The 72,089-nt window shown below is 41.7% G+C and overlaps 1 pseudogene; it reads left to right on the top strand.

Moving 5' to 3' along the window:
* The first annotated feature begins 22,919 nt into the window (after positions 1 to 22,919).
* On the top strand, positions 22,920 to 68,332 carry LOC147445142 (uncharacterized; annotated as a pseudogene).
* The last annotated feature ends 3,757 nt before the right edge of the window (positions 68,333 to 72,089 follow it).

Raw genomic sequence — 72,089 nt, 5'->3', positions numbered from 1 at the left:
ACACTAATAACACGGCTGAAAAATATGGAGATGAGCTAGGCCTAACCATGCCCTTCTCAACTAACTCATGCACTTGCCGCTTAATCCCCTCTTGTTGAGCTTGAGAAACTCTATAAGGAGGTTTATTAGGTGATGAAATTCTTGGAAGAAGCTCAATTGCATGGTCATCATTGCCTCGTTTAGGAGGTAGTTCACAAGGGATGTCGTCAATAAAAACATCTTGAAATCCCTTGAGAGAATTGGATAACTCTAATTCCTTGTGATTTTTATATTTTCTTTTGCTAAATCATTAGGTTCATTTTGAGAATCTTTAACAAAAATCATGTACACAGAGATAGAGCTCTGTATTGACTTATTGAAAGCTTGTGTATGTACCATGGGTATGGTGTTACCCAACTCCTTAGCATTTATGTACATATCTTTTTCCCTGAACCTAAAGTAGATTTTCCTTTCAGGGAATTTAACATTGGTAGCCATGCGATCAAACCATGGTGCCCCTAGGATTACATCCTCATGCTTGAGAGGAGAGATAAAGAAGTCCTCCTTGTCCACATAGCTTTGTACATGGAGCCTTAATTTTCCAATTAAGGGAGTGACTAAGGCTTCTTGCCCCTTGAAAGCACCATCGGCGGGTAGGATATCTCCCATCTCATAGGCTTGGATGCCTAGCTTGGTGGCCAACTTTGTGGATATGAAATCGTGAGTAGAATCAGGGTCAAAGAGAATAAAAGCATCATATTCTCTTAACTTTCCCCAAGCATGGCATAGAGAAGATCCTTTGTGGTGTGCATCCTCTTATTGGATTTTAACCAAGGTAGCTCTAGGAGGCTCATTTCGTGTATTCTTGTGGGGACAAGCACGATAGGCATGCCCTTGCTCCCCGAACTTGAAACAGTGGTTATCTTTACGATAACACTCAAGCTCTTCAGGAGAGAGTTTATTTTTGCCTTTATAAACTCCCTTCTCTTTAGCTTTGTTGTTGTTGGCGTTGCCTTTGTCCTTCCCCTTGGGCTCTTTATTACGGTCCTTGTTCTCCACGGGCTTAACATTTCTCTTAGCCCCTTGTTGGAAGTTGATTTGGGAAGCCACCATGGTATGGTGTATGACCGCAGATATGGTGCGTGGCCTTTGGGAGTTAACATACTCCATCATATCCTCAATTAGACCCACACAAAATTGTTGTTTTTTCTCTCCAAAATCCATCTTTTTGAAGAGAGCGGCTTTGAGATGTAAGTCCCAAAACTTTTCTACATATTTGTGAATAGATTCGTAGGGCGAGAGCTTCAAGCTTCGCCATTTGATGAGTACTTTGTTTTTGTTATCGGTAGCCAAAAACTGCTTCATGATGGAAGCCCTTAAAGCTTTCCATGTTTGTGGAGCTTCACGGTTTTCCCGTAGGCTAGACCACCATTGCCTGGCGGACTTTTGAAAATGCATAGCTACATGGTGTAGCTTAGAGGACTCCGTGAAGCCCTCATCTCCAAACGCCGCATCGAATTGTTGGATGAAGGCCAAAACTTTGTCCGTAGCACCAAAGGTGCCATCGTAGGTAAGGAAAGAGATGTTCTTTCCTCCCTCTTTGAACTATTTGAGCTTGGACGACCTCTTCCATATGGCATAGGATTTCCTATGGCCTCTTCTTTTTGGTGGTTCAAAAGCTGCACCATCACTTTCTTCACAAGAGGAAGAATTTGATTTCTTGCCTTTTTCTTCCATTGTTCCTCCTTGTCTACACCATCACTTTCTTCATAAGAGGAAGAGGATGAAGAAGATGGAGAAGAGGGTGACCTCTTTATCTCCTTTTTCTTCTCTTGTTTTCTGCCATCCCTCTTTGAATTATGGTATGGAGAAGTGTGCGATGGTCTTCTCCGTTTAGGGGGTGTTGTAAAGCATTTGGCCCACCGCCTTCGTGGAGCCATCTCCATCTGTGGCAAGAGACTCACTTCTTTCCCGTTCTTTTGGTGGGGGCTCTACCATTGAAACTTGATTTCTCCTTTCAAAAGGAGATGTGTTGTCAAGTAGTATATTTTTGAGCCCTTCATACAGATCCTCTTCGTCTTCCCTTATCAGAGAGAGGTCTCTTTTGCATGTCTCATAAGGAGGCTTCCTAGGTAGTCTCTCTTCTTGGTGAGGAGTTTGGAGAATCCCATGAGCACATAGCTGTCGTTGCACTTCACTTTGGAGGAATGGATTGCCCATGGATTGCTGAAGCCTAGAAACAAGGTAATTAACAAGCATAGGGGCATCATTAGTAGCCTGTTCATTAGAAAAATCAAAGCTATCAACATTAATTTCACTCTCTTTACCATTTTCAGCCATTCTAAAAACTTTTAGGTGTAAAATTTTTAAGTGTACTTTGACATTTCAAGCCCTAGTTGCTACTCCTCTTAACCCCTTTAGAAAAGCACTCAGGCTCCTCTACCCGTGGCTTGAATATCATTAATTGCAAGGAATAAAAGAAAGGGTCTTTCATGACCAAAATAGTATCGGCTCATGTCAAGCTTCGAATAGTTCAATAGTGGTTAGGCCGTAGCCAAGCCCTGTAGTACTCCACTATTAAGACCATAGCTCTCGACGGTGATACCCCGTTATTTACACGAAGTAGGAGCACTGAAAGGTTAGAAAATCCCTATTCTACTTACTCAATTGTAATTAATAATACCAACCATTTATAGTCAGCTCTTGAGGACCTCTCTTCTTGAGCAAGAAAAGAGAAACCTTGTACTCTGATACCAATGTAACTTTTAATGGTTTAGTAACTTGTGTGTAGCGGAAAATAACATAGACATAATGAGCATTTCATTAGAATAGATTCCTAATAAGCATAGCACGAGTGCTTGGATGGAGAGATCAACAAAATTATAACACCCAGTTAGATAGGCATGAACCACCCAGTTATTGACAACAGTCGAGGACCAGATTTACATGGAGCCGGTCTCCCTCCAAAAGGCTTTGTATTATAGGTTTCCCCCATCAAGAGAGACATTTTACAATACAATACTTTGTGTTCCTTCAATAACTTGTTGGTGCAATGAAGATGGAAGCTTCAAGCACCAAGATTACACTTGAAAACACAACATCAATTCCCTCAGGGTCTCAGACCCAAGACCTTACACACCTTCAAAGATGGTGAGAGCTAGCGGGTATGAGAGTAGATCGAGAGGAAGGAGCATTCTTACGAGAAAGAAGTATTTCTCCTCACATAATCACTCTTAAAAGCTTAGCATAGCTTAGTAATTAGCATGGTAGAGGAGATGAACATGCATTGAAGCTTGGCTCTTGGTGGGATTTGCATCACAAAGCCAAGAGTTGTTGGTGTAGGCTTCCCTTCTCACAAGCTTGGAGTAGATGATGAGCTTTCCATTAAAGCTCGAGAAGGAGAGATAGTCTTCTTTACTTCACACATGATCTTTTGTAAGTGTGTAAGCAATAATTCCTTGCCAAAATCAGCCCCCTCTCTCTCTTGGTCAACCCCTCTTGCTAATTGCACATGTTGATCCTATTGGATCCTGAAAAGCTTAGCCAATTGTTGCCAATTACAAGTCGTCAAACTCTAAGGCTGGCCAATAGGCTGTAGCAATCTTGCAACCCAATATAAGACGTGTTCGTGGTTAAGCAGCATACATGAGGCCACAAGATGTAGCTTGTGACATCTCGGAGGGTGATCATGCAGACCACATTCCCAACAAGGCTATGTTGAGCCCGAGATCAATGAAATGATCGAGACAATCATGGATTCAGAAAGGCTTATCTATGATGACATGAAACGTGAAGCCGATACGCCATTGTATGGTGGAGCACATGTGTCTGGATTGAAGGTGCTATTGGTTCTTCTCAACATGCAAGAAAAGTTTGGATGGAGTGACAGTAGCATCACAACACTTTTCAGGTGATCTAGTTCAATGTGTTTATTTCAATAAAAAACTCTAAATGTATAATGATTCGATAGATTACTTACACAAGTGTACCGCATTTTTTCCCGTATTGATTGCTCAAAGAGCACATACTTCCAGAGCTGATAATGTGATGCCAGATTCCATAGAGAAAGCAAGAAAGATCTTGCAAAACATGGGCAATGTATGACAATTCTATTCACGCTTGTCCTAACGATTGCATTGTTTTCAGAGGGGAATACATAGACATGGAGAAGTGTCCGAAATATGATTCCAAGAGATATTGAGTAGATCTCCAGGATAAAAACTTCCACAAAAGGTTTTGCAACACTTTCCTCTGTTGCCTCGCATCAAACATTTCTTCAAATGTAAGTCCATGGCCGCCCTAGCATCATTGCACGAGGAGAATAGATCTTCGGATGGTGTGTTGCGGATTCCTATAGATTGTGTGGCCTAGAAGCTATAGACGACGCATGGTCGAATTTTTCCAAGCAAGCTTGAAATTTGTGTCTCGACTTGGCTATAAATGGCATAAATCCATTTGGTCAGAGGTCAACATCTTACAATGTATGGCCAGTTGTCATCGTCAACTACAACATTCTCCCGTGGTTGACTACCAAGAAGGGGCACTTGTTTCTAAGCTTGATGGTGTCGGGGTGATATAAAGTGAAGAATACGGGTGTGTATCTTTGTCCACTATTGGAAGATCTACAACAATTGTGTACGGGCATAGAAGTGGTGGATATGAGCCAACACGTAGGTCGACGCAATGCTTTGATCAGAGACATTCTAATGTGGACCATGCATGACTATCCCAGACTAACAGAATGCTCAGGTGATATATACTCAAACTCAAACACTATAAACCTTGGTTTTTCTCAAGCTTATCTATTGGCATGTGTATACATGTAGAGCTTCAAACAAGCAGATACAGAGCATGTGTCACATGTGGACCTAGACTTAATGCACATCGGGTGCCCTCACTGAAGAAGCAAATCTACAAAGGTCCTCAAGCACATCTTCCAAAGAATCACGAGTTACATGATGGTTTTTTGGGAAGAGAGCCACCAAGGATGTCTGCTCAAGCATGGTTAGAGAAAAAGGAGATGTGTGATGACGGTTTGCCCCCAGGGATGAAGAGACTCTCTCTATGGTACGAGTTACCATATTGGCCCAGACTCATGATCAATCACTTGCTCAATCCAATGCACATATTCAAGAATGTCGGTAATTTGTTGTGTGACGATCTCATTGGAAAGAAAGATACTTTGGGGTCTAGAATTGACCGTAGAAATGTTGATTGTATGGAGCAATATTTGCCGCAGACAACACCTGATGGATTGATAAAACTCCCTAAAGTGCCATGGATTTTGACAGGAGGCCAAGAACGTGAAGTAAAAGAGATCATTCAATCCATGTGAATTCCCACTGGCGTAATGCACTAGCTCTGAACATGTTTCACTAAAGAAGGGAAGGTTACTGGTTAGAAGTCACATGATTGGCATAAAATGTGTCAGGTATGTTTGAAGTGGAATATATCATAGTGGGAATTGTGTAGCATATCCGTGTGTGGACTTTAATATCATTGCTATAGATGTTTTGTAGTTTATTTTACCGGTAGCCATTGAGGGATGTTTCTCTCCTGACGTCCGTACCACAATCTACAAACTTGCGAAGTTGGTGGCCGTCAAATGTCAATGACATCTATGCCTCTCCATAGTTCTTGAAGCTCATCAATAAGAGGCTGCAGATATACATCCATGTTTTTTACCTTGTGCTTTCCTGGAATGAGAAGTGATAGTAAAATGTTTCCCTTTTTTGTTGCCTCCCAAGGAGGAATATTGTAGTTTACAACCACCACCGGCCAAGTGCTCCATGAAGTAGAGCGGTGCCCAAATTGATTCACTCCATCACTAGCTAACCCAATCCTGGGGTGACGAGGCTTATCCCTAAACTCTGGCCATGTGTCCTCTATGTGCTTCCCCTCTGGTGAGTCAGCTGGCACTCTCATAATACCATCTGTGGAGCGGTTTTTGGCATGCCAACTCAAAAGCTCGCTCGTATCCTTCGATCTAAACATGTGTTGGATGCGAGGGATGAGTGGAAAATGCCTCAAAACTTTACGTGGAATTATGTTGCTCTGCATTCCTTCTTTGAACCTAGGCTCCCCGCACGATGGACATGTGTCACAATCGGCATGCTCATTACGAAAGAGCACACAATTCGTTCACGCAAGCATGAATGCGATCATAATCCATCCCTAATGCAGTCACCACTTCGTGGGCTTTGCGTCTATTCTCTGGCATGTGATTGCCAGCTCGCAGCATCTTTCCTAGCAACCTATCACAAGAAGAAAGTACATTAGAAGCTAATTTATGCACTCCACAAGCATCCTTCACAATCTGTATACATACCTCAAAAGTGCGTCGACACTAGCATTGCTCCATCCAAACATCGCCTAAAGGTTAAGGACTTCGAGAGATACCCTTAAAATGGAGTAAGAGCATCTATGATATAGTGCGGTGTGTGCCGAATCGAGTAGCTCACTCCTCGTTCTTTCAGAAGCTTCTTCGCATGCACACTCTGCTTCATGCTCCTCCTCTCCTACAAAGAGATCCTCAACCATTCTATGAAAATGGTCGTCTTCTGCATCCACGTAAGGAGATGGGATGTGGTCACTCCGATAAGAGGGAGCAGCAGTACTTGGCTGATTTGATGTGCTTCCTCCCTCTCTAATGGATTCCTGGCGCATGCGCTCTTCCACCCTCCTTTCCCCTCCTCCACCAACCACACGCCAATGAGGGGTGACATCAATAGCCACTACAATTCACGGATCGTTTGTTTCCATCCATGCACGCTTGCGAGGATCGTCCCATAGTCCATAATCTTCTACATGGCTCAAGCATATCCGTCGAAGTCGAGAAATGGCGCATTTGCACCGCACGCATGGGCATGGTAATCGCTCGGCCAACCACCGTGATCCATCCGGTTCAATGGACGAGCCAAAATCATCCCAAGCAACCTACATTAATAAATTACATACACTAATTAAAATCAAATTACCAAAGAATGTTAATAAAATATCAGTAAAAAGTAAAAATTAAACTTTTAGGTAAAACTGTCATTTTCAAAGTACTAGGAATACTTTCATTTTATATATATTTTATAAAAAACATAGTACCAATAGATTTTGAGGATCAATAGTAATAATATCAGAACGTGGCCATCTGTGTATATGGCTCGAATTTGCGCCGCGGTAATAGGTGCAGTAATCAGCGCGATAAGACACGCGGTAATGCTCGCGGTAATAGGAGCGGCAAATCAATTTTCAAAATTTTTTATAAATAGGGGACCCGCGTGTCCCGCGAAGTTCAAAGCCCTAAAATTTGAATTTCATCGTCTTCTCCACAGAAGCCGAGAGCGCGAACCTCACAACCTTGAGCTCTACCTCCATCTTTACTCTTCTACTCTCCACCATCTCTACTCTTCCACTCTCCTACCCTCTCCCACTAAGCGCTTCAATTCAATGTAATTTTTGTTGTTATGGTTTTTGATTTTTTCACACGCATACACACACATGCATACACACACACGCATACACACATGCATACACTCATACACATGCATGCACACACATGCATACACATCCATACACATGCACACGCATGCACACACATGCATACACACACACACACACACTAATTAGTGCATGTGTTCTTTAAACACACTAATTAGTGTGTGCATTATTCTAATGCACACACTAATTAGTGTAAGTAAAGTACACCATAACTTAAATTTGTTAATTAGTGGTTACTTGCAAAATCTAAACATTAATGCACACACTAATTAGTGCATGTGTTCTTTACACACAATAATTAGTGTGTGCATTATTCTAATGCACACACTAATTAGTGTAAGTAAAGACACACCAAAACCTAAATTTGTTAATTATTAATTACTTGCAAAATCTAAACTTGTTAGATTTGTCAAATTAGTTACTTGCAAAATCTAAACTTGTTACACACACTATTTAGTGTGTGCATTGGTCAATGGGATTGGCCAATTCACACACTAATTAGTATGTGTTAACACACACTAATTGGTGTGTGATTAGTGTGTGCATTGGCCAATGTGATTGGTCAATGCACACACTAATTATTTTGGGATTAGTGTGTGCATTGGTCAATTGGATTGGCCAATACACACACTATTTAGTGTGTGATTAGTGTGTGCACAAGCCAATTGGATTGGCCAATACACACACTAATTAGTATGTGTTAACACACACTAATTTGTGTGTGCATTGGCCAATGTGATTGGTCAATGCACACATTAATTAGTTTGGGATTAGTGTGTGCATTGGTCAATTGGATTGGCCAATACACACACTATTTAGTGTGTCATTAGTGTGTGCACAAGCCAATTGGATTGACCAATACACACACTATTTAGTGTGTGATTAGTGTGTGCATTGGTCAATTGGATTGGCCAATATACACACTATTTAGTGTGTGTGCATTGACCAATGGAATTGGCCAATGCACACACTAATTAGTGTATGTTAACACACACTAATTAGTGTGTGCACAAGCCAATTACACAAGCCAATGCACACACTAATTAGTGTGTGCACACACTAATGCACACACTAATTACTGTGTGCACAAGCCAAATATTACACAAGCTAACACTAAAACACACACTAATTAGTGTGTGCCCTAGCCAATTACACAAGCCAACACTAAAGAACACACTAATTATGTTACATTAAACAACAATCAACACAAAAACATAAACATACCTCCATGATTAAGTTGTAGGTGACGTATTAGGCCCCAATGGCTATCCAAGTGATTGGGCAATCGGTCACGCTAATCATGAACACAATAATCTCTTATTAGTCAATACACACACTAATATCTTATTAGCACTCAAGGCTTTGCAAGACCCTTTTATAGGTTGTAGACACACATTGGATTCTTTCCACATTGGATTCTTTCAACATTGGATACTATAGAGAATCCAATGTTAGAAAATCTAATGTTTGAAAAAAATAAATGTGTAAATTTTTAATCATATATTCGAATTTTATACCCTAGTTTAATCTTTGTCGTAATAAATGCAGACCATGTCTTCTTCTTCCACACCACGCTTTCGTAGCATTGAGCATTTGATGGCAGACGGGATGTCAGATCCCGACGCTCTCTCTGCCTATCATTCACATCCGTCGCCTCAGCAGTCATCATCAAGGTTCGGCTGGTTTCGGGACGCTCTTGGTGGATCCGCTGCCGTACCTGTGACCGATCCAGATGTGGAGAGGGCATTGCGTCTTCGGGCTGAGTGGTTATGTGTGCTCCTTGCCACACTGTCAAAGCAAGGGACTTGCCGATACACCGTGTGCGAGCCACAAATGGCTCCAAGCACACAAGTAGACTAATCTAGCAAGCTCAAAAGAGGGCAATGGTGTGTCACTCACCGCTCTATGCTTCTGCCGTGGAGGATTCCTCGCCGCGATGAAGAAGAAGCTGCAGTCGTGCCGCGCTCAACCGCTTCGCCGCCGTCGTACCTTCGTAATGCTTGATCGCACACACACTCTCCCTCTCTCTCACACACACATACACACACACACATGAGGAGGTGAAGAAGAAGAAGAAGATGGAGATGGAGATGGAGCAAGAGCACTCTTCTATTGCACAAATGAGAGAATGCCTGAATTTTAGGTTTAGTTGGCTTTTATATGAGCTCACCCCATTCACACTTGGGCGCCCATGCTTAGCCAACTAATCCCTTGAATGTCCCAGTTAGAGTGCGCCTCTCATCGGCGATCACTCTTACCCTTTTCCTATTGGTCCGACAAGCCCGGTACCTGAGTCTACCAAATACATAATACACGTCCGTCGTAGGTGATGAGGTGTCCTTGAGCCGTGAGGGTTAACATGCCCCCCTTCCTGATGTAGATTCCGTCCTCGGAAGCTATTGAGTTGAAGCTCGTTCATCGAGGTGGAAGAGCATTTGAGATGAATGTCCTTAGCCTTCTTCAGTCACTGCAAAATTAACAACATTGGCACAGTAATTGCATTCTCATAAGTGAGTAAAAAGCATATGCAGTTTTAGGTAGACAAATTGATTGGTAAAAGAATTTCAAACAATTTGTCAGCAATGAACATTAAATTGCAATGTAATCAAATGCATAAACAGATGTAAAGGTAAAAAATTAAACAAGTCTGGGGTCGCTAATTTGACGGTCGAAAGGCACTAGAGATCGAATATTAATACCATGTGTAAGATTCTTAATTTTCTGTGGTTAATTAAGTTGTTTAATCGCGAGAGCCAAGTATTCATGTTCGAGGGCTGACTAGAGGCTATATCTAGAAGACCTTGTAGTTAAGCTACCATAAAAGGAATTTCTCATGAAATCATCGCCTGACTGATTACTTTTTATTTGACCCCCCAAAGTCTTTTCACAGTGATTCAATTTGATGTGTGTGCTTATTTTGTATGCCTTGGGTTTTTTGCTTTTCAAGGAAAAGCGCCCACACTGGGAACCTCTAGGGCTCTAGTACCATAGGCAATACATGTGAGTGAAGGACCAAATCAAGCTGAGATTTCTCTTCTAGCTTAAGATTTTACAGTGTGGCACTTTGATTTTTTTTGTTGTTGTTCATTGTCAACATTTTAATTTTGTAACTTTGGGGGGTCATATAACACTGATACACCTCCCCAGGCTCATCACACTAGTAAACTCCCTTTATAATACTTAAGCTAAAGGTCAATAGGGTCAAGCCCACTAGAAAGCCCTAGTACATTTCACACAATGCTGCCTAAATCGGATTAAGAACCTAAGTAACCATTGATTATTAGGAAGGCATTCCCCATGGTATTAAGAGAAGATATCTAACACCTAACTTGGTCAAACTAGCTTAGTTGGACTGCTTGATTTTTAAACCTAGACAAGTGATTATGACAAAAAATTACATTGAATTAAATGTTTGTTACTAAGCAAATGTGCTGGATATTATCCTACCAATCACAATTAAAGCAGACAATCATAGATGCAAAAAAGATAAGGGGCAATGCTAATGGACAAGAAACACCTGTTTGTGTCGATGGTCGCGCTTGATTTGAAGAGTGAGTCGAGATAAAGATTCCATGAAGGTCCAAATCCTACCAATAGCAACACGCTCCTGTACACACTAGGAAACAAAAGGAATACCTCCAGGAGGCACATTAGTGGGAAAAGGTACCAACACTTATTGAACACAACAAAAAACATAAGGAACCCTAACCTAATTATTTGCACTCCCCCTAGAGAGTCAAGGGAATAGGATATTGTAGAGGTTGGGGGGAAACCCTAAGGCTAAACCCCTATCCTCGTCGTCGAGATAAACAAAGTCATCATCCATGAGACCATATGTGCCATCTGTGTAGTCGTGTAAATTTTCTTCTTCATCATAGGTGCCCATGTTTACTAAGAAGGTCACTAGACGCCTATAGTCATCTTGGTCAAAAGGGTAGGCTTGTGCAATGGGAGAAACGCTCTCTACTAAGTATGGATCAGACGTGGTCAAGAGACGTATCAGCCATTCTAACTCCTCAAAATTCCTCTCACATGCTAGCATACCTATCAAATCCCATTCACATGCAAGCACTGGAAAGACCATGTGAAATATTTGTGAAAAGTAACAAGTGTACCTCTCACCCAAGGCAGGAGTGGATGACTCTAGCATACTAGCCATATCTGTACACGCAAATAGATGATGGTTAGAGTGCAAATATTACAAGGGTCGTGTTCTTGTGCATAATTTGGTTTTATGATTTTGTGTTATCGCTCTTGCTCTTTTACTTTTTTATCTTGTTTTTGTGAGTATAAGGCTTTATATATACATTCCCTAAGATTGGAGATTAAGGGGTCAGGGGGAAAGGTTGAGAGGGAAGCAAGTGAATAATGGATGTCCACAAACACTCCCCCCTTCCTTGGGTAGATCATACCGTTTGAAATGATGTCGTCACCCTTTGAAACCAATTGTTCCAGTTGGTAATAGGTGAGGATTTTTGCAAGTAGTTTTCTTTTACCCTAGGTGCCTCGTCAAGTTGCAAGGGTGGTAAGGTACTCTCCCAGGATCGAACTTGAAGTGGTTCATCAAGTGATTCTTGAACACTGGGAGGTGTGGATTCTTTTGTAGCTTCATGGAGGTCCACTACTATAGATGGAGCCTGTGTATAAGCTTTTACCTCTATGGATGTATTACATGAGGAGCTAGAAGCTTCATGGAACTCCCCCTTTCCTGAGCTAGGTGGAATAAATTGGTTTTTCTTTAGAGCCCAAACTAGCTCAGGACTAGGTGTGTAGCATTCTGTGATCTTTCCCTTCCCACGATCTGCCATTGGCTTTAGCGTTACACTGTTTGACTCATATGGGTTTGTTGTCGATAGGGAAGGACACATTTTACGTTTAGGTACCCAAATTTTCTCATTTCCATCATAGTAGCCTTGGGCTTCTAATAGTTGTTTTGGAATCCATCGTGATTTGGTCTTGACTCTCCTAGGGCGCGCTCTTGGTTTTCCCGGGAATTTTTTCCTTGGAATGGATGGGAGGGTTGAGGTAGGTGGAAGTAAGGCCTTGGGGACCCATTGATATGTACTCTTAGGTCGTGCAGGTTGAGTACTTGCAATATTACTGCTTGCTGCAACTACAAGTGTTGAAGTGCTAGGTTCATGGGTAGCTGGCAAAGACGAGTTAACCACCTTGGCTTGTGAATGTTGGCTATCCTTCAATTTTGCTAGAGTTTGCAACGTAGGTGACTTTGCTTGAATGATAGGGGTAAGAGTCGGTGGTCGCGTCGTGACACTACCAGTATCCCAATCAATAGTGCATTTGGTTGCCAACATCCACGTGCGTCCCAGGTTTACGTTGCCTTCCATAGCTCCCGCGGGCATGACTAGAAACCTCTGCACTATGCTTCCATTGTCATAGACAGCAGGGGTCTGAAGGACTCCAAGAATAGCAGTTTTATTTTTATTAATGCCCTTGAATTGCATCGTACTCGGGGATAGGGTCGGTTTCCCTAATTGACACCAAACTCCATAGGATAACAAATTGTGTTTAGCTCCCGTATCTAATAAGGCATTGTATAGTACTTTCCCATAGGGGCTATTTAGCTCAATTGGGTATCGTAGGGGTGGCTCAGATTCTAATGAGTCATTATCTGTGTCCTCGAAAAATGCTTGCGTGATTCCCAGATTATCCTCTCGTTGGCGTCTAAGACGTTGTTGTTGTTCTTGAGCCTCAACTCTTGCTTGGATTTTTTAAAGCTCTGCTTGTTCCTTGGCAGCCTTCTTTTGATGGATGGCTTGCAACACCTCCTGGCTTAGAGGATCATAATATCTTTTGAATTTACTCCCATTAAGGAATCCAATGGTTTCAACTCCATCTAGAGTCTCCATACGAATGGTACCTTGCGGGGTAATTTCACACACTCGATATGGTCCCTTACCAACGTATTTCAATTTCTTCTTTTCATTACGTACCCCGTACATAAGAACTTTATCACCAACCTTGATGTATTTATCCTTTAAATGGCTATCAAACCACTTCTTTCTCCTATCCTTCTCCACTAGAGCATTTCGCACAGCTAATTGCCTTTCTTCATCTAGCCTTTCCAAGATATATAATCGCTCCACTAAGGGGTTACCATCCCAAACTTCTTGAGAAGCTACTCGAAGACTAGGAATGACAAACTCCCATGGCATAACTGCTTCTTGGCCATACACCATCTTAAACGGTGTGCAATTAATAGCCACTTTATATGCGGTACGATAAGCCCATAAAGCTGATGTAAGCTTTAGGTCCCAATCAGTGCGATGAGCCTCAACTGTCTCTATCAAAATGGAGATGAGAGTTTTGTTGGTACTCTCAGCTTGGCCATTTGCTTGGGGATAATAGGGTGTAGACTTGTGGTGAGATATCATGAAGTTTGATGTGACTTCTTTTATTACTTCATTTATAAAATGAGTTCCATTGTCACTCACAAGTTCAAAGGGGCATCCAAAACGTGTGATAATGTTCTCAAAGAGGAACTTAGCTGTTGTTTTTGCATCCGCCTTCCGTGTTGCTTTTGCTTCAGCCCATTTGGTTACATAGTCTGTAGCCACAATGATATATCGTGATTGCATGTTACGTGCAGCCGGACTAATCGGTCCTACAAAGTCTAAGCCCCACTTTTCAAATGGTTGGGTTACCTTGATGGGATGTAGAGGCATCCTATCCCTTCTTTGTGGCTTGTTGAAGCGTTGGCATTCATCACATCCCTTTGCAAAAAGTGATGCATCCTTAAACAGAGTGGGCCACCAATAGCCTGACTGTAAGATCTTTCGGGCAGTCAAGTTTCCTGAAAAGTGACCACCAGCTACGCCCATGTGTGCCTCTTGTAGAATATATAAATACTCATCCTCGCGGGCACAGCGTCTAAGAACATCATCTTTTCCTCTCTTATAGAGAGTTCCAGCCAGTAAGCAATAGGGTTCGCATTCCTTGATTAATTTTCGAGCTATATCTTTTCGCAGTTCTTTGGGTGGAAAACCATTAACTAAGAAGTTAACAATCTTTTCACTCCATTCGGGCATTGTCTCAATAATGAACAAAGGAGTATCAGGCAATTCATCATCAACCCCCGTAGGAGCTTCGCCATTAGGGATACGAGATAAATGATTCGCCATGACATGTTTCCTCCCAGGCCTCACAACAACGGTGAAGTCAAACTCAAGAAGAATTAACAACCATCGTGTAATTCGACCTGTGGAACACGGCTTGTTTACCAAATATAGCAATGCTTGATGATCAACATAAAACACAAACTTGGTAGCAAGAAGGTAATAGCAAAATTTCTTTACTGCGTAAATCATAGCTAGACCTTCGCGCTCTGTAGTAGTGTAGTTCATCTCGGCATCATTTAATTGGCGACTTGCAAAGCTAATAGGGTAGTCCAATTTATGTTCTCCTGGTTGAGTTAGAACACACCCAATAGTAAAATTTGATGCATCAATATGCACATGAAAAGGTACATTCCAATTAGGTGTTCGCAGGATTGGAGCACTTGTTAGGGCCTTCTTTAATAACTCATAAGATTGATGACATTCTTCCGTCCAGTGAAACTCGATAAGAAGCTTATACAATGGACGTGCTATCTCGGCAAAGTTTAAAATAAATCTTCGATAATAACCAACATGGCCCATAAATCTTTGAACTCCTTTATAGTTCGTAGGTGGTGGCAAATAGGCAATGGCTTTAATCTTACTCTCATCTGTGGATATCCCGTTCTTGGACACTATATGCCCTAGAATGACTCCATGCTTAACCCAAAATTGGCATTTGAAAGGGTTCAATGAGATGCGATAAAATCTGCACCTTTCAAATATTTTTCGTAGATATAACAAATGCTTCTCCCAACAAGAATAAACACAAAGGTCGTCTAGGAAAGCTTCACAAAACTCCGTTAGAAATTCTTTAAACGCAGTGTTTATTAATCGTTGGAATGTAGCAGGGGCATTTGTTAAGCCAAAAGTCATAACACGAAATGAAAACACTCCAAACTCTGTGATAAAAGCAGTTTTAGCTTGGTCCTCTAATGCAATTGTGATTTGATTGTAACCAGAGTACCCATCTAAAAAGCTATAAGCTTCCTTGCCCGCAACTCTTTCAAGCACATGTTCTGAATATGGTAAGGGATAATGATCTCCTAGTGGCTGCATTAACTTTCTTGAGGTCCACGTACACTCTTAGTTTGCCATTCTTTTTTGGCACAATGACTATTGGAGAAACCAATTCTGAGTGCTCAATAGGGTATATGAATCCACATTGGATAAGTTTTTCAATCTCCTCTTGTACAATTTTGGCGTACTTAGGATTCATTGGATAGGGTCGTTGCTGGACGGGTTTAGCAGTGTTGATCATGGGAATTGTATGTTGCACCACAGAAGGTGGAACGCCCTTCATGTCATGATATGTCCAAGCAAAGATATCCTTGTATTCCTTGAGGAGCTCCTTAAGTACAACCTCTGCAGTTTTGGTAAGGTCTTGAGCAATAAAGACTGGTTTAGACTCCTCACTTGGTTCTGCTAATTCTATCTCTTTAACTACCATTGGACCATCATAGACTGCACTGCTTCCATTGGTAGGTATTCGTTGGGCTTTGGCATACACAACCTTTCACTCCCCTGTGGTATAAGATTTAAAATTTTCAGGAGCCGTATGTAAGTCAGCAGGCTCTTGTCCTGACGGAGACCTTTCTTTTAGTTCTGCCTCCTTTTGTTGTTGTGCTAACTCTCGGTTTTGACGTCTTCTTATAGTTCGACTCAATTTCGGCTTTGTAACCTCCAATTGAGCGAGGTCAATGGGTCGTGGGCTGCACCACATGACACTCTGGAGATGTTCACCCCAATTGTCTACTAGCTTTCGATGAGCATCACATGCCCCTAGATAGCTAAGCCATTCTGCAGTAGATCTTTCCTTGTTTATCCTAGCTCTCACATTTGCTCGATATCGTCGTCTCTTATATGACCTTTGTTTCTTGTTAAGGTTTTGATTTTGGTAAATGTTTGAACTCAACTCGCTTGGTAGGTCTTCGCTTGTATCTTCTTCACTCTCATATAAATTACCATAGATGGTTGTACTAGACCTTGAGTGTTCAGTTTCTATACTTGGCTCACTCGATGTTTCCTCAGGTTCTGAATCCATTTCTCCTTGAGATTTCGTTTCTGATATGTATTGGCCTGAAGCCTTTGAGGAATCATCGGTTACACTCTCAGGTAGGTGTGCCTCTTTCTTATCATCGGATGTTACATGCGCTACACCTAACATGTTTACTGGTGCAATGTGTGGTATCTCCTCCCCATCTGGTGTTACCCAGGTTGTTCCTCTAGCTCCCCATGTATCTATAGTTGGTGCAATGTGTGGTATCTCCTCCCCATCTGGTGTTACCCAGGTTGTTCCTCTAGCTCCCCATGTATCTATAGTTGGTGCAATGTGTGCCTCTTTCTTATCATCGGATGTTACATGCGCTACACCTAACATGTTTACTGGTGCAATGTGTGGTATCTCCTCCCCATTTGGTGTTACCCAGGTTGTTCCTCTAGCTCCCCATGTATCTATATTTGCCGCTAGGTGTACCCAATCGACATTGTCTGACTCACCCATTCCGGGTAGGATATCCATATAAGGAGAGTTCTCCCCAATATCCGTGTCTTCGTTACACGTGTAACAATACTGTAATGGAGCTGAGTGAATTGTTGTGTCTGATCGATTATCAATGATGAATTTATTTCCTAGAGGATGCGTTCGACCACTTAAAAGATCAACTCGAATGACAGAGTCTTGGAACTGTAAGTAGACGTGGTTTTTGGACCAGTCATGCACCATTTTTGCTTCCCTCATGAATGGACGCCCTAAGATCATCTCAAATGAAATAGGATTCTTGGAAAAATCCATAACAATGAAAGTCTGCCTTACCTTGTGTCCCAAGACCTTAACCCTGAGATCCTTAAGCATTCCAATAGGCGTAACAATAGATCCATTAGCCATTTTTACCACTACGCTTGTGGCTTCAAGGTGAGGTCGCCCCATAGACTCCCAACAACTGTTTGTCACCATGCTGACTCCCGCACCACCGTCAAGGACTCCCTTTACAGTTAATCCTTTAGTAGTGATTGGCAGAGTAGCATTAGATTCATCACCTTCAAAGTATTGCCCCAACTTGTTAATAGGTACTTCAATTACAGATTCATGTCCCGCTAGGTCAGATGGTGGTGCTAAATGTTCCTCATCATTCATTACCGAGTCAGGTTTGTTCATATGTGCAAACTGTGGTAATTCGGCTTGTAATTCTCCATTGAGGAAGGCTCGAAGAGCTGAGACTAGCTCGGGGTCTTAATTATATAGTTTGGACATGATGGTGATTCTAACTTCTGAAGACATGAAATCCATGAATTTGGCAACATTTAATGGCATCTTGTGGGACGTAGGACCTTGACAAGAGAATGGTGAAGATGGACTCTCCACTTCCTCAAGGGGGTCGGGCATTCCCTCACCAAACATTCTCTCTAGTAGGAAAGGTGTGTGTCCACTTTCAAATGTCCTACCCTCACTCTCTTCCCGAATGATATTGGGTATAGCTAACGGCCTGTAGTTCTTGTGAGGTTGAACTTGTGTGGGAAACATTGTGTCCGACATTTGGATGTGTTTGAATTCACGTTCTAATGTTCGTTGAGTTTCTTTCACCAAACCCCTCAGTTGTTGGACTCGTTCAATTTCCACTGTTGGGTTTGGATAGGTTCCAATCTTTCTCTTGTAATCCTCATTTTTCGTCTCTTGTGGCTTATCTTGGGGGTTCGCAACTGGGTAGTTTAAATTTGAATACTCTTTTGATGTTCGTTGTAATTCCCTCTCGTGATCCTCCTCACTGGCGTTTTCCTTTGTAGTAACAGTTTTGGTCTCCGTGGTCCCTATCGAATCTGAGTCATCCTCAGGGTCATTCATATACACGGGATCCTCTCCTGTCCCTATGTTAGTTTTTGAACTAGGTTTTGAGCTAGAAGCATTAAGGGATTTCTTTCTTCGTGTTTTCTTCTTTCTCGCGCGACCAATGAATGCAGCATCTCTCTCTTCGAGGATGTAATTTTGCTTTTGGAGCATCGACCATGTGAGTGCATTCACTGGTGCTATGTTTATAGTTGGTGGTGTCCCATCAACAATCTCTATTATGTTCAATGGTGTGATTTTCGGTGCGTTTGGATTGTTAGGACACTGTGCGATCAAATGATCTATGCCACAACGATTACAAGTGAGTATTGGCATTGCCAATGCACTCCCTTGACTTGTTTGCATTAGTGCGGCATTATTTTGCATTCTAATGGGGCACTCAACTACTCGATGTGGTCCACCACATTCGTAGCACTGAAGAGGTGGTCTCTTGGTAACACTATTAATGTTTTGGCCTCTTGCTGCTAGCGCAGTAGCTTGATATACCGGTTTGATTTGTCCCCAATGGTCTTCCATATAGTACATGGGACACTCCTCAAGCATGTCGACTCCATAGGTGATACTAGAGTCTATGTCCTCTTCACAATCTACATAAGTACTAGATGACTCACAACCTATTTGGTTCATAGGTGTAACTCTTGGATGAGGGGGTTGCGGTCCTAGCACTGGAGGTGGCAACGGTGTGGTTTGGACCACATTTTGGGTTCTAGGGACCATGTGTTGTAATGTCAACTGTTGCTCCATGGATGGGGTAGGCATCAATGCAGGAACTCGAGGTGAGTCTGCCCAAGATATAGGCGGTCTATTTTCCATGATGCGTTTAAGCATTAAGCAATCCTTTGCTTGATGGCCATACCTACCACACGCGTTACAAGTCCCGTTAAACTTTACTCTGAAAGTAGGGCATTCACTCGTAGTATGTGGGCCCAAGAAAATTGAGCACCATTGTTGCTCCCTTCTTGGATACATATGAGTGTTTTGTGGAGCACGATTACCCCTAAGGCTTTCTTGGATGGCCTTTGTGAGATCTGCCAAAGTCATCTCAGATATCGTTTGCTCTTTCAGGATTGGCTTTATCTTCATTGGCTCATGCCCTGATGCTTGCGAGCTACTAGACTTCGGCTCGGCAGACACTCTTTCTCCTGCAATCATTAAATTATCCTCCAATTGGATTGCATTCATGGTGACTGCTTCCCAAGTAGTGATACCTCTAATGACTAGGCCATTATAGATACTTTCATGTCATAGTCCCCTAATGAATCTATTGAGCAATTGGCTGTTGTTGAATCGCTCGTTTGGATTGCATCGAGAATTCAAATTCTTTAGGCGACTAATGAAGTCTCTCACGGATTCACCTTCTTCTCGTTGGGCTTTCTGTAGCTGAGAGGCTACACCCCAAAGTACTCCCTCTCGTATGTATTCTTTTAAGAACAGTCTCCTAAGAGTAGAGTAGATCGTTTTTTCTTCTACTCTTAAGGTTCTATACCAATCTCGAGCCTTTCCGCTTAGGGTCAAACTCAAAGCCTTAAACTTATGTAGCTCATTGTGCTCTTCCAAGGAATCGCACACATGTTCAAAGACTTCCATATGATTTCTAGCATATCCGTCTCCATTGAATTTCTGTGTGAGCTTCGCTACTTGAACTACCTTGCTCCTAGGCTCTCTATCAGGTGCACTACGCATGTTTTCCGCAATAGAGCGACCGATAGTTTGAGCAAATGCTGCCAAATCTCCTATTTGAGCAGGTATAATGGGTGTATGTGCTCCTGGAACCACATGTGAGATGGGAGTTGGCCTTGGCCTTGGCATACGCACGGCTCTTGGGTCCCAAATTTCGTATGGTAGTGTACCAGACGGTGGTCCAAAGTTTACAGGCGTGGCCCTAGGCATAGGGGGTGCCTGATATGGCATGTTATTATTAAATGGCATGGCTCCACTTATATAAGAGCTTGGATAATTCCATTGTGGATTGTAAGCTCTTGGAATAATCGGAGGTGTAGGAGCTACATGAGGCTGAGGTATGACAGGTGCACATGATTGATACATACATGTAGGTATAGTTGGGGGCACTGTGCTACTAGGCATCGGCGCAGTATTAACAAATGAACTCCATGGTGTACTTCTTGTCATGCTCACCACTGGGATATGCATGGTAGCAGTAGTGTCATTAAGAGAAAGATGAGCTAGATCTGGAAAGGTAAAGCTGCCACTTGTGGGCTCAGATTGTACTGAGGCTCCTGGCAAAACAACATATGGAGGATCAATGGGGCTCACCGAGGGAGTCTCCATTTGTGATAGGGTTGGTTGGTTGGCCTTTCCTGTATCCAAGAATCTCATTAGGCCTGTTGAAGGCATGTTGATCCCTGTGTTCTGTCTTTCTAACTCGACAATCCTATGGAGGACATCACAGACTTTCTGTTGTTGCTCATCTATGCTAGTAGCACCCGATGTGGATTGTAGAACATCTAACCAACCCACATGATAGGTGTGTCCTGTGTACCGATCAGTTAAAGCTTCTGCTTGTAGGTCATACTCCCAATTTTCGTTTAGGAATATCCCATCTAGGCCTGGCGTGCCAGAGGTTTCCCTTGAAGTGGAAGCATTATTGCTCCCCATAGCTTGCCCCTCCGTGACTGCTACCTTGGGAGCACTCGGTTGCTCGGCTGCCATGATTGTTGTCATAGGAGCCTTTGCTTTCAGGGCTCGACTTTGTTCTAGCCCTCGTAGGTTCTCAATTTCCCTCTCCCTTGTTGCTTGCATATAGCGTTCAATCTCTTGTACTTCGGCAAGACTCCTACCATCGGGTAGTAAAACCTCAGAGGGAGATAGTCCTAAAGGATCAGGAGGTGCAGTGGATGGAACATTCACATGCACATTCTCAAGAAGCACAGGCTCCATTTTAGGCATGAATGACGAATTTACTTCCCCACTCCCTTCATTTATTTCATTAACCTCATGTTTGGAGCGAGTAGCTCTACTAAGGGTCTCTTTTAAGCGGCTAAACGCGCTGGACCCGGGCCGTGGGCCCATGGCATGCATGTCTTGACTTGAACTATCAGGGTTTGGTGTAGGATACCCCTCCATGACTTCGTAGTCAGAGGAAGAATCACTAGACGCGATATGAGGATCTTAGGTCGCGCTACCTTGCGTCCTGGCCGAAGGTCCAGAACCTAGGGTGGAGGAATAATGGTTGCCCGCGTAAATGGAGGCACTAACAATATGCTCGTGCTCTAACACTCGTCCAGAGCGTAGGTTCATATGACTTGGATCCCCTAGAAGTGTCAGTGAGGGCCCGTGAAGGCTGCTCACCTAGTAATTTTGGGTGTTTTGCAACCCAAGTCTTTTCTTATTTTTTGATTTTTTGGTTCTTTTTTTCTGACTCAGCTATAGAATAGAACGTATGATAGCTCAAAACGAGCGTCTCGGTCAGAGGGACGTGCCGTGCTTTACAGCCCTCTGTTTGGTCACTTTATGCCCTCGGAATCCCTAAAACCGTCAATTTCTAGTAGGGAACTAGGCCCGAATTAGAAAGTCTAAGGGTGCAAGTGGGAAGAGAAGGGAGGAGAGTGGAGACTTGCCCCACATGCTCTCATTCCCTCTTGAGGGGGTAGGGTATATATATAAGAGTGAGTCTAGTATATACCATAAGGCTGAGGACTGAGGCCTGGGCTTGGGCTTGGGCTTGGGGAAATGATCCCGATCCCGATCAAAATTTTATTGTAGCCCCCCACTCACTCATGCTTAAATATTTTCGGGTTTTTTTTTTATAGATTTTTTTTTAATAGATTTTTAATTAAAAAATTTAACTTTTTTTTTAATTTTTTTTTTTGGGGCGACGACCGCACGCAGATTTGGTGACCCTTTCTTGGCCACACACACTCTCACCTACCTAACATCCCAGTCAACAGCTCACAGCTCACAGACAGCTCACCTCTGTTGCCTCGCATCAAACATTTCTTCAAATGTAAGTCCATGGCCGCCCTAGCATCATTGCACGAGGAGAATAGATCTTCGGATGGTGTGTTGCGGATTCCTATAGATTGTGTGGCCTAGAAGCATATAGACGACACATGGTCGGATTTTTCCAGACAAGCTTGAAATTTGTGTCTCGACCTGGCTATAAATGGCATAAATCCATTTGGTCAGAGGTCAACATCTTACAATGTATGGCCAGTTGTCATCGTCAACTACAACATTCTCCCGTGGTTGACTACCAAGAAGGGGCACTTGTTTCTAAGCTTGATGGTGTCGGGGTGATATAAAGTGAAGAATACGGGTGTGTATCTTTGTCCACTATTGGAAGATCTACAACAATTGTGTACGGGCATAGAAGTGGTGGATATGAGCCAACACGCAGGTCGACGCAATGCTTTGATCAGAGACATTCTAATGTGGACCATGCATGACTATCCCGGACTAACAGAATGCTCTGGTGATATATACTCAAACTCAAACACTATAAACCTTGGTTTTTCTCAAGCTTATCTATTAGCATGTGTATACATGCAGAGCTTCAAACAAGCAGATACAGAGCATGTGTCACATGTGGACCTAGACTTAATGCACATCGGGTGCCCTCACTGAAGAATCAAATCTACAAAGGTCCTCAAGCACATCTTCCAAAGAATCACGAGTTACATGATGGTTTTTTGGGAAGAGAGCCACCAAGGATGTCTGCTCGAGCATGGTTAGAGAAAAAGGAGATGTGTGATGACGGTTTGCCCCCAGGGATGAAGAGACACTCGCTATGGTATGACTTACCATATTGGCCCAGACTCATGATCAATCACTTGCTCAATCCAATGCACATATTCAAGAATGTCGGTAATTTGTTGTGTGACGATCTCATTGGAAAGAAAGATACTTTCAGGTCTAGAATTGATCGTAGAAATGTTGATCGTATGGAGCAATATTGGCTGCAGACAACACCCGATGGATTGATAAAACTCCCTAAAGCGCCATGGATTTTGACAGGAGGCCAAGAACGTGAAGTAAAAGAGATCATTCAATCCATGTGAACGCCCACTGGCGTAATGCACTCGCTCTGAACATGTTTCACTAAAGAAGGGAAGCTTACTGGTTTGAAGTCACATGATTGGCATAAAATGTGTCAGGTATGTTTAAAGTGGAATATATCATAGTGGGAATTCTGTAGCATATCCGTGTGTGGACTTTAATATCATTGCTATAGATGTTTTGTAGTTTATTTTACCAGTAGCCATTGAGGGTTGTTTGTCTCCTGACATCCGTACCACAATCTACAAACTTGTGAAGTTGGTGGCCGTCAAATGTCAATGACATCTATGCCTCTCCATAGTTCTTGAAGCTCATTAATAAGAGGCTGCAGATATAAATCCATGTTTTTTACCTTGTTCTTTCCTGGAATGAGAAGTGATAGTAAAATGTTTCCCTTTTTTGTTGCCTCCCAAGGCGGAATATTGTAGTTTACAACCACCACCGGCCAAGTGCTCCATGAAGTAGATCAAGCGGTGCCCAAATTGATTCACTCCATCACTAGCTAACCCAATCCTGGGGTGACGAGGCTTATCCCTAAACTCTGGCCATGTGTCCTCTATGTGCTTCCCCTCTGGTGAGTCAGCTGGCACTCTCATAATACCATCTGTGGAGCGGTTTTTGGCATGCCAACTCAAAAGCTCGCTCGTATCCTTCGATCTAAACATGTGTTGGATGCGAGGGATGAGTGGAAAATGCCTCAAAACTTTACGTGGAATTATGTTGCTCTGCATTCCTTCTTTGAACCTAGGCTCCCCGCACGATGGACATGTGTCACAATCGGCATGCTCATTACGAAAGAGCACACAATCGTTCACGCAAGCATGAATGAGATCATAATCCATCCCTAATGAAGTCACCACTTCGCGGGCTTTTCGTCTATTCTCTGGCATGTGATTGCCAGCTGGCACCATCTTTCCTAGCAACCTATCACAAGAAGGAAGTACATTAGAAGCTAATTTATGCACTCCACAAGCATCCTTCACAATCTGTATACATATCTCAAAAGTGCGTCGACACTAGCATTGCTCCATCCAAACATCGCCTAAAGGTTAAGGACTTCGAGAGATACCCTTAAAATGGAGTAAGATTATCTATCATATAGTGCGGTGTGTGCCGAATCAAGTAGCTCACTCCTCGTTCTTTCAGAAGATTCTTCGCATGCACACTCTGCTTCATGCTCCTCCTCTCGTGCAAAGAGATCCTCAACCATTCTATGCAAATGGTCGTCTTCTACATCCACGTAAGGAGATGGGATGTGGTCACTCGGATAAGAGGGAGCAGCAGTACTTGGCTGATTTGATGTGCTTCCTCCCTCTCTAATGGATTCCTAGCGCATGCACTCTTCCACCCTCCTTTCCCCTCCTCCACCAACCACACGCCAATGAGGGGTGACATCAATAGCCTCTACAATTCACGGATCGTTTGTTTCCATCCGTGCACGCTTGCGAGGATCGTCCCATAGTCCATAATCTTCTACATGGCTCAAGCATATCCGTCGAAGTCGAGCAATGGCGCATTTGCACCGCACGCATGGGGATGGTAATCGCTGGGCCAACCACCGTGATCCATCCGGTTCAGTGGACGGGCCAAAATCATTCCAAGCAACCTACATTAATAAATTACATACACTAATTAAAATCAAATTACCAAAGAATGTTAATAAAATATCAGTAAAAAGTAAAAATTAAACTTTTAGGTAAAACTGTCATTTTCAAAGTACTAGGAATACTTTCATTTTATATATATTTTATAAAAAACATAGTACCAATAGATTTTGAGGATCAATAGTAATAATATCAGAACGTGGCCATCTGTGTATATGGCCCGAATTTGCGCCGCGGTAATAGGTGCAGTAATCAGCCCGGTAAGACACGCGGTAATGCTCACGGTAATAGGAGCGGCAAATCAATTTTCAAAATTTTTTATAAATAGGGGGACCCGCGTGCCCCGCGAAGTTCAAAGCCCTAAAATTTGAATTTCATCGTCTTCTCCATAGAAGCCGAGAGCGCGAACCTCACAACCTTGAGCTCTACCTCCATCTCTACTCTTCTACTCTCCACCATCTCTACTCTTCCACTCTCCTACCCTCTCCCACCAAGCGCTTCAATTCCATGTAATTTTTGTTGTTATGTTTTTTCATTTTTTCACACGCATACACACACATGCATACACACACACGCATACACACATGCATACACTCATACACACGCATGCACACACATGCATACACACACACACACACGCATACACACATGCATACACTCATACACACACATGCACACACATGCATACACACACACACACTAATTAGTGCATGTGTTCTTTATACACACTAATTAGTGTGTGAATTATTCTAATGCACACACTAATTAGTGTAAGTAAAGTACACCATAACCTAAATTTGTAAATTAATGGTTACTTGCAAAATCTAAACATTAATGCACACACTAATTAGTGCATGTGTTCTTTACACACAATAATTAGTGTGTGCATTATTCTAATGCACACATTAATTATTGTGTGTAAAGACACACCAAAACCTAAATTTGTTAATTATTAGTTACTTGCAAAATCTAAACTTGTTAGATTTGTCAAATTAGTTACTTGCAAAATCTAAACTTGTTACACACACTATTTAGTGTGTGATTAGTGTGTGCATTAGTCAATGGGATTGGCCAATTCACACACTAATTTGTGTGTGATTAGTGTGTGCATTGGCCAATGTGATTGGTCAATGCACACACTAAATAGTTTGGGATTAGTGTGTGCATTGGTCAATTGGATTGGCCAATACACACACTATTTAGTGTGTGATTAGTGTGTGCACAAGCCAATTGGATTGGCCAATACACACACTAATTAGTATGTGTTAACACACACTAATTTGTGTGTGATTAATGTGTGCATTGGCCAATGTGATTGGTCAATGCACACATTAATTAGTTTGGGATTAGTGTGTGCATTGGTCAATTGGATTGGCCAATACACACACTATTTAGTGTGTGATTAGTGTGTGCACAAGCCAATTGGATTGGCCAATACACACACTATTTAGTGTGTGATTAGTGTGTGCATTGGTCAATTGGATTGGCCAATATACACACTATTTAGTGTGTGTGCATTGACCAATGGAATTGGCCAATGCACACACTAATTAGTGTATGTTAACACACACTAATTAGTGTGTGCACAAGCCAATTACACAAGCCAATGCACACACTAATTAGTGTATGTTAACACACACTAATTAGTGTGTGCACAAGCCAATTACACAAGACAATGCACACACTAATTAGTGTATGTTAACACACACTAATTAGTGTGTGCACAAGCCAATTACACAAGCCAATGAACACACTAATTAGTGTGTGCACACACTAATGCACACACTAATTAGTGTGTGCACAAGCCAAATATTACACAAGCCAACACTAAAACACACACTAATTAATGTGTGCCCTAGCCAATTACACAAGACAACACTAAAACACACACTAATTATGTTACATTAAACAACAATCAACACAAAAACATAAACACACCTCCATGATTAAGTCGTAGGTGACGTATTAGGCCCCAATGGCCGTCCAAATGATCGCGCAATCGGTCACACTAATCATGAACACAATAATCTCTTATTAGTCAATACACACACTAATATCTTATTAGCACTCAAGGCTTTGCAAGACTCTTTTATAGGTTGTAGACACACATTGGATTCTTTCCACATTGGATTCTTTCAACATTGGATACTATAGAGAATCGAATGTTAAAAAATCTAATGTTTGAAAAAAATCAATGTGTAAAATTTTAATCATATATTCGAATTTTATACCCTAGTTTAATCTTTGTCGTAATAAATGCAGACCATGTCTTCTTCTTCCACACCACGCTTTCGCATCATTGAGCATTTGATGGCAGACGGGATGTCAGATGCCGACGCTCTCTCTGCCTATCATTCACATCCGTCGCCTCAGCATTCATCATCAAGGTTCGGCTGGTTTCGGGACGCTCTTGGTGGATCCACTGCCGTACCTGTGATCGATCCAGATGTGGAGAGGGCATTGCGTCTTTGGGCTGAGTGGTTATGTGCGCTCCTTGTCGCACTGTCGAAGCAAGGGACTTGCCGATACACCGTGTGCGAGCTAGAAATGGCTCCAAGCACACAACAAGACTAATCTAGCAAGCTCAAAAGAGGGCAATGGTGTGTCACTCACCGCTCTATGCTTCTGCCGTGGAGGATTCCTCGCCACGATGAAGAAGAAGCTGCAGTCGTGCCGCGCTCAACCGCTTCGCCGCCGTCGTGCCTTTGTAATGCTCGATCGCACACTCTCTCTCTCTCTCTCTCTCTCTCTCTCACACACACACACACATACACACACACACGAGGAGGTCAAGAAGAAGAAGAAGATGGAGATGGAGATGGAGCAAATGAGAGAATTACTCTTCTATTGCACAAATGAGAGAATACCTGAATTTTAGGTTTAGTTGGCTTTTATATGAGCTCACCCCATTCACACTTGGGCGCCCATGCTTAGCCAACTAATCCCTTGAATGTCCCAGTTAGAGTGCGCCTCTCATCGGCGATCACTCTTACCCTTTTCCTATTGGTCCGACAAGCCCAGTACCTAACTCTACCAAATACATAATACACGTCCGTCGTAGGTGATGGGGTGTCCGTGAGCCGTGAGGGTTAACAGGTTAGGTTCGCAGCAGACCCTTACGCAGCGCTATTCACCGACGCAGCTAGCAGCTTTTGGATTATCAGAGGTCTCTACTCCAAGTGGTGGCACTCCATACCTGCAGAGTTTTCCAGCTACAGCTCCAGGTTCAACTTTTCCTTCACAGGGTCCAATGCCCCAGGGTGCGACGCCAAAGGGTCGGACGCCATGCGCGTCCACCTATCCATCACCTATCCCACCTTCTGTCCCAGATTCACGTTGGCGCTCTTCTGGCAGTCAGGGTCAGGGCAGCTCGCGCATTATCGCCGGTCGATCTCGATGAGGGAGCGTAGCTAGTTGTTGTTTTGGGGGGGGGGGGGGGGGGGGGAAGTACTACAGATTCTCCTCCACAGTCACCGCTCCCTGCTCCAGCAGAAGATGAGGACCATGACATGCCTTCACCAGATGCTCGCGGGTTATACTACCAGGTTCATAAAGGAGGTATGGTGGATCTCGGGACAGCGCAGGGCAGGAGATTCCGCACACACGTCAACCAATTAATCCACTCCACATATATCAATTGTTTTCTCAAATTTGATCAGCAAGATCCCTACAACCTGACATATATAGAGACAACCATGCACATGCGTTTCCCCAACCCTGAGGGGCAACAATTCTCAAGGCAATGGTTGCAAGAGCATGTCAAAACATTTCTGAAGAACAAAAAATCTAGTGTGATGAGAGCTGCAAAGAAGACAATGGAGTCTCCAGAGCATAGCTATCGACCAGGAAATGTCCATGATGTGGAGTGGGAGACCACTATGGGTGAGAAAGAGGACGAAAGGGCAACGGGTGCGAGGATGTATACGCGTCAAGTTGAGGCCAGATCCCATCAGACTCCTACACATTATGGTTCGGGAGGAAAAACGGCTTGGAAAGACAAATATGTAAGTAAAAGTATTATTTTTATTGTAAAAAATCTATTGTTTTTTATTTAATTAATTGGTTTCTATGTTTTGTCAGTATAACATTACCATGAGTCGCCCAACCAGAGATGTGCAGAGATATAGAGAGAACCATACCGAGTATCAAACTTGGTGTTGGTTGTTTGAAAATCAAATGATCTCTCGAGAGGAGTTGGAAAACGCGTGCAGAAGTCTGCAACATGTAAGTTTAATCTTATTTAAATAATCAAATTGTTGATTTTATATCAAATATTAAATAAAAAAGTGTTAATTGTTTCTTTTTTATGGTTTTGTAGAGTCAAGGAGTTCCACGCGAAATGCCGCCAACTCCCCCATGAGCATCCTCTATTTTGTATACGCGGGCCCCGTTTTCCGTATCCCACATGACCATACTCTATTTTGTACACGCGGGCTTTTTTTGCCCCTTATGTAAATGCAATACCTATCATTTTTTGGCTCAATACCTCCCCCAATTGTAATTCCACTTATGTAAATGATCTTATCAATCTTTTTTTGGTTGAATGTATTGTCCAATTGTGTTATTTTGTTGTCATTAATAATAATTTTGTAAAATAACTAAAATAAATAAAAAAAATAGATGACCTTTTGGATGGTCCTGCAAAGGACAATCCAAACAGTCATCTATTTTTTTTTAATAAATCCTGCCGCAGTAATGCCCGCGATAACGCACACACAGTAATGTTTGCGGGTATGTTTGCAGCAAAAAACGTGGTAATAGGCACGAAAATATAGCCGCAACCATTACCGCGGATGTTACCGCTAGACCATTGCCGCAAACGTTTCCGCAGTATTTTCCGCGTATGGGAATTTTTATATTTCAAGTTTGTTTGTTTTTTTACGGTAATGTGAGCGATAATACCGCGCATATGTTATAGTGATACACACACACACACACACACACACACACACACACACACACACACACATATATATATATACACAGGTAATATTTCAAGTTCTAAGAGATAATAAACTTTATGTTAATCTAAAGAAAAGTGAATTTTTCATACAAGAGATTCAGTATTTAGGTCACATTATCTCTCAAGATGGCATCTAAATGGATCCATCAAAATTAGAGGTCATAAAAGGATGGCCTAAACCAAGGAATCTTCATGAACTAAGAAGCTTTATAGGTATGTGTGCATACTATAGACGCTTCATAGAAAAGTTCTCACTAATAGCAGGACCATTACATGACTTAACAAAGAAAAATGTTAGGTATACATGGTCTGCCAAGGAGAACAATGCTTTTGAAAACCTTATCTCTCTAACTATGCTTACACTACTGGATCTCTCAAAGCCATTTGAGGTCCAATGTGATGCTTGTGGTGATTGCCTTGGAGCTGTTTTTCTCCAAGAAGAACACTCCATAGGCTATGAAAGTCGAAGGCTCGACCCCGTTGAACAAGCTCTAGGCATATATGAACAGGAACTCCTCGCACTTCTACATGCCTTAGACTCATGGAAGCACTATTTATTGGGGATTCCTTTCATTCTGCGAACAGATCACCAAAGTCTTAAGTACTTCATGATGCAGACCAAGCTCTCCAACAAACAAATGAGGTGGGAAAATTTCCTTTCAAAATTTCATTTTCATATTTCTCACATTGCTGGCAAGCATCATCAAGTAGTCGATGCACTCTCAAGACGGCCAAGAGTGAATGCGGTTTCCATAGCAACTCACAATGATCTATATTCTATGATAGATGAGTATGCTATTGATCCCGATTTTAGAGATGTGATTTTAGCCCTTGCACTAGGGAAGAAAGAGGAACCATTTACTTTACAAGATGGTTATCTTCTCTATGGCAATAGACTATGTGTTACTAACTCACTCCATGAGAAAGTAATGTATGAATCTCATGCTCCTCCGTATGCAAGGCATAGAGGGATTCAGTCTACCCTAAAGGGGATTGAAACATATTTCTATTGGACTACCATGAAAGCAAACATACAAGAGTATGTTTCTAAATGTGTGGTATTCCAAAAGACGAAGTTTGATAGAGGGAAGCAACCTAGACTGCTCCAACTTTTGCCAATCCCTAGTTCACCATGAGAGATCATATCCATGGATTTTATCTTTGGATTGCCTAAGTCTATCCATGGGAATACGGGAATATGGACGATAGTAGACAGGTTCAGTAAACAAGCTCATTTTATACCTGTCAAAAATACTATCAAAGCCCATCAAATGGCATCCCTCTTCATTTCACAAATCTTCAAGTACCATGGCTTGCCAATGTCTATAGTGTCGGATAGAGATCCTAGAATGACCAGTAGTTTCTAGAAGGGTCTCTTTAAGAATTTAGGCACAAGGCTAAATTTCTCTTTAGCCTATCACCCTCAAACAGATGGCCAAAGTGAAATAGCTAACCTAACAATTCTCGATCTACTAAAAGCCTATGTAACGGAAGTAGATCAAATATGCCAATGGGAGAAGTACTTACCCTTAGTGGAGTATGCCTACAATAACACTGTACATACTTCCACGGGAAAAGCACCTTTTGAGGTGATAGAGGGAAGATAAAAAAGTCCCCTTCTAATTAAGGTACACGGGAAGATCTTCGCTGCGCAGATGAGTATAGCCAAGATCTACACGAATCTTTCCAAAAGATTAAGGATGCTATCTCTATCTCATGGCAAAGGCAAAAGGCTGGTACTACTGACAAGCACAGAAGAGCCCAAGCCTTTAAAGAAAATGATTGGGTCTTACTCAAATTTCCCAAGGCTCGATTAAGGCACACGACGAGCAAGAATCCTAGAGCAAACCAAAAGTACTATGCTAAGTTAGCAAAAAGGTACTATGGTCCCTTCCAGATTCTTAGGACAATCAATGAGATGGCCTATCAAATCAAGTTTCCCAACCATTGGCTCATACACAATGCTTTCCATGTGAGCCTATTAAAGCCTTACAAATGAGATCCACCTCAAGAATCAACTATTGAAGACCCACAGGATATCGAGGACCAAGAACATGTGCTGCAGCTCAAGTCCATTCTCGGACATGAAGACAAGGTACTAAGAGGCGTTAAGACTATCTGATGATATCTTTTTAAGTTTAAGAATTATCCTTTTTAAGATCCTAGATGCATGCAAGGCATACAGTTAAAGGATAACCTAAACCTTGTCAATGCTTACAATGCTTCCCTAGAGTACACAAATGTACAAATGTTAAAAAATGAACAAAGTTTTTGTCTTATAAGACTCTCTTTTTCTTTATTGTGCACAAAAATGAAGTAGTATGCATGCTTAGATCAAGTTTGTGGAGACGACGTCTCTCAAACACCAAGTAGAGCTTGTCACTCTACTATGGAAGATTGATAGGACTAATGTGCAGACATGCTTGCGGCAGCTTAGGCTCTCAAGCACCAAATGGACTAGTCATCCATTCTGGAACGATGTCGTAGGGTAACATAGGGATCCTCTACCCGCTAGAAAAAGGACTAATGAATATGCTTTATCCTCTCTACCCCATAGTCGAGGATGACTATGATTTCAAGAGAGAGGTAATGTCATAAAAACTAATATCTAATTCTCCTAAATGATTTTCTCATGTTAAACTGATCATTTAATATGGGGAAGTGCCAGGGGAGAAAAAGCTAGAATATTGGTTAAGCTGGCAGACCGGCCATAGTAGGGATCCAAAGGAGGGAAAATAGGGATCGAAAGGGGGGGCCATCTGCAAAAGAGCAATGTGCAACAATGGCTTAAAAGACCCTAAGGTTCAGCCCATTAAGACTTCCAAAATGCTAAGGTTCCAAAATTCAAAGGTTGTGTCCAAAGGTAAAACATTAGGGAAATTGGATGCTTTGTGTGTGTCCCAAAAGTCTTCATGCATCCCATACATAGGAGGGGGCGAGACCTAGTTGTAGGAGATGAGAGAGAAACTTACACACACACACACAAGTTCCCTTTACACAAAGGGAATGAGGGACACATGTCAGCTCCCTAGTGCAGATGCCCACAAGATGTACTCAAATCCTATTGGATGACCTTGGAGGTGGACCAATGAGAATTAGGCTAGAGTAAATCTAGTTTAATCAATTTAAAAACACTTAATAAAAGAACCAATAAGAATTAAGCTCTCTAGAAGACTATTGGCCAGTCTCCCAAGGGGTCCAATGAGCATTCAGCAGCCCAGGCTTGCCTGATTCCTATTGGCCAGGAGGAAAAGGGTCCAATGAGAGTTTAGTTGCATTTATTAATTACCTAAAGCTCTCACAAAAGGGGAAAGTGGGACACATGTTACAAGGCTATCACTTATGCTACTTAATTTCCATTGGCTGAGGCTCGGGAGGTCCAATAGGATGCGAGCATGAGCAAATAGCAAGAGGGGTCAACCAAGAGAGAGAGGGGGCTGATTTTTCAAAGGCATTATTGACTTACACACACACACACAATCTATGTGTGAAGCAAGAAGACTCTCTCTCTCTCTCTCTCTCTCTCTCTCTCCTTCTCAAGATTTAATGGAAAGCTTACCACCTACTCCAAGCTTGTGATAAGGGAGGCCTACACCAGCAACTCTTGGCTTTGTGATGCAAATCCAACCAAGATCCAAGCTCCAATGCATGCTCGTAAGATCCAAGCTCCAATGCATGCTCCACAACCAAGATCCAAGCTCGTAAGAATACTCCTTCTTTCTCTCAATCTACTCTCATACCCCGCTAGCTTGCACCATCTTTGAAGGTGTGTGAGGTCTTGGGTCTGAGATTGTGAGGGAATTGATGTTGTATTCTCAAGTGTAATCTTGGTGCTTGAAGCTTCCATCTTCATTGCACGAACAAGTTATTGAAGGAATACAAATAATTGTATTGTAAAATGTCTCTCTTGATGGGAGAAACCATAATACAAAGCCTTTTGGAGGGGGGACTGGCTCCATGCAATCGGTCCTCAATTGTTGTCAATTTCTTAATTTCTCTCTCTTTTGAAGTATTGTCCATGCTATATACCTAGGTGTTATACTTTTTGTTTCTCTCTCCACCCAAGCACTCTTGTTATCCTCATTAGGAATCTATTCTAATGAAATGCTCACTATGTTCATGCTATTTTCCGCTACACACAAGTTACTAGGCAATTAAATGTTACACATGGAGCCGGTCCCCCCTCCAAAAGGCTTTGTATTATAGGTTTCCCCCATCAAGAGAGACATTTTACAATAAAATACTTTGTGTTCCTTCAATAACGTGCTGGTGCAATGAAGATGGAAGCTTCAAGCAGCAAGCTTATACTTGAAATACACAACATCAATTCCCTCACGGTCTCAGACCCAAGACCTCACACACCTTCGAAGATGGTGAGAGCTAGCAGGGTATGAGAGTAGATCAAGAGGAAGAAGAAGTATTCTTACAAAAAAGAAGTATGTCTCCTCACATAATCACTCTTAATAGCTTAGCATAGCTTAGTAACTAGCATGGTAGAGGAGATGAGCATGGATTGAAGCTTGGCTCTTGGTTGGATTTGCATCACAAAGCCAAGAGTTGTTGGTGTAGGCCTCCCATCTTGGAGTAGATTATGAGCTTTCCATTAAATCTTGAGAAGGAGAGATAGTCTTCTTTACTTCACACATGAGCTTATATGAGTGTGTTTGTGATAATGCCTTGCAAAAATCAGCCACCTCTCTCTGTTGGTCGACCCCTCTAGCTAATTGCACATGTTGGCATCCTATTAGACCCTGCAAAGCTTAGCCAATGAAAATTAATAATCATAAATGATAGCCTTGTGAAATGTGTCCTCTTTTCCCCTTTTGTGAGAGCTTTAGGTATTTAAATAATGCAATTAAACTCTCATTGGACATCTTAGTCTTGTAGCCAATAGGAATCATGAAAGCCATTGGACTGTTGAATGCTCATCGGACCCCTTGGGAGACTATCCAATAATCTTCTAGAGATATTAGTTTCTATTGGTTCTTTTATCAAGTGTTTTTAAAGCAATTAAATTAAATTTACTCTAGCCTAATTCTCATTGGTCCACCTCTATGCCCATCCAATAGGATTTGAATGCACCTTGGGGGCAACTGGTCTAGGGAGTTGACATGTGTCCGTTATGCCCTTTGTGTAAAGGGAGCTTGAAAGAGAGAGAGAGAGAGAGAGAGAGAGAGAGAGAGAGAGAGAGAGAGAGAGAGAGAGAGAGTTTCTCTCTCATCCCTACTAAAAGGACTCACCCCCTTAAGGATAGGAATGTGGGAAGACTTTTGAGTCTTCCCACAAGCATCTAATTTACCCTAAGCTTGAATATTGGACATAACCTTTGAATTTTGGAACCTTTGGAAGTCTTAACGGGCTAAAACTTAGGGTCTTTGATCCCTACTATGACAGGTCTACGAGCCTAACCAATATTCTAGCTTTTTCTCCCCTGGTACTTCACCATATTAAATGATCAATTTAACATGAGAAAATCATTTAGGAGAATTAGATACTAGTTATTATGACATTACCTCTCTCTTGAAATCATAGTCGTCCTTGACTATGAGGTACAAAAGATAAAGCCTATTCATTAGTCCTTTTTCTAGCGGGTAGAGGATCCCTATTTTAACCTATGACATCGTTACAAAATGGATGACTAATCAACTTGGTGCTTGAGAGCCTAAACTGCTGCAAGCATGTCTGCGCATTAGTCCTATCAATCTTCCTTAGTAGACTGACAAGCTCTACTTGGTATTTGGAAGATGTCGTCTCCGCAAAATTGATCCTAAGCATGCATACTTCTTAACATTTGTGCACAATAAAGAAAAAGAGATTCTTATAAGACAAAAACTTTGCTGATTTTAAAAATTCTACATTCGCTTACTCTAGGGAAGCATTGTAAGCATTGCCAAAGTTTAGGTTATCCTTTAATTGTATACCTTGCATCCATCTAGCATCTTCAAAAGGATAGTTCTTAGACTTAATAAGATATCGTCGGATAATCTTACCACCTCTCAATACCTTGTCTTCATGTCGGAGAATGGACTCGGGCTGCAGCACCTCTTCCTGGTCCTCAATCTCCGGTGGGTCTTCAATAGTTCGTTCTTGAGGTGGCTCTCCTTTGTAAGGCTTCAATAGGCTCACATGGAAAGCTTTGTGTATGAGCCAATGATTGGAAGAATTGAGTTGATAGGCCATCTCATTGATTAGTCTAAGAATCTGGAAGGAACCATATTACCTTTTTGCTAACTTAGGATAGTACTTTTGGTGTCTCGTAGCATTCTTGCCCGTTATGTTCCTTAATCAAGCCTTGGGAAATGTAATTAGTAAGACCCAATCATTTTGTTTAAAGGCTTGAGCTCTTTTGTGCTTATAAATAGCAACCTTTTGCCTTTGTTGTGAGATATAGATAGCATCCTTAATCATTTGGAAAGAGTCTTGTAGGTCTTGACTATACTCATCTGCAGAGAAGATCTTCCCGTGTACCTTAAGTAGCAGGGGACTTTTAGATCTTTCCTTAATAGGTGCTTTTTCGGTGAAAGTATGTATAGTGTTATTGTAGGCATACTCCACTAACGATAAGTACTTCTCCCATTGGGACCTTTGATCTACTTCCATTACGTAGGCTTTAGAAGATCAAGATTTTTTAGGTTAGCTATTTCACTTTGGCCATCCATTTGACAGTGATAGGCTGAAGAGAAGTTTAGCCTTGTCCCTAAATTCTCAAAGATTACTGGTCATTCTAGGATCTCTATTCAACACTATGGACATTGGCAAGCCATGGTACTTGAAGATTTGTGATATGACGAGGGTTTCCATTTGATGGGCTTTGATAGTCTTTTTGACAAGTATAAAATGATCTTGTTTGCTGAACCTGTCTACTATCATCCATATTCCCTTTATTCCCATGGATAGACATAGGCAATCCAAAGATAAAATCCATGGATATGCTCTCCCATGGTGAATTAGGGATTGGCAAAGGTTGAAGCAATCCAGGTTGCTTCCCTCTATAAACCTTCGTCTTTTGGTATACCACACATTTAGAAACATACTCTTGTATGTTTGCTTTCATGGTAGGCCAATAGAAATATGTTTCTATCTCTTTTAGGGTAGACCAAATCCCTCTATGCCCCGCATAAGGAGGAGCATGAGATTCATACATTACTTTCTTACGTAGAGTTAGTAACGCATAGTTTATTGCCATAGAGAAGATAACCATCTTGTAAGGTAAATGGTTCCTCTTTCTTCCCTAGTGCAAGGGCTAAAATCACATCTCTAAAATCGGGATCAATAGCGTACTCACCTATCATAGAAGATTGATCATTGTTAGTTGCTATGGAAACCGCATTCACTCTTGGCCATCTGGAGAGTGCATCGGCTACTTGATTATGCTTGCCAGCAATATGAAATTGAAATTGCATTTCCCACCTCATTTGTTTGTCAGAGAGCTTGGTCTGTGTCATGAAATACCTAAGGCTTTGGTGATCCATCCGCAAAATGAAAGGAGTCTCCAATAAATAGTGCTTCCACGAGTCTAAGGCATGTAGAACTGCAAGGAATTACTTTTCATATATGCCTAGAGCTTGCTCAACAGGGTCGAGCCTTCGAATTTCATAGGCTATGGCATGCCCTTCTTGGAGCAAAATAGCTCCAAGGCAATCACCACAAGCGTCACATTGGACCTCAAATGGCTTTGAGAGATCCGGCAGTGTAAGCACAAGTTGAGAGATAAGCTTTTCTTTAAGCTTTTTGAAAGCATTGTCCTTAGCAGACCATGTATACCTAACGTTTTTCTTTGTTAGATCATGTAATGGTCCCGAGATTTGTGAGAACTTTTCCATGAAGCGTCTATAGTATGCACACATACCTATAAAGCTTCTTAGTTCGCGTAGATTCCATGATTAGGCCATCCGTTTATTACCTCTAGCTTTGATGCATCCGTTTGGATGCCATCTTGAGAGATAATGTGACCTAAATACTAAATCTCTTGTAAAAAAAACTCACTTTTCGTTTGATTAATATAAAGTTTATTCTCTCCTAAGACTTGAAATATTACCTGGAGGTGTTGCTTGTGTTCGTCTAGTGAATTAGAATAGATGATTATATCATCAAATAACACTCCAGTAAAGGTTCGGTGAGGCGTGAATAGATTCTCCATCAAGCGGTTAAATGTGGCTGGTGCATTGGTCAAGCCAAAAGGCATGACAATGTATTCATAAAGATCAAACATAGTGCAAAATGCGGTCTTTACAATGTCTTGATCAACTATCCTTATTTGATGGTAGCCACTTTTTAGGTCAATCCTACTGAAGTAGGCTGACCCTTGTAGCTTATCAAAATCGGTCTTCTACCCGTGGAATGGGAAACCTATTGTTGATAGTGATTCTATTTAGTGCTCTATAGTCAACACATATAGATATGTGTCATCTTTCTTTTGCACTAATAACATGGCTGAAAAATATGGAGATGAGCTAGGCCTAGCCACGCCCTTCTCAACTAACTCATGCACTTGCCGCATAATCTCCTCTTGTTTAGCTTGAGAAACTCTATAGGGAGGTTTATTAGGCGATGAAATTTATAGAAGAAGCTCAATTGCATGGTCATCATTGCGTCGTTTAGGAGGTAGTTCACAAGGGATGTCGTCAATAAAAACATCTTGAAATCCCTAGAGAGAATTGGATAACTCTAATTCCTTGTGATTGTTGATATTTTCTTTTGCTAAATCATTAGGTTCATTTTGAGAATATTTAACAAAAATCATGTACACAGAGATAGATCTCTGTATTGACTTATTGAAAGCTTGTGTATGTACCATGGGTATGGTGTTACCCAACTCCTTAGCATCTATGTACATATCTTTTTCCCTGAACCTAAAGTAGATTTTCCTTTCAGGGAATTTAACATTGGCAACCATGCAATCAAACCATGGTGCCCCTAGGATTACATCCTCATGCTTGAGAGGAGAGATAAAGAAGTACTCTTTGTCCACATAGCTTTGTACATGGAGCCTTAATTTTCCAATTAAGGGAGTGACTAAGGCTTCTTGCCCCTTGAAAGCACCATCAGCGGGTAAGACACCTCCCATCTCATAGGCTTGGATGCCTAGCTTGGTGGCCAACTTTGTGGATATGAAATCGTGAGTAGAATCAGGGTCAAGGAGAATAAAAGCATCATATTCTCTTAACTTTCCCCAAGCATGGCATAGAGGAGATCCTTTGTGGTGTGCATCCTCTTCTTGGATTTCAACCAAAGTAGCTCTAGGAGGCTCATTTCATGTATTCTTGTGGGGACAAGCACTTGTGGGGGCTTAACATTTCGCTTAGCCCCTTGTTGGAAGTTGATTTGTGAAGCCACCATGGTATGGTGTATGACCGCATATATGGTGTGTGGCCTTTGGGAGTTAACATACTCCATCATATCCTCAGTTAGACCCACACAAAATTGTTGTTTTTGCTCTCCAAAATCCATCTTTTTGAAGACAGCGGCTTTGACATGTAAGTCCCAAAACTTGTCTACATATTTGTGAATAGATTCGTAGGGCGAGAGCTTCAAGCTTCGCCATTGGATGAGTACTTTGTCTTTGTTATCGGTAGCCAAAAACTGCTTCATGATGGAAACCCTTAATGCTTTCCATGTTTGTGGAGCTTCACGGTTTGCCCGTAGGCTAGACCACCATTGCCTTGCGGACTTTTGAAAATTCATAGCTACATGGTGTAGCTTAGAGGACTCCGTGAAGCCCTCATCTCCAAACGCCGCATCAAATTGTTGGATGAAGGCCAAAACTTTGTCCGTAGCACCAAAGGTGCCATCGTAGGTAAGGAAAGAGATGTTCTTTCCTCCCTCTTTGAACCATTTGAGCTTGGACAACCTCTTCCATATGGCATAGGATTTCCTATGGCCTCTTCTTTTTGGTGGTTCAAAAGCTGCACCATCACTTTCTTCACAAGAGGAAGAATCTGATTTCTTGCCTTTTTCTTCCATTGTTCCTCCTTGTCTACACCATCACTTTCTTCATAAGTGGAAGAGGATGAAGAAGATGGAGAAGAGGGTGACCTCTTTCTCTCCTTTTTCTTCTCTTGTTTTCTGCCATCCCTCTTTGAATTATGGTATGGAGAAGTGTGCGATGGCCTTCTCCGTTTAGGGGGTGTTTGAAAGCATTTGGCCCACCGTCTTCGTGGAGCCATCTCCATCGGTGGCAAGAGACTCACTTCTTTCCCGTTATTTTGGTGGGGACTCTACCATTGAAACTTGATTTCTCCTTTCAAAAGGAGATGTGTTGTCAAGTAGTATATTTTTGAGCCCTTCATACGGATCCTCTTCGTCTTCCCTTTTAGAGAGAGGTCTCTTTTGCAAGTCTCATAAGGAGGCTTCCTAGGTACTCTCTCTTCTTGGTGGGGAGTTTGGAGAATCCCATGAGCACGTAGCTGTCGTTGCACTTCACTTTGGAGGAATGGATTGCCCATGGCTTGTTGAAGCCTAGAAACAAGGTAATTAACAAGCATAGCGGCATCATTAGTAGCCTATTGTTGACCACTGGGTCAACAACACAACATAACTCAAGTTTCGTACGAAAGTCTTTTTTTTTGCGAGTTATGAAATGCTACGGATTATGGCTATAAACGTCATTTGTAATGAGTAGTTATTCTAGTTTCAGAAGCCGGGGTGCAACGGCACTTCCAGATTGTAAATACAAAGCCATTTGACCCTTTCAACCCCATGTTTTGGTTAAACCTAAGGTAGCCTTAGTATATAAGGTACCTAGGTCATTTTGTAAAAGAGACTTTTTATCATAATCAAAACTTAGCGCTGCCGTCTACTGTGTGTGAGAGAGAAAGAGAGTGAGCGTGAGCTTTATCCTCTCACTACGCCCGGCTCGCTCAACACATTGGAGATCCGACTGCACCATTGTTGTAGACTCGAGGAGAGCTACGCGACAACGCCAAGCATTCCACGCGAGATGAAGCGCACACGCCGACGCATCTACGAGCTATTTGTGTCCGTAAGTGTATCAAACGATATCTGTTTTCTGCGTGCTACTAGTCTATAGAATCGTGGCGACCTAATCTACGCATAAGTACTCATAAATTTGAGTTTCGAGCACTTTCAAAATTCTGCTCTGTCATCCTACGCGTTTTCTGTAGACAGGTTTAGAGTGAGGGTTTTGAGTGTATAAGCGTAGGGACAGGTGTATCCTAGTGAGGGGATGGTGTTCCTTAAGTTTCGTACGAATCCGGAATGATTTGGTGAGTTACCTTTCGTATGTGTGCATGTGGCTAGGTGGTGTAGTTGAGAGCAGTGAGGTTTTTTATTGTGGTTTAGTTGGCCTTCCTAAGTGTTGTATGTGTAGGATGGTCTAAGCCTGACAAGCTAAAGAGATTTCCTCCATGTGCCTATCATGTCATTTGTGCCCTTGATTGACATTATGTTGATCTAGGTAGTGTTTGCATGCACTTCATGGGTGTGAGAGTCGCCCGTCCAACATTGGCGCCGTTGCCAAGGACACAAGGACCTAAGTAGGTCTCCTACTAACACTCGTGTGATGGTTGCTTGATTTAGTTTCGGCTAAAGAAAGCGTTTTTCTTAAGTGGATCCGGAAGAGGATATTCCGCGATCAAGTGGATAGCCAGGAAGCGTGTGTCTTGTCGAGGGTCTGCGACTAGATAGGTTTAATTAGGATCTATGGATTAGAGTAGTTGTTGGTGGTCAAGTGATTTGTGAGGTGATAAAAGCGTTTACTAGTCCGTGTGTGGCAGTGAAGCGTTTTTCTACTCATAGATGCAAAACCCCATATGATTTGTAGGAGTAGCTTTAGGTAAGTGATCCGATTCTGATCTAGAGCTATTCAGCACTGAATTATTTGCTAAAGTGCTTGATTGAATTTGAAATCACGGAAAAGTGTGCTTTTGAGGGTAAAAATGCATTAACACTAGGTTGGTAGCCTAACAGGACATAAAAGTGTCCTTTCAGGGTTTTGAAAAAAACCTCCAAAACCATAGTAGATCCACTCATTTTGTAAAATCCTTTCATGAGGTTATAGTTCAAGGCCTACTAAACAAGGAAAAAATAAAAAACTTGTAAAATTTCTCATCTTTTGGTCACACCAAGCCTCCAAAGTTGATGGACCAGTGAATTTTCATCAAAACAGTCATTTCTTACATTTTGTTGCATAAAAATAAGATTAGGGATTTTTGTAGAACTTGAGATAAATTCCCTAGTTAACTTCAATGGGTTGATGATCAGAACATATGATTGCTTCTCACTCACTATTTTTTGTTTTGCCAAAATAAATAGGTACAAAAAAGTTGATTTTTTACCATTCTGCAAACCTATCATCAAAGTTTCTATAGCCACACTCAATACAAATAATATATGCATGTTTTCTTAGTTCCCTATTGTCCTTTATGTTCATAAGGAGCCATGGAGCATGTCAAAAGAATAATACATCTCTTACCAAGGGGAATCTTGGGGACAAAGATGAAGTGTTAAATACAACAAACATGAAAAAACTGGGTTCAACATTATGAGTTGTAGAATCCCATAGAAACTATTCAATATCTTGCCAAATTTGATCCTTATGACTAGATATGGTTACTACCTACAAAATGCATGTAGTTGTCACAAGAAACCAACAATATTGAAAAAGTTATACTTGATATACTAGAATGTTTCGTTTTCTTCTATAATTGAAAAAATCAACCATCATTGTTTACTATGAAAAATAGGGTATTAGGTGCCCCAAAACTCAAGGAATGTTACCTTTATGTTACAATATGTGACATAGAAAATCAAAAATGAATTTGGATATCATGAAATCCACCAAAAAAATCATAGAAGAGCTAAAATTGGCTAAAAAACAGGATTTGACAATTTTTGTAATTTGGTCATAACTTACAACTTTAATATTTATTTCTCCCTAGAAGCATCAAGACATGTTGAGGACTACTAAAGATAGTTCTCTAGCATTATAGACCTCACAAACATGAATTCTAGAGTGGTATAGTTGCAAAAAGTTGGAAAATGCCAAAAACAGGACCCGTTTTTTCACACAGTTTAGGTTGTGAAATGTTGTGCAAGGACAATGATAAAGATGGAATTGATATTCCAAAAAACTGTCAAGTTTTTTTCAGCTCATGAGACAACTTTCTAGATAGATAGCACCTCAAAATCCATTTTGAAACTCTTGACATAATTCAAGGAAAATGGTCACTTAACAGGACGTAAAAGTGTCCCAAGACATAAAAGTGTCCCATTACCAACCTAGTGTTAAACAAGCTTTTGTGGATATTTTTGTATGACTGCCTGATGTTGTCCATATAAAAGAGCATTTGCAAGGGTTCTGTGAAGAAAACCTGCAATTCTGTAAACATAGACATCCTACGCGTAGGATGTCTCAAGGGGGTTCTGGAGACCAAATTTGAAAATTCTGACTGCACCAGTGGGTTTAGAGGGTAGGTTTTACCCTAGTAACATATTGACTTGGGTGTTTTTCCCTATTTTTGTTGACCAAAAGCCAAAAGGCAGAGTCAGAAAACGTAAAGTTTCAGCAAAGGCTTAATTGAGTGATTTTTGCATGTTTTTGCAATTGTGAAGCATACTTGCACTTGTTGAGAGCATAAGGAAGCATCAGGGACACTTCAGCCAAAAACAAAATCAGTAGTAGACATCCTACCCGTAGGATGTCTACAAGGTGATCTGGTGGAAATTTTGAAATTCTGAGTTGACCAGTGTGTTCAGAAGGTAGGTTTTACCCTATTTTCACCTGGAAAGTGGAAATTTGACCAAATTTTGACAGATCAAAGCCAAAAGACGAGAATTGCCAGACATCCTATCCAAATTGTGCCCAAGGCATAATTTTTGAGACCAAACCATAGGGTGACTTCATGTGCATATTATACATGATGTTTTAAGTGCATGTGATAAATTTCATCTCACTTGGGTCAGTGAAAGGAAGATTGAACGGACTTTAGCATTTTTGACTGAAAAAGGCAAGAATAGCTCGTTTTGGGGTCTTTTGACATCCAAATTAAAATCTAAGCATACCATTGGGTTACTGACATCAAGGGGAAGCTGTGGGACAAGTCTGGGGTCAAACAGGCAAAAAAGTGTGTGATTTTGGACTCTAAAATAAATTATGAGCATACCACAGTGATCAACACCTTAAGGAGAGTCTATGGTTCAAATTTGGGGCAATTCTGAGCAGTTAGACATCCTACGTGTAGGATGTCTAAGGCATGATTTAGAGGCCAAATTCAAACTGTGACCATACCATGCTGTCATATAGCCTTAGATAAGCCTCCTAGGCAAATTTGGTCCAATTTGGAGTTAATTTGACATAGGAATTCATCAGAACAGACATCAGGCTTTTGGAACAGATTCTTGATCATTTGACCAACCCATAGGTGTCAGAATCAAAAAGTAAAAATAGCTGTGAGCTAAGCACAACAAGGGGAAGCTACAGTGCAAGTTTGAGTTGAAACAGAGCAAAAAGACATCCTACGCGTAGGATGTCTCCAGGGTCATAAAGTGGTCAAAATTCTACTTTGGCTATACAGGGAGGTTCTAAGTGTCTCAAGGATTCCAGAACTTTTTTCAAAAGTGAATTTGGACCTTGTTTGACCTATTTACCAAGCAAAGACAAGAATTGTCAGACATCCTACTCTTGGAGTGCACTAGAAGCTTATGCAGCCCAAATCTTGACCTATTGGCATCCAAATTCAATTTTGAGCATACCATTGGGTTGTTGAGCACTAGGAGAATCTTGGAATCAAGTTTGGACAAAATCTGAGCAGTTAGACAGTCTACGCGTAGGATGTCTCTAGCTTGATTTAGGACTCCAAACCAACCTATGAGCACACCACTGTGATCAGCACATCAAGGAGAAACTGGGGTGAAAATTTCAAGTCATTCTTAGCAAAAAGACATCCTACGCGTAGGATGTCTCAAGGCCATTTTTAGGTCCAAATGAAATTTTGAGCATACCATTGTGTTGCTGGACTTAAGGGGAGTCTCTGGACCAAATTTTGTTAAAATTCTGAGCATATAGACATCCTACGCGTAGGATGTCTCTAGGCTAGTTTTAGGGTCCAACAATAATTTTGACCATCCATAAGTGTTCACAGTGTCACAGAGATCCCAAATCTTCTTTTAAAATTCGAATCTGGACTCATTTTGACCATTCTAAACTGCATTTCACTGTTTTGGCCATAAATTTCACAAACGGTATCAGATCGGAAAAGTTTTTATATCAAAACGTAGCCTAAGAGACTCAATTTAGGGGTGTCTAAAAGCGACAATTTGCGAGAATTGTGACGAAACGGTTGCGGTTTTGGACACAGTTTCGACTTTTCCCTAACCAAAGCACTTGAACACAGTGGACTAAGTCTACCTGAACCAAGAAAAAGCTCTTAAGCCCAGAAATCATGTCTACCCTAGATTCAAACACAGCTTACACAAGCTTCGAGATCCCGACAATAGAGAAATATCCTCCCACAATGGATCTTCCAAACATGCAATTGATAAAGATCCATCTTGTTGAGAGAGTTTGTGTCAACCTATGCTTACACTACCGGATCTCTCAAAACCATTTGAGGTCCAATGTGATGCTTGTGGTGATTGCCTTGGAGCTGTTTTGCTCCAAGAAGGGCACGCCATAGGCTATGAGAGTCGAAGGATCGACCCTGTTGAGCAAGCTCTAGGAATATACGAAAAGGAACTCCTTGCAGTTCTACATGCCTTAGACTCATGGAAGCACTATTTATTGGGGACTCCTTTCATTCTGCGAATGGATCACCAAAGTCTTAAGTACTTCATGACGTAGACCAAGCTCTCCAACAAACAAATGGGGTGGGAAAATTTCCTTTCGCAATTTCATTTTCATATTGCTCACATTGCTGGCAAGCATAATCAAGTAGCCGATGCACTCTCAAGACGACCGAGAGTGAATGCGGTTTCCGTAGCAACTCACAATGATCTATCTTCAATGATAGATGAGTATGCTATTGATCCCGATTTTAGAGATGTGATTTCAGCCCTTGCATTAGGGAAGAAAGAAGAACCATTTACTTTACAAGATGGTTATCTTTTCTATGGCAATAGACTATGCGTTACTAACTCAGTACGTGAGAAAGTAATGTATGAATCTCATGCTCCACCTTATGCGGGGCATAGAGGGATTCAGTCTACCTTAAAGGGAATTGAAACATATTTCTATTGGCCTACCATGAAAGTGAACATACAAGAATATGTTTCCAAATGTGTGGTATGCCAAAAGACAAAATTTGATAGAGGGAAGCAACTTGGGTTGCTTCAACCCTTGCCAATCCCTAATTCACCATGGGAGAGCATATCCATGGATTTTATCTTTGGATTGCCTAAGTCTATCCATGGGAATACGGGAATATGGACGATAGTAGACAGGTTCAGTAAACAAGCTCATTTTATACCTGTCAAAAAGACTATCAAAGCCCATCAAATGGCAACTCTCTTCATTTCACAAATTTTCAAGTACCATGGCTTGCCAATGTCCATAGTGTCGGATAGAGATCCTAGAATGACCAGTAATTTATGGAAGGGTCTCTTTGAGAATTTAGGGACAAGGCTAAATTTTTCTTCGGCCTATCATCCACAAACGGATGGCCAAAGTGAAATGGCTAACCTAACAATTCTCGATCTACTAAAATCCTATGTAACGGAAGTAGATCAAAGATCCCAATGGGAGAAGTACTTACCCTTAGTGGAGTATGCTTACAATAACATTGTACATACTTCCACGGGAAAAGCACCTTTCGAGGTAATTGAGGGAAGATCAAAAAGTCCCTTGCTACATAAGGTACATGGGAAGATCTTCGCTGCAGATGAGTATAGCCGAGACCTACAAGAATCTTTTCAAAAGATTAAAGATGCTATCTCTATCTCACAGCAAAGGCAAAAGGCTGCTGCTGACAAGCACAGAAGAGCCCAAGCCTTTAAAGGAAATGATTGGGTCTTGTTAAAGTTTCCCAAGGCTCGATTAAGGCACACGATGGGCAAGAATCCTACGGGCCACCAAAAGTGCTATGCTAAACTAGCAAAAAGGTACTATGGTCCCTTCCAGATTCTTAAGCCAATCAATGACATGGCCTATCAACTTAAGTTTCCCAATCATTGGCTCATACACAATGTTTTTCATGTGATCCTATTAAAGCCTTACAAAGGAGAGCCACCTCAAGAACCAACTATTGAAGACCCACCGGAGATCGAGGACCAAGAGGAGGTGCTGCAGCCCGAGTCCATTCTCCGACATGAAGACAAGGTATTAAGAGGCGGTAAGACTATCCGACGATATCTTATTAAGTTTAAGAATTATCCTTTTGAAGATGCTAGATGGATGCAAGGCATACAATTAAAGGATAACCTAAAAATCTTTGCACATCCCTACATGGGAGGGGGCAAGCCCCAAAGGTAGGGGATGAGAGAGAAAGCCACACACACACACACAAGCTCCCTTTACACAAAGGGAATGAGGGACACATGTCAGCTCCCTAGCCCAGATGCCCACAAGGTGTGCCCAATTCCTATTGGAAGACCCTTGAAGTGGACCAATAAGAATTAAGCTAGAGTAAATGTAGTTTAATTAATTTAAAAACATTTAATAAAAGAAACCAATGCGAATTAAGTCTCCTAGAAGACTATTGGGCAGTCTCCCAAAGGGTCCAATGAGCATTCAGAAGCCCCATGGCTTGCCTGATTCCTATTGGCCAGGAGGCAAAGGGGTCCAATGAGAGTTTAGTTTAATTATTTAATTACCTAAGGCTCTCACAAAAGTGGAAAGGGGGACACATGTCAGAAGGCTATCACTTATGCTGCTTAATACCGATTGGCTTGACTTGGGGAGGTCCAATGAGGCAAAAGCCAGACCAAATTAGCAACAAGGGCTCGCCCAAGAGAGAGAGGGGGCTGATTTTTTCTTGGCATTGACACACACACACACACACTCACACTTGACCATGTGTGAAGGAAGAATACTCTATCTTCTACCAAGCTTTAATGGAGAGCTCATCACCTACTCCAAGCTTGTGAGATAGAAGCCTCCATCAACACTCTCTTGGCATGTGGATGCAAATCCAACCAAGAGCCAAGCTTCAATGCATGCTCATCTCCTCTACCAAGCTAATTACTAAGCTAAGCTATGCTAATATGAGTCATTATGTGAGGAGATGTACATTTTTCTCGTAAGATAGTCCTTCTTCCTCTCAATCTACTCTCATACCCTGCTAGCTCTCACCATCTTCGAAGGTGTGTGAGGTCTTGGGTTTGAGAACGGGGATAATTCAAGTTTTGTTTGATTAAGTGTTTTGCTTGGTGTATGAAGCTTCCATCTTCATTGCACTAGCTAGTCTTGAAGGAACACAAAGAATTGTATTGTACAATGTCTCTCTTGATGGGAGAAACCATAATACAAAGCCTTTTGGAGGGGGGACCGGCTCCATGCAAATCCGGTCCTCAACTGTTGTCAATAGCTTAATTTCTCTCTCTTTTGAAAGGATTGTTGATGCTATCTAACTAGGTGTTATGCTTTTTGTTGCTCTCTCCACCCAAGCACTCTTGTAATTCTCATTAGGAATCTATTCTAATGAAATGCCCACTATGTTCATGCTAATTTCCACTACACATAAGTTATTAGGCCATTAAATGTTACATTGGTATCAGAGCTCAAGGTTTCTCTCTTCTTGCTCAAGAAGGGAGGTCCTCAAGCTAGCTACAAATGGTTGGTACTATTAATTGCATGTGAGTAAGTACAATAGGGATTTTTCAGCCTTGCAGTGCGTCTGCCTTCGTGCAGTTAACGGGGCATCACCGTCGAGAGCTATGGTCCTGATAGTGGAGTCCTACGGGGCTTGCCTACGGCTTAACCACTATTGAGCTATTAGAAGCTTGACAGGAGCCGGTGCTGTTTTGGTGTCGAAAGACCCTCTCTTCTATTCCTTGCAATTAATGGTATTCGAGCCGCGGGTACAGTAGCTTGAGTGCTTTTTCTAAAGGGGTAAAGAGGAGTAGCAACTAGGGCTTGAAGTGCCAAAGTACACCTAATAAGTTTACACCTAAAAGTTGTTAGAATGGCTGACAATAGTAAAGAGAGTGAAATTAATGTTGATAACTTTGACTTTGCTCATGAGCAAGCTACTAATGATCCTTCAATGCTTGTTAACTATCTTGTTTCTAGGCTTCAACAAGCCATGGGAAATCCATCTCTCCAAAGTGAAGTGCAACGGCAGCTCCGTGCTCACGGGATTCTCCAAGCTCATCACCATGACGAGAGAACACCTAGGAAGCCTCCTTGTGAGACTACCAAAAGAGGTCTCTCTCCGATTCGGGAAGAAGAAGAGAATCCTTATGAAGGGCTCAAAAATTTACTTCTTGCTGATGTATCTCCTTCCCAAAGGAGAACTCAAGAGCCTCCACCGAAGGAACGAGAAAGAAGTAAGTCTCCCGCCACCTCGGCAGAGATGGCTCCACGAAGACGGCGGGCTAAACGCTCTCCATCACCACCACAGCGGAGAAGACCATCATATTCTTCTCCCCACCACAATTCAAAGAGGGATGATAAAAAGCAAGAGAAGAAAAAGGCGAGAAAGAGGACACCCTCTTCTCCATCTTCTTCATCCTCTTCCTCTTATGAAAGCTATGGTGAAGATGACAAAGATCAAGACAAGAAAAAGGCGAGAAAGAGGTCACCCTCTTCTCCACCTTCAAATTCTTCACCCTCTCAAGAAAGTGATGGTGCAACCTTTGAACCATCGAAAAGAAGAGGCCATAGGAAATCCTATGCCGCATGGAAGAGGTCGTCCAAGTTGAAGAAATTCAAAGAGGGAGGGAAGAGCATCTCTTTCCTTACCTATGATGGTACCTTTGGTGCAACGGACAAAGTCTTGGCCTTTATCCAGCAATTCGATGCAGCGTTTGGAGATGAGGGCTTCACGGAGTCCTCTAAGATACGCCATGTAGCCATGCACTTTCAAAAGTCCGCCAGACAATGGTGGTCTAGCCTACAAGCCAACGGTGAAGCTCCACGAACATGGAAAGCTTTAAGAGCTTCCATTATGAAGCAATTTTTGGCCACCGATGCCAAAGACAAAGTACTCACCGAATGGCGAAGCTTAAAGCTCTCTCCCAATGAATCTATCCACAAATATGTAGACAAGTTTTGGGACTTACAAATCAAAGCCACTGTCTTCAAAAGGTTGGATTTTGGAGAGCAAAAGCAACAATTTTGGGTGGGCTTAACCGAAGAAATGGCGGAGTATGTCAACTCCCAAAGGCCACGTACCATATTGGCGGTAATACACCATACTACGGTGTCCTCTCGAATCAATTTCCAAACGGGGGGTAAAAGAAATAATAAGCCCCCGGAAAACACGGGTTCCAATGAGCCTAAGGGGAAGGACAATGTCCAAAAGTCTCCTAAGGTCAATTCCAACAAAGCTAAAGAGAAGGGAGTTTACAAAGGAAAGAATGAACTCTCTCCTGAAGAGCTTGAGCGTTATCGTAAGGATAACCGGTGTTTCAAGTGCGGCGAACAAGGGCATGCGTACCGCGCTTGTCTCCAAAAGAACAACCGCCAAGATCCTCCTAGAGCTTCTTTGGGTGAAATCCAAGAGGAGGAGACTCACCAAATTCACCACAAAGGATCTCCTCTATGCCATGCTTGGGGAAAGGTAAGAGAACATGATGCTTTTATTCTCTTTGACCCTGGTTCTACTCACAATTTTATATCTATGGAGTTAGCCACCAAGCTAGGCATACAATCCTACGAGATGGGAGATGTCCTACCCGTAGACAATGCCTTTAAGGGGCAAGAAGCTTCAGTCACTCCCTTAATTGGGAAATTGAGGCTTCATGTCCAAGGCTATGTGGACAAAGAGGACTTCTTTATCTCTCCTCTCAAGCATGAGGATGTAATCCTAGGGGCACCATGGTTTGACCGCCTGGCTGCCGATGTTAAATTTCCTGAAAGGAGAATCTCCTTTAAGTTCAGGGAAAAAGACATGTATATAGATGCTAAGGAAATGGGTAACACCATCCCCATTGTACATACACCAGCTTTCAACAAGTCAATAAAGAGCTCTATTTCCGTGTACATGATTTTTGTTAAAGAGTCTCAAAATGAACCTAATGCTTTAACAAACGAAAATAAAAGCAACCAAAAGGAATTAGAGTTATCCAATTTTCTCAAGGGGTTTCAAGATGTTTTTATTGACGACATCCCTTGTGAGCTACCTCCTAAACGAGGTAATGATGACCATGCAATTGAACTTCTTCGAGGAATTTCACCGCCTAATAAACCTCCTTATAGAGTTTCTCAAGCTCAACAAGAGGAGATTATGCAGCAAGTGCATGAGTTAGTTGAGAAGGGCATGGTTAGGCCTAGCTCATCTCCATTTTGCTCACCTGTGCTATTAGTGCAAAAGAAAGACGGCACATATCGTATGTGTGTCGACTATAGAGCACTAAATAGGATCACTATCAAGAATAGGTTTCCCGTTCCACGGGTAGAAGACCTATTTGATAAGCAACATGGATCGACCTACTTCAGTAGGGTTGACCTAAAGAGTGGCTATCATCAAATAAGGATAGTTGATCAAGACATTGTAAAGACCGTGTTTCGCACTACATTTGGTCTTTACGAATACATTGTCATGCCTTTTGGCATGACAAATGCACCAGCCACATTCAACTGCTTGATGGAGAAGCTATTAAGACGTCATGGAGCCTTCATTGGAGTGTTCTTTGATGATATTATCATCTACTCTAATTCATTGGAGAAACACAAGCAACACCTCCAAGTAATATTTCAAGTTTTAAGAGAGAATAAACTTTATGTTAATCGAAAGAAAAGTGAATTTTTCTTGCAAGAGATTTAGTATTTAGGTCACATTATCTCTCAAGATTGCATCCAAATGGATCCATCCAAGTTAGAGGTAATAAAAGGATGGCCTAAACCAAGGAATCTTCATGAACTAAGAAGCTTTATAGGTATGTGTGCATACTATAGACGCTTCATAGAAAAGTTCTCACAAATTGCGGGACCATTACATGACCTAACAAAGAAAAGTGTTAGGTATACATGGTCTGCTAAGGAGAACAATGCTTTCGAAAATCTTAAAGAACAGCATATCTCTCAACCTGTGCTTACACTACCGGATCTCTCAAAACCATTTGAGGTCCAATGTGATGCTTGTGGTGATTGCCTTGGAGCTGTTTTGCTCCAAGAAGGGCACGCCATAGGCTATGAGAGTCGAAGGATCGACCCTGTTGAGCAAGCTCTAGGAATATACGAAAAGGAACTCCTTGCAGTTCTACATGCCTTAGACTCATGGAAGCACTATTTATTGGGGACTCCTTTCATTCTGCGAATGGATCACCAAAGTCTTAAGTACTTCATGACGTAGACCAAGCTCTCCGACAAACAAATGGGGTGGGAAAATTTCCTTTCGCAATTTCATTTTCATATTGCTCACATTGCTGGCAAGCATAATCAAGTAGCCGATGCACTCTCAAGACGACCGAGAGTGAATGCGGTTTCCGTAGCAACTCACAATGATCTATCTTCAATGATAGATGAGTATGCTATTGATCCCGATTTTAGAGATGTGATTTCAGCCCTTGCATTAGGGAAGAAAGAAGAACCATTTACTTTACAATATGGTTATCTTCTGTATGGCAATAGACTATGCGTTACTAACTCACTACGTGAGAAAGTAATGTATGAATCTTATGCTCCACCTTATGCGGGGCATAGAGGGATTCAGTCTACCTTAAAGGGAATTGAAACATATTTCTATTGGCCTACCATGAAAGTGAACATACAAGAATATGTTTCCAAATGTGTGGTATGCCAAAAGACAAAATTTGATAGAGGGAAGCAACTTGGGTTGCTTCAACCCTTGCCAATCCCTAATTCACCATGGGAGAGCATATCCATGGATTTTATCTTTGGATTGCCTAAGTCTATCCATGGGAATACGGGAATATGGACGATAGTAGACAGGTTCAGTAAACAAGCTCATTTTATACCTGTCAAAAAGACTATCAAAGCCCATCAAATGGCAACTCTCTTCATTTCACAAATTTTCAAGTACCATGGCTTGCCAATGTCCATAGTGTCGGATAGAGATCCTAGAATGACCAGTAATTTATGGAAGGGTCTCTTTGAGAATTTAGGGACAAGGCTAAATTTTTCTTCGGCCTATCATCCACAAATGGATGGCCAAAGTGAAATAGCTAACCTAACAATTCTCGATCTACTAAAAGCCTATGTAACGGAAGTAGATCAAAGATCCCAATGGGAGAAGTACTTACCCTTAGTGGAGTATGCTTACAATAACATTGTACATACTTCCACGGGAAAAGCACCTTTCGAGGTAATTGAAGGAAGATCAAAAAGTCCCTTGCTACTTAAGGTACATGGGAAGATCTTCGCTGCAGATGAGTATAGCCGAGACCTACAAGAATCTTTTCAAAAGATTAAAGATGCTATCTCTATCTCACAGCAAAGGCAAAAGGCTGCTGCTGACAAGCACAGAAGAGCCCAAGCCTTTAAAGGAAATGATTGGGTCTTGTTAAAGTTTCCCAAGGCTCGATTAAGGCACACGACGGGCAAGAATCCTACGGGCCACCAAAAGTACTATGCTAAACTAGCAAAAAGGTACTATGGTCCCTTCCAGATTCTTAGGCCAATCAATGACATGGCCTATCAACTTAAGTTGCCCAATCATTGGCTCATACACAATGCTTTTCATGTGAGCCTATTCAAGGCTTACAAAGCAGAGCCACCTCAAGAACCAACTATTGAAGACCCACCAAAGATCGAGGACCAAGAGGAGGTGCTGCAGCCCGAGTCCATTCTCCAACATGAAGAAAAAGTATTAAGAGGCAGTAAGGCTATCCGACGATATCTTATTAAGTTTAATAATTATCCTTGTGAAGATGCTAGATGGATGCAAGGCATACAATTAAAGGATAACCTAAACGTTGTCAATGATTACAATGCTTCCCAAGAGTAAGCCAATGTACAAAATGTTAAAAAAATGAACAAAATTTTTGTCTTATAAGACTCTCTTTTTCTTTATTTGTGCACAAAAATGAAGTAGTATGCATGCTTAGATCAAGTTTGTGGAGACCATGTCTCCCAAACACCAAGTAGAGCTTGTCACTCTACTATGAAAGACTCATAGGACTGATGTGCAGACATGCTTGCGGCAGCCTCAGGCTCTCAAGCGCCAAATGGACTAGTCATCCATAATGGAATGATGTTGTAGGGTAACATAGGGATCCTCTACCCGCTAAGAAAAGGACTCATGAATATGCTTTATCTTCTCTACACCATAGTCGAGGATGACTATGATTTCAAGAGAGAGGTAATGTCATAATAATCAATATCTAATTCTCCTAAATGATTTTCTCATATTAAACTGATCATTTAATGTGGGGAAGTGCCAGGGGAGAAAAAGCTAGAATATTGGTTAAGCTAGCAGACCGGCCACAGTAGGGATCGAAAGGAGGGAAAATAGGGATCCAAAGGGGGGGCCATCTGCAAAAGAGCCATGTGCAACAATGGGCTAAAAAGACCCTAAGGTTCAACCCATTAAGACTTCCAAAATGCTAAGGTTTTAAAATTCAAAGGTTGTGTCCAAAGGTCAACCCTAGGGAAAATTGGATGCTTTGTGTGTGCCCTAAAAATCTTTGCACATCCCTACATGGGAGGGGGCGAGCCCCAAAGGTAGGGGATGAGAGAGAAATCCACACACACACACACACAAGCTCCCTTTACACAAAGGGAATGAGGGACACATGTCAGCTCCCTAGCCCAGATGCCCACAAGGTGTGCCCAATTCCTATTGGAAAACCCTTGAAGTGGACCAATAAGAATTAAGCTAGAGTAAATGTAGTTTAATTAATTCAAAAACATTTAATAAAAGAAACCAATGAGAATTAAGTCTCCTAGAAGACTATTGGGCAGTCTCCCAAAGGGTCCAATGAGCATTCAGAAGCCCCATGGCTTGCCTGATTCCTATTGGCCAGGAGGCAAAGGGGTCCAATGAGAGTTTAGTTTAATTATTTAATTACCTAAAGCTCTCACAAAAGGGGAAAGGGGGACACATGTCAGAAGGCTATCACTTATGCTGCTTAATACCCATTGGCTTGACTTGGGGAGGTCCAATGAGGCAAAAGCCAGACCAAATTAGCAACAAGGGCTCGCCCAAGAGAGAGAGGGGGCTGATTTTTGCTTGGCTTTGACACACACACACACACTCACACTTGACCATGTGTGAAGGAAGAATACTCTATCTTCAACCAAGCTTTAATGGAGAGCACATCACCTACTCCAGGCTTGTGAGATAGAAGCCTACATCAACACTCTCTTGGCATGTGGATGCAAATCCAACCAAGAGCCAAGCTTCAATGCATGCTCATCTCCTCTACCAAGCTAATTACTAAGCTAAGCTATGCTAATATGAGTCATTATGTGAGGAGATGTACATCTTTCTCGTAAGATACTCCTTCTTCCTCTCAATCTACTCTCATACCCTGCTAGCTCTCACCATCTTCGAAGGTGTGTGAGGTCTTGGGTCTGAGAATGGGGATAATTCAAGTTTTGTTTGATCAAGTGTTTTGCTTGGTGTATGAAGCTTCCATCTTCATTGCACTAGCTAGTCTTGAAGGAACACAAAGAATTGTATTGTACAATGTCCCTCTTGATGGGAGAAACCATAATACAAAGCCTTTTGGAGGGGGGACCGGCTCCATGCAAATCCGGTCCTCAACTGTTGTCAATAGCTTAATTTCTCTCTCTTTTGAAAGTATTGTTGATGCTATCTAACTAGGTGTTATGCTTTTTGTTGCTCTCTCCACCCAAGCACTCTTGTAATTCTCATTAGGAATCTATTCTAATGAATGCCCAGTATGTTCATGCTAATTTCGGCTATACATAAGTTATTAGGCCATTAAATGTTACAGTTTGGATGATTGGTGATGAGAGTGAAGGACTATATAGATACATTGACGACAATGAGGTCAATCTTTATAGGTGCTCAAATCCACACGTAGAAGAGTTAACGTATTACAAGCTCTTATATGTCTACACATACGGATTCGACTGTCAATGGAGATCTATAGTTGTCGACAAGTATGGACGAGAATACAAAGTTGTAGAAAGCACAAATCCACAGACTGTACTAGAAAGAGGTGGATATTTGTTCAATGAAGGACCACAAATGCCTCCACCAAACAGGAGAATTCCTATAGGAATTCCAAGAAGAGAGCCACCAGGATTCCATTCAAGAGCGATAACGAGAGAAGGATTGGGAGAGTCTCTGGTTAGACTTGTAGACAATCGACGAGTTAGACCATCCCAAGTCCAGAAATGGGTAAACAGAAAATACTCCGGAGATAAAGATCCGAGAGATCACGTAACGGCTTTTAGAAGAGTGATTAGAGTAGAGAAAGTTTTAGATTTTGCGACACAGTTTACGGGATTTGGATTGACTCTAGAAGATGATGCAGGTACATGGTTCAACTTGGTGGAAAAAGGGGATTTTGAGACCCTAGATGAGCGAGGAGTTTATTGAATAAGTCTCGCCAAAAGGCATTGCTCACAACACGGTCTCGCAAATCCATAGATTCAAACAGAAAGAGAATGAATCAGTACGCAAAGCATCATTACGGCTCAAGAGATATGTTAAGCTCTGTCCAAGAGCGGAATTACCTAAGCAAGCACGACTAATGCTGATCTTTATCCAGGGAATGAGAGATGAGGGCCTTCAGAAGGATCTGCATATGATAAGGAGGATGACGCTAAACGAGTTGATCAAAGAAGCTCTTTATCTAGTGGATAATTGTGAGGCATACAAAGAAAAGGACTTGAAGAGTCAAGGAGATGACACATCCTCTCAGCACAGTGTTTCACAGATAAATGAGTCCATTGCCAAGCCAACGGCACCTACTGATCAAGAAAAGATTATCGACGACTTGGTCAAGAGGTTGATTCCTCTTGTAAGGTCTTATTCGGGAGAGCCGAAGTGGTGTGAAATTGAGAGAAAATGGACGAACCAGACGGGGGAAGAGTGCTATTATAGCATGGAAAACTCTAGGGAGAGGTATGTACAACCTATTCCAGAAGCACCTAGCTACTCCACCTAGATACATTACGGGGAATGCGCCAAGACCAGTAGAAGTTTTAAGGCCACAGATTGTCTTAGGACAACAAACTCCGCTGCCAGGTGCTAGAATGCCAGTAGACATGAGATACATTCCAATGATGGAAGCATCAAATAAACCAACGCCAGTACCAGCTACAATGTGGTATAGCAACCAAAGTGAGTACTACCCTTCGAAGCAACAAAAAGTGAGAGAAACACATGGAGTGGTGAGGCCGATACAACCTCCACCTCCGGGGTTTCAGTCAAAAGAAAGAAGGTATGAAATGGACGAAAGGACATTGCGATTCATTGCAAATAGCGGCTTATCTAGGTCAAAGCTTGCTTATAGCCAAGAGGAAATGCTAAAAGAATCTCCTCAACCAGAGACAGATTGTCACAAAAGTCGTGACAAACACTTGGTCAAACAATGCCCTCATATGAAGATCACTGAAGTAAATGCCTATTGTCTTGAGTGCGGCATCACTCACTTGATTCCCGATTGCCCGAAAAACCCAAACCAAATGAGGAAAATCACAAAAAATGTATTAGGGGTTGTTCAGCTCCCTAGTAGCTCAGAAAATGAAAATGTTGTACCAGCTCAAGTAGTTACAAGAGCACAAGCTCAAAAGAAAGCTGATGAGAATCCAGAGACAAAGAACACGGAAAGTGACATGAGTCCAAAGACAGATGATGGACCAAAGACAGACGCACCTAGTCAGAAAACCAAGAGCAAACGAAATAGTTGGAAAGCTAGAAAGACTAGGATGAAAGCACGCAGGGAACGAGAGAAAAAATCCCTGGCTGAGAATCTTACGGAAGCTGAGGAGAAGATAAAACAACATGAGGAAAAGGAGGCACCTTCTCTTACACATATGGTTAAACCTCTAGAAGAACCATCCACGGATGAGAAACCGCGAAGTGCTAGTTCAGGAGGATCTGTGTTGGCAGAGAAGGTTAATGAGACATTAGATGCCTTCTTGAAAACCTATGATGTGAGGCTCAAAAACAACCAAACCCAAGAACACAGGTGGATGACATATCCCTATGCGGAACCGGAGAAGCAAAGGTTTGAAATGTGCCAGAAAATGATTCAAACAGCCCAAGATTTACTAGAACCACCAGTTGCAAAACCTGAGGATGTGATCCGTGTCATGCCTACACAAGTAATCCCACCAAACCAGGAACTAAAAGAGCCAGATTCTAGTCATGAGATCAGACCAAACCCCAAAGACCCAGCATTAGAACCAAGGATAGTACTGAATACCACAAATAACTCTTCCGAGGGATTTCACCAAGCTATACCCGAGGATTGTAAAGAGATAGATGGTCTTGACGAATTGTGGAAACAAGTCAGAGAGGCCAATGAAGCCGATGACCTAAGAAGACGAGTAGACAAGACTGGTGATGAACGAGGAGTGTTTCTACCACCAATAGAGGAATTTGAGACTGGATCTCAAAATCTAGACGTGCAATCGTATTGGGGCAACAAAGGATCTGTACAATCTATGGATAGTCAACCCCATTCGCTAAGAACACTACCGTCCTACATGGGAGAGTACGAGACCAAGTCAGATGTGGTTGCAGTCCCATCACAGAGACTGTCTCCCAACAAGGCCATCGATTCAAAGGCGCTAGTAGATATTCTATCTACCCCAATCACCTGTACAATAATGTTAGCCGAGTTGCTCAGAATAAGACCAAACATGTGGGCTAATGTGGGCATTAAACAAGGTAGGCGAGTATTACGAGGGAGAAGAGGGAAACACCACCCTTCCTGTGGAATTCAATAATGTAAAAACCATGGCAATCCTTGACAGTGGAGCTGGTGTGGCCATTGCAACCAAAGAGGTTTGGAAAAAATGGGGAAAACCTACCTTGATATCCACACAAATGACCCTACAACTTGCAGACGGACACAAGGAAAAGCCCCTAGGACTGCTATAAAAAGTACTTGTTACTTCTTGTGGCATTGAATATGAACACACTTTTGCTGTTGTTGACTTTGGCAAGAAGAACAACTATGACATCATTCTGGGAAGACCATTCATGCGACAATTGAAAATGGTCCAAGATTGGGGTTATGACCATATATACCTGAGACATATGGAAACCATAACAAAGATAAACTTGAGGGACCATAGCTATAGGGATATGACGAGAACACTGGTTGAGGAGTTTGATTCCGCCATAGTAGCAGGATCAGAACTTCCAGCTTGGTTAGGTAAGCCTAAAGAACTATGGATGTGTGGAGCTTCACAATGTGGTAGCTTGAAACGGGAGGAATGTATCCTAGAGCCGGTTATAGAGGATAAGGACTATATCCCTGAACCATTTCGTGAAGAAGAGTTAGAGCCTTTTGGATGGGAACACATCTTGGCTACTCTGGAAGTGTGCGCCATGGAGGATGCTCCCACATCAAAGTTTTGTGATGAAAATGGCTATGATGTCGTTCCTTATTTTGCAGTGAGTGTAATCCAGGAAAACGAAGAGAACTAGACATCAACAAGCTCTCAAAATAAGGAGCAAACAAAGAAAAGTGGAGCATCAAAAGATGAAGAAAACGACGAGTTCTATGACTTTGTAGAACACTTCGAGCTTCAAGAAGATCAACGACCCGGGAATTAATGTCATCGCTACATGAATAAAGTGCATCAAAAGTGGATTCCAAATTCCTCTGTGAAGACACAGCCACCACAAGCATCCTCATACATGGCTCCTAATAAAGATGCAAAGACTCAGCTAGGAGGAATACGACCCGAGCAACGAGCTAACAATGCTCTAATCAATGGGCTAGAAAAGTCCTCCAAGAAACTATCACCCACGAGCAAACAAACAGTAATTTTCCCCTACCAGCCAAAAAATCAAGGGAAAGTACAAGAAGTCAACCTTGCTGAGGATAGTAGCGATAGTGATGAATCTTACGACATCCCCTATCATCAACTCAGGCCATCACTATCACCAACCCCTTCAGCAACAACCATGACAGATCAAAAGAACAGGACAACAAGTCAAAGCCAAAAAGCTCGACAAATCTGGATACCAAAAAGCCAAATCGGCCAAAAACAGATATGGATCAAGAAGACAAAGATCTCTAATGACAAATCACAAGATCCAACACCAAAACAAAAACAAGGAAAGCGTTCACGGACGGGTAAGAATATCACAAAGTCACAAGCTTTCACAACTCAGGTTTGGGCTCCAAAGAAGTTGATTCAAGCACAAAAAAGTCAGGAATTCATTTGGATTCCCAAACAACCATAGTATCAATTTTAAAAGCCTGAATCCCGTCCCCAACCAAGCGTACAAGGGCTGAAGCAAAGACCACTGTCGACTCACACAACAAAAAGCTGGATCCCAAAGAAGTCTCTTCAAACACAAATGAAACATGGGCAAGTATAGGTTCCCAAACGAGAGCCAGCAACAAACAGCCAATAATCACAAAGAAATGGGTCCCAAAGAAGAACAACAAATCTGTTGTCAGTGCATCGCCACTTGAATTCTTAAAATTCTTCCTACGATTATAGTACAGTTAGAAAAGAGCAAGTCGCTTCAATCAAGCAACGATACAGGAGCTTCAAAGACCATTACATTGCTTAGAATAGGAAGCCTCGCCAACAAATGCCAATAAGCAAAGTGCTTATACCCACATCTTGCACAACATAAATCTTTTGCATGCATTGACTGTGTATGCATAATAGGGCTACACTACAAGGCCTACATAGGCACAACTTTTAATTGCCCAAGCACAACACATACCCTTTGCGATACCCTGTCGCAAAGGATGACTCCAAATAGGAAGGGGGGAGGCATTCTGAATGCGGACCTAACATTATGACTATTAGAGGGCAATGTTTTGTGAGATGCATTGAATTTTTGCATTTTATTGTGATAATTTTTTGAAGAAATTTAGAGTATATGTCCTCATAGTAGTGTTACAGAGGAGTATGGGGACAAAATCCATATATGAGCCCCTAGGGACATGTGTATAGTGTACATAGCATTTAGATTTCTATTTGAATGATTTTGCTTTTGTTGATTTGTTTTAAGATTTTCTTTGTTTATTATTAAGAAAAAATAAAAAAATCCATAATCCACATGAAGAAAAGACTGACGAGAGGCTTGAGCACTACAAAGAGAAGAAGGTACAGGGAAATGATGAAACTTCACAAAGTATGTCTCAGCAGCCACTACAACAGCCGAAGAACTTGTCAAAAGCACTGTCAACAGGCAACCGACAAGTCATAAAAGTCAGAGTCGAGTAGCTAAGCCACAAAGTGAGTGAGGTGCTAGTCCCAAAGCTTCAAGTAGTATTCTCTGTGGTCTAAGCGTCTTAGCTATTCTAGGTACTGCTCAAGCTGGAAGAGTTGAGCATATTTGAGTTGTGTCGCTCATGCTGGTATAGGTGAGCAAAAGAGTCAAAGTCTAAGTACTTAAGTCTGGTGAAGTGAAAGAGAAGGTCCAAAAGACACTCACGTACTGAGCACAGTGAGATATGAGTGGAGAAACTTCTACATCGAAAACCCTTCTTGGAAAGGTGGAAGCTATTGAGACATCTTTTGATTTCACACGTGCTACATTTATTCCTCGAAACACCCATCATCTCCTTCTTTCACATTGCATGCTTTTGTTGACAAATTTCTCATATGCATATAGAGTGTCCCATAATTGGCACTTGCATCAGGCACTCTTTCCGTGTTTCACCCAAGCACTCACCTTTCATGAACATGTACTTCACGTTCAACTGCTCATAAGAGCGTATACCAAAGGCATTTTTTTCCCATCGGGTTTTTTTCCCTTTGGTCATCCAGGTTTTAGACCCTAATCTAAAGACACCTATCACCATCCTCTTGTACATATTCCTTCTACATCAACAATAAGGAAATGATACTCAAATCAATTGACACTGAATTGGAGCACCAATTCAAGATCATAGCATACTTCTCCTCAATGGGGAGTCGAAGAATGGCCTACAATGACAAAGCTGCAGACAACACTAACAACATGATTGCACAGGAACAAATAAGTCCCAATGAAGAAGAGCAGACATAAAAGTAATCAGAGGATCTCAAAAGATGAATGGTTATGATGATAGATGTCTGCTCTAATGGATCATAGTTCTTGTTGTGGTTCGACAAAGATACAAGAAGTGCAACAGATGAATCCAAAACAATAGCAAAGTGTTGACCGCTGGGTCAACGACACAACATAACTCAAGAACAAAGAAGTCCTCAATGACAAAGAGCAGACATAAGGGTAATCAGAGCATCGCAAAAGCTTGTCCTTGATAATGCGCATCGAATGCTCGGCAGGGTTTTGAACCTCAAATTAGAATAATTAAGTCCTGGATTCGGCCTGACAGACAGACTTTGCATTGCAGTGCAACTTTGCCTAAAGAAGTTAAGGGTTTAGCCATACAATTTCTACAAAATCCTTACAAATTTTTCATTGGCTCACAAGATCAGAAAGCCAATCACTTAATTCTACAGATTGTAGAAGTTGTTTCTGAGAATCATAAATATTCCGAATTCACAGATTTGCTGGAGCAAATGATGGGTGGAGCTTTCTCTATCCATGATGATAAGAGTCAAGTTAAACGACATTGGGTTCTTTTTGAATTTAGATCTGGCAGTAAACTTATAATGACAGAAATAGATGCTGAAGCTCGGAGCGTGGATGTGAAAGACATAAAGTTCGTCATCAATTATGATTTTCCTGAATCATGTGAAGACTATGTACATCAGATTGGACGAACAAGACAAGCTAGTGCAAAGGCTATAGTCTATACATTCTTTCCAACAACAAAACGCCAGCAAAGACCACATCGCCATCGACAATCAGGTCATGTCGGGGACGACATGAACGCGGAAGGGGGGAATGTTGACCGTTGGGTCAGCAACACAACATAACTCAAGTTTCGTACCAAAGTCTTATGGGTTGCGAGTTATGAAATGCTGCGGATTATGGCTATAAATGTCATTTGTAATGCGTAGTTATTCTAGTTTCACAAGCAGGGGTGCAATGGCACTTCAAGATTGTAAATACAAAGCCATTTGACCCTTTCAACCCCATTTTTTGGTTAAACCTAAGGTAGCCTTAGTATATAAGGTACCTAGGTCATTTTGTAAAAAAGACTTTTTATCATAATCAAAACTTAGCGTTGCCGTCTACTGTGTGTGAGAGAGAAAGACAGTGAGCGTGAGCTTTATCCTCTCGCTACGCCCGGCTCGCTCAACACATTGGAGATCCGACTGCACCATTGTTGTAGGCTCGAGGAGAGCTACGCGACAACGCCAAGCATTCCATGCGAGACAAAGCGCACACGCTGATGCATCTACGAGCTATTTGTGGCCGTAAGTGTATCAAACGATGTCTATTTTCTGCGTGCTAGTAGTCTATAGAATTGTGGCGACATAAGCTACGCATAGGTACTCATAAATTTCAGTTTCGGGCATTTTCAAAATTCTGCTCTGTCATCCTACACATTTTCCGCAGACGGGTTTAGAGTGAGGGTTTTGCATGTAGAAGCGTAGGGACAGGTGTATCCTAGTGAGGGGATGGTGTTCCTTAAGTTTCGTACGAATCTGGCATGATTAGGTGAGTTACCTTCCGTATGTGTGTATGTGGCTAGGTGGTGTAGTTGAGAGCAGTGAGGTTTTTGATTGTGGTTTAGTTGGCCTTCCTGAGTGTTGTATGTGTAGGATGGTCTCAGCCTGACAAGCTAAAGAGATTTCCTCCGTGTGCCTATCGTGTCATCTGTGTCCTCGATTGACATTATGTTGATCTAGGTAGTGTTTGCATGCACTTCATGGGTGTGTGAGTTGCCCGTCCAACACCTGTTCATTAGCAAAATCAAAGCTATTAACATTAATTTCACTCTCTTTAAAATTGTCAGCCATTCTAACAACTTTTAGGTGTAAAATTTTTAAGTGTACTTTGGCATTTCAAGCCCTAGTTGCTACTCCTCTTAACTTCATGTGTGTGTGAGTCGCCCGTCCAACACCTGTTCATTAGCAAAATCAAAGCTATTAACGTTAATTTCACTCTCTTTAAAATTGTCAGCCTTTCTAACAACTTTTAGGTGTAAAATTTTTAAGTGTACTTTGGCATTTCAAGCCCTAGTTGCTACTCCTTTACAAAAGCACTCAAGATCCTGTACTCGTGGCTTGAATATCATTAATTGCAAGGAATAAAAGAAAGGGTCTTTCACCACCAAAATAGTACCGGCTCCTGTCTAGCTTCTAATAGTTCAATAGTGGTTAAGCCATAGGCAAGCCCTGTAGTACTCCACTATTAAGACCATAGCTGAGGACCGTGATACCCCGTTATTTACACGAAGTAGGAGCACTGCAAGGCTTAAAAATCCCTATTCTACTTACTCAATTGTAATTAATAATACCAACCATTTATAGTCAGCTCTTGAGGACCTCTCTTCTTGAGCAAGAAAAGAGAAACCTTGTACTCTGATACCAATGTAACTTTTAATGGTCTAGTAACTTGTGTGTAGCGGAAAATAACATAGACATAGTGAGCATTTCATTAGAATAGATTCCTAATAAGCATAGTAAGAGTACTTGGATGGAGAGATCAACAAAATCATAACACCTAGTTAGATAGGCATGAACCATACTTCAAAAAAGAGAGAGAAATCAAGTTATTGACAACAGTTGAGGACCAGATTTACATGGAGCCGGTCTCCCTCCAAAAGGCTTTGTATTATAGGTTTCCCCCATCAAGAGAGACATTTTACAATACAATAGTTTGTGCTCCTTCAATAACTTTTTGGTGCAATGAAGATGGAAGCTTCAAGCACCAAGATTACACTTGAAAACACAACATCAATTCCATCACGGTCTCAGACCCAAGACCTTACACACCTTCAAAGATGGTGAGAGCTAGTGGGTATGAGAGTAGATCGAGAGGAAGGAGCATTCTTACGAGAAAGACGTATGTCTCCTCACATAATCACTCTTAAAAGCTTAGCATAGCTTAGTAATTAGCATGGTAGAGGAGATGAGCATGCATTGAAGCTTGGCTCTTGGTTGGATTTGCATCACAAAGCCAAGAGTTGTTGGTGTAGGCCTCCCTTCTCACAAGCTTGGAGTAGATGATGAGCTTTCCATTAAAGCTTGAGAAGCAGAGATAGTCTTCTTTACTTCACACATGATCTTTTGTAATTGTGTAAGTGATAATTCCTTGCCAAAATCAGCCCCCTCTCTCTCTTGGTCGACCCCTCTTGCTAATTGCACATGTTGGCATCCTATTGGACCCTGCAAAGCTTCGCCAATTGTTGCCAATTGGGTGAAATCATGTTAACCTGTCATGCTTTTTCATGTCCCGGACAATGCTAACTAGCACAATTTTGACATATGCTAAATAGTACAATAACTTGAGCTACATCTCCAAGATCTATGACATATGATATACCAATAGAAAGCACTTGAAACAAGGAATCCAAATGTAGAACCTCTGACAAATTTTGATATTATTTGTAAAACATTTACCGGACGCCTAACTTTTTGAAGATGTGCTAACTTGAAACTGCTAACTAGCACAAAAAGCGTGACAGGTTAACATGCTTTCACCCAATTACAAGTCGTCAAACTCTAAGGCTGGCCAATAGGCAGCAATCTTGCAACCCAATATAAGACGTATTCGTGGTCAAGCAGCATACGTGAGGCCACAAGATGTAGCTTGTGACAGCTCGGAGGGTGATCATGCAGACCACATTCCCAACAAGGCTATGTTGAGCCCGAGATCGATGAAATGATCGAGACAATCATGGATTCAGAAAGGCTTATCTATGATGACATGAAACGTGAAGCCGATACGCCATTGTATGGTGGAGCACATGTGTCTAGATTGAAGGTGCTATTGGTTCTTCTCAACATACAAGCAAAGTTTGGATGGAGTGACAGTAGCATCACAACACTTTTCAGGTGATCTAGTTCAATGTATTTATTTCAATAAAATATTCTAAATGTATAATGATTCGATAGATTACTTACACAAGTGTACCGCATTTTTTTGCCGTATAGATTACTCAAAGAGCACATACTGCCAGCTGATAATGTCATGCCAGATTCCAGAGAGAAAGCAAGAAAGATCTTGCAAAACATGGGCAATATATGACAATTCTATTCATGCTTGTCCTAACGATTGCATTCTTTTCAGAGGGGAATACATAGACATGAAGAAGTGTCCGAAATATGATTCCGAGAGATATCGAGTAGACCTCCATGATAAAAACTTCCACAAAAGGTTTTGCAACACTTTCCTCTGCTGCCTCGCATCAAACATTTCTCCAAATGTAAGTCCACGGCCGCCCTAGCATCATTGCACGAGGAGAATAGATCTTCGGATGGTGTGCTGCAGATTCCTATAGATTGTGCGACCTAGAAGCATATAGACGACACATGGCCGGATTTTTCCAGGTAAGCTTGAAATGTGTGTCTCGACCTGGCTATAAATGGCATAAATTCATTTGGTCAGAGGTCAACATCTTACAATGTATGGCCAGTTGTCATCGTCAACTACAACATTCTCCCGTGGTTGACTACCAAGAAGGGGCACTTGTTTCTAAGCTTGATTGTGTTGGGGTGATATAAAGTGAAGAATACAGGTGTGTATCTTTGTCCACTATTGGAAGATCTACAACAATTGTGGACGGGCATAGAAGTGGTGGATATGAGCCAACACGCAGGTCGACGAAATGCTTTGATCAGAGACATTCTAATGTGGACCATGCATGACTATCCCGGACTAGCAGAATGCTCAGGTGATATATACTCAAACTCAAACACTATAAACCTTGGTTTTTCTCAAGCTTATCTCTTGGCATGTGTATACATGAAGAGCTTCAAACAAGCAGATACAGAGCATGTGTCACATGTGGACCTAGACTTAATGCACATCGGGTGCCCTCACTGAAGAAGAAAATCTACAAAGGTCATCAAGCACATCTTTCAAAGAATCACGAGTTACATGTTGGTTTTTTGGGAAGAGAGCCACCAAGGATGTCTACTCAAGCATGGTTAGAGAAAAAGGAGATGTGTGATGAGAGTGTGCCCCTAGGGATGAAGAGACTCTCTCTATGGTACAAGTTACCATATTGGCCCAGACTCATGATCAATCACTTGCTCAATCCAATGCACATATTCAAGAATGTCGGTAATTTGTTGTGTGACGATCTCATTGGCAAGAAAGATACTTTGGGGTCTAGAATTGACCGTAGAAATGTTGATCGTATGGAGAAATATTGGCCGCAAGACAACACCCGATGGATTGATAAAACTCCCTAAAGCGCCATGGATTTTGACAGGAGGCCAAGAACATGAAGTAAAAGAGATCATTCAATCCATGTGAACGCCCACTGGCGTAATGCAGTCGCTCTGAACATGTTTCACTAAAGAAGGGAACCTTACTGGTTTGAAGTCACATGATTGGCATAAAATGTGTCAGGTATGTTTTAAGTGGAATATATCATAGTGGGAATTGTGTAGCATATCCGTGTGTGGACTTTAATATCATTGCTATAGATGTTTTGTAGTTTATTTTACCGGTAGCCATTGGTGCAATGGATCTCAAAAAACAAGATCCATATAGATTCCATAACATCCACCAAACTAAACGTTGTGGAGGTTGTATGCATGTTTGAGAAACACTTTCCTACTACCATGCTAACCATTCAAGTGCATCTTCTTGTTCACATAGTTGATGAGCTGGAAATAGCTGGCACAATGCATTTTAGATAGATGTTCTTTTTAGAATGTTTCATGAAAACGCTCAAGGGGTATGTGCGCCAGAAGGCATGCCCGGAGGGTAGCATTGCAGAATGTTGGCTGGTATAAGAGTCCCTAGTTTACATTAGAGAGTGGCTAGACGGATTTGATCATGCCCCAGACATGCTATGGCGAACCATAGATGATGAGCGCATATATGGGATTGTCATGTGCAATCTTGGTGTTGAGAAAAAAATGATGGAAGATCTAGAGGCTAAAATCAATCGATTTTGCATGCTTCACAATCCAATGATGCAAAAGTGGATTTCACAATATGAGGATACAAAGCAAGAGCTACAAAGGGCACGAATCGAGTGGAGACGGGGAAGACGATCGCCGATGCATTATCCGGCGGGTCTTGAGAGCTTACCAACATTCATGAGGTGAAGATGGTTGCACAACCAATTGAAAAGCACACAACAGTGCAGCAAACAAGTGATTGAGGAGGAGTGGGAGTACTCTCGGGGTTGCACGACCAAGGTAAGTTTGCAATGTACGACTCGTGGATTTCTAGATGTTTGGACGGCCACTCATAACCTTTGTTGGTTGTAGTATAAGTCATACACGGCAGCATGGTGTAAAGATCGAAATTTTAGGGTGGAACAAATCGATAAAAAGCGTTCTACACAAGATTGAGGAATCATGGAAAAATTTAAACAATCTAGTCGACAACGGTTCTCTAATGCAAATCCTGTGGTGGTGGAACTCACTTACTTCATCACGCTAAAAGAGATTTCGAGGATCGATTATAAGGATTTTTTGTGGATTGTTCGATGTGAAATGGTTCAATTAGATAAACATGGAGGGTCACAATGCTAATGTGCACAGAGGACAGTCAAGTTTCCTTGAGGTGAATTCAACCAAAAAATGGACCGACCTTCGAGACACTTTCATACTACCCGAGTATTGTGAACAAGTCTGTAAATATTTAACATCCAATTTTAGAGGACTGGTGACCTAGAAGCACTCATGTAAGTTATGTGGCTCTTGCAGGTGATATTTCATCCTACAAAGTCTACACCAAACTAGTGGTATGTCATAAAGGTAGCCCCTCATAGTGCACGGATGTATGAGGTCTACCATGTGCCAATCACAGCGGCATCAGTGGAGGAGATCGGAGAGGATGCTGATTCAAAAGCCGTCGAGGTGGTGTCAGACGAGCTTGGCACTGCTACTGTCTATGGGATGCATGCGAAGGACCTACAAAATGAAATGGAGGACATCTTCCTAAACCGAGAACTCTATGTAGACATAGGGAGTTATGTTGAGTTATGCGAGGATGAGAGAGAGACCTCTTAAAGCCATAAACATTGTATTTGAGCAATTTTGCTCCTTTTTATAATATATATTGTATTCACATGGAGTTTTGTGCATTCTTGTCTATATGCTATACTTGAGAATTTAAATTGTGATTAATCAAATTATAACTTGTTCAAATTTTCTTCTCCATTCATCATTAAGATTTAATGTTTGTGTATTTAATGCAAGTATGGATGATGATCAGTTTCTTTCTTCCTTAGACCCAAGCAGAGGAGGTGGCATGAGGAGAGTTATCGCTCTAGAGCACCGTCATGTTGTTCCACTCCTTCAGTGTCTCCCTCTGTTTCAAAACGATCAATGTGCTCCGAGAGTTTGGTGTCAACTAAACAACATACACACTCTTCTAGGCACCGACGCTCTAGTGGTGGAGATGGCGGTTGCTGTGGAGATGCGCCATTGATGCTTCAACATCGCCTCGTAGTCAACGAGGCTCCTTACCTTCCCCTTCTTTGCCTGCCCCACACCAGCCACCGCATCGTCCTTTACTCCAGGTTTTGCGCAACTATCGACTGTTCTTGGCTACACACCACTCGCTACTCCTTCGGGAGTCACCCCAGTTGACACTCCTCGCTTCAGGGCCCAGACTCTAGTGGAGATATCTGTTGTCTATAGCCCCATCAAGACGCCACTCAATACCCCTATTGAGACACCCAAGTTCAGGCATCACAGGCGAGAGGGATTTTCGTACTCGGTCGACATCAACGACAACATCATCTTGGATGATGACTGCAAGAAGGTATCTCGCACATGCGTGGCCTTTGCTCTCAAGTGTTTTGACACTACATACTAAAAACTTGGAGTAAAGTGCCAAATGAATCAAAAGACAGAGTCATCAATATGCTACATGACAAGTTTCTCGTGTCAAGTCAGGATGAGCGCTTCAATGAAGACCTAATGAAGGTGGAGATGTGCGAATGCTGCAAGCACAAGTGTTATGAAGTGCAAAAATCAATAAAGAATGGGTGGAGCGAGCCAGATTGGCAAGCCAAAGAAGATTGGAAGAATGCAAAGTGAGCAGCGTGTGAGAATCCTGACAAGTGGAAGAACAAAAGGAGGCATCCAAAGCACAAGTAGAGGCAGGGAGCTCGCACCACTTGGGGAGCGATGGGTGGGCATCATTTGAGGCCGATTTTATAAGTGTTTATGCATTGACCTTTAGGTTTGGTAGTTATGGATAATTGTACTTTTAAATTCTGACATAATGTATTCTTTGTATGTGTTGAACAGTGGTCGATGACAGGATGTGACCCCACACCATACGAGTGCGAGTATGTGGGCAGAAAGGGCTTAAACGCCCTTATGGACATTCTCAGTTCTCGCTCCGGCATGGTTAGTATTTCACTTTACTCTCTTACATTTGTTGTATTTTAATGATAATCTAAAACATAAATTGTTTTGTAATTTATGTCTATACTTACAGAAAGTCTTTTTTTTTTTTGCAGAATCTAACAGATACGCCACTTGGACACGACGAGACATCTAATTAGATGATGTCAATCTAGCCGTAGCCAGATAGCACTAGTTTTCTTTTGTCATAGCATGTATAATGAGATGATGTGTGTACGTCATTTTTGTAACTATTGGTCAACGATGTATTTTCTCAATAATAGCAATTGTGTTGTAGCTATTACATTTTGGTCAAAGCTTAATTATCAAGTGATTTTGCCTCTGATGTGTATAATTTTGTCATTGTATTACTTTTGTCAATTCACTTTCGTCGAAATACTTTTGTCAATTTTGCATCTTTATTCTGGAAACAATGTTCAATATGGTTGATGGTTGGTAGGGCATTCATTGCCCTGCCACCCAAATTTTTTTATTGTGGGTGTCATTATAGGCCTCTTTATAGAAGGTTTTGTAGCATTGCTACATGCGTCGCTAAATTAGAAATTGTATGCGTCACTATTTAGAGATGTTTATATAGCATGTGAGTTCAACATATGGTATTTTTTAACCATCATGGATTTTACCCTTATTTAACATAAAAAAGGGTACCAAACAAAAGAGGTTTACACAAATTGAATAGGAAAAGGGTGTGTTTTATTCATGGAAAACCTACAAGGAAGGGGTTTTCTAAATAGGTCTTGAACACACGCCATATAGAGGGTTTACATATTGGGACCCCCTTCCCCTCGATATGTGTGTGTGTGTGTGTGTGTGTGTGTGTGTGTGTGTGTGTGTGTGTGTGTGTGTGTGTGTGTGAGAGAGAGAGAGAGAGAGAGAGAGAGAGAGAGAGAGAGAGTACGATGGCTATAAGAAGAATTCCATATGTATGTCATGATTCCATCCAAATCCACAATAGCAAAAAACTAAAACCTCAAAAAAATTGGCGACCTATGTGTATTACCACAAATCACCATGTAAAACTTATGGTAAAGGCATAGTCTTCGTATATTGCAAAACATGGTGAATGCATAATCGCTTTGCGCTACAAAAAATGTAACTAGCTAGATTCACATTCATCATCAATGATCACATTATGTCGGCATTGTTGATCCTCCACATAATAATCATAGAGAGAATGTAGAACCATTTGAGAAATCCAGAGAGAGAGAGAGAGAGAGAGAGAGAGAGAGAGAGAGAGAGAGAGATCCAAATACAAATGCAATATGTGTCATGATTCCATGAAAATTCACAACAAAAATGCATACGTACAGAAACCTTCACTTGAGATAATTGAAAAATGAAACCTCAAAACAAAATGGATGTCTATGTATATTATCACAAAAGAAACAAGTAAAACTTATGATAAATGCATAGTCTTAGTACATTACAAAACCCAGTGAATTCATAGTTCCTATACATTGCAACAAATGTGGCTGGC

The sequence above is a fragment of the Adiantum capillus-veneris genome, chromosome 13, assembly GCF_014529385.1.
Source record: "Adiantum capillus-veneris isolate H3 chromosome 13, ASM1452938v2, whole genome shotgun sequence".
Classification (NCBI taxonomy): domain Eukaryota; kingdom Viridiplantae; phylum Streptophyta; class Polypodiopsida; order Polypodiales; family Pteridaceae; genus Adiantum; species Adiantum capillus-veneris.
This window is presented reverse-complemented; position numbering and strand designations above follow the sequence as displayed.